This window comes from Dipteris shenzhenensis, chromosome 11 (assembly GCF_047967505.1).
Source record: "Dipteris shenzhenensis isolate YYH24624 ecotype China chromosome 11, Dip_SZ_1.0, whole genome shotgun sequence".
NCBI classification, from domain to species: domain Eukaryota; kingdom Viridiplantae; phylum Streptophyta; class Polypodiopsida; order Gleicheniales; family Dipteridaceae; genus Dipteris; species Dipteris shenzhenensis.
Window position 1 is genome coordinate 16229604 of NC_141606.1, and position 72089 is coordinate 16301692.

Here is a 72089-nt window from a genome sequence, read left to right on the forward strand (position 1 = left end):
ATGGCATTCTTGTTTACCTTGATGAACAACCTCATGCAACGCCATGTCTCTAACCCTCGCTTGTAAAGATGGATGCAATATCATGCCTCGACCAATAAGGGTTGGTCCCTTTAAGATTGTCTATGAGCTATTCTATGCTGAAGATTCTTCCTATATAACATTTCACAATACACCAGTCACACCCTACCCTACCTATGTGTGCTTTGTGAATGTATCTTCACCTGATTTTCAGTTCAAGTTACCTCCTTCCATTATTTGCCAATAGATAAGCCTCATTTCGCCTCTCTCTTTTCCATTTTCCAAGCATGGCTGACATTCCTGTGTTCTGTGGTCACGTTGAAGAAAATCCAAATGAGTATCTTGTGGCCTTCAAGCACCATTGTGTTTCTCTCAACTTTCTTACTGAAGATAGATGGTTGTTGGTTCTTCCCACATTTCTAGAGGGTTTGGCTCAAGTGTGGTATGAGGACGTTTGCTAAAGTTGGCCGAGGTTGACAGCAACTATGATCGAGTATTTCCGCAAAGAAGAGGAGCCGGAGAATGTGTACCTACAGGTGGCAAACCTGAAGCAGTCAGAAGGTGAGACAACACATCGATATGTAGATCGAGCGGCCATGCTCCTGGACTGTTTAATTGCCACGCAAGAGGACAACGTCAAATTTTGAGCTGGAATGACTCCGCATGTGGTGGGCTACCTTGTAGCAGGAGCAAGTGATGAATTCTTGCCTCAAGCTTAAATGGGAGAATCTTGACACCACGATGCTAGCATAAGAGATTGCTCAAAAGTTTGATAAAGTTCAGTCTAACCCCGCTTCAAAGAAGATGGTGGTCCCTCCGCAACCCCCTCAATTCTTGCAATAACAACCTGGGGGATCCAACTCAGGGGCATACCCCCACCCCCCATCAGGGATGTATCCACCGCCTCCACCTGAAATGTATGGTCCTCCCTTAGATGATTACCCTCAACCAGGTGTATATCCTCACCCTCCACCTGGAAGATTTCCCCAGCCTCACCCATGAGCCCCCCTCCTTCCTACTCCCCCGGCCCCTCCTACTAAAGAACCCGAAGTCAATGACCTAGCCAAGGCCCGCAATGATCTTTGGCTTGAGAAGGTGGGTATTAGAAATCAAGCCAATCACCCTCCAACAGAACGTGCCAATGTTTTATGCTACGAGTGCCACCAGAAGGGTCATTATCACATCGAATGTCCTAATATTCCAAGGGTGAATCTTCTAGGTGAATCAAGCATCGAGGATTTTGATGTAGAGGTCCTTGACCTCGAGAAGAGAAGTTGTACCACCTCGAACCCCTCTCCAAGACCGACCATGCGGGGCCACCCCAAGAAGAAGGTGTCCTTCTTAGAGCCCTTAGATGCTGATATCGCAGACCCACCAACAGAGAAGACCAAAAGATCTTACAAGAGTAAGTGGTTCCCTTGAATTTCCCTATCGGCTCAGGGCAACAAGATGAGAGTTCTCTCAATGGAAGCAAGAACGGAAGAGGGAGAGAGAGAGAGACAGAGAGCCACACAAGTTTTTGGTGGGTGCAGGACCCCCTAATCTTCTTTTTCATTCATTTATATATGTGTGTGAGTATTGTACATAACCGAGGTAAAGGCACAGTGACCTTTAACCCCCACAACCTCCCACTTAAAGGACAATGTGCCTTTAACGGATAACAACCAATGAGCACACTATCCAATGCCCATCAATACACGACAATACTCAAACCGTTGACTAGGTAGACTCTTCGTCAGCATATCTACAGGGTTATCATCTGTATGAAACTTGACAAGCTCTATGCGCTTGTCCTCAAGTACCTCCCTGATGAAATGGTACCTGACCTCAATGTGTTTGGTCTTTGCATGAAAGATCGGATTCCGTGCTATCTGAATAGCACTCATGGAATGACTATGCAATGTCGGTACACCTGTATGAATCCCCAAATCTCCCACTAGCCAATCAAGCCATATAGCCTCCTTGCAACCCTCTGTGGCTACAACATACTCAGCCTCTGTGGTAGACAAAACAATGCACTTTTGTTCATGTGACATCCACGACACTGCACCACCTACAAAGGTGAACACATAACCAGAAGTGGATCTCCTACTATCCACATCCCCTGCATAGTCTGAATCTGTGTACCCAAATACACGCATGTCTCCTCTACCAAAGTAGATGCACATCTCCTTGGTACCCTTCATGTACCTCATGATGCACTTAACTGCCTCCCAATTCCTCTTTCCTGGATTAGCCATATACCAGCTAACAACTCCCACTGCAAATGCAATGTCTGGTCTAGTAGCTATCATAGCATACATAAGACTCCCAACTGTTGATGCATAAGGAACCTTGGCCATCATGGCCCTTTCCTCATCTGATTTGGTAATATCTGTATGACTCATTTTCACATATGGAGGCAATGGAGTACTCACTGCCTTCCCCCCCTCCATATTGAAATGCTGCAATACTTTTGTAACATACTCTTTTTGTGAAAGCCAAAGGAGTTTCCTACTCCGATCACGTGTGATGCGCATACCAAGAATATGACCTGCAGGTCCCAAATCCTTCATATCAAAAGCCTCATGGAACTTGGCCTTTAATGCATCTAGCTCATAAGTATTGTTGCTAGCCAATAGCATATCATCCACATATAGTGCCAAGATTATCATGCTATTATCCTTAGCCCTTTTAGTGTAGAGGCAGTGATCAATTTCACTCCTTTTAAAACCCTGGGACCGAATGAAAGCATCAAACTTCTGATACCTTTCTCTAGGCGCTTGCTTAAGACCATAAAGACTCTTCTTCAGCTTGCAAACTAAATGCTCTTTGCCCTTTTCTTCAAAGCCTTTTGGCTGCACCATGTAAATTTCCTCATACAAATCCCCATGCAAGAAAGCTGTCTTGACATCCATCTGCATAAGCTCCATATCCTCTGATGCAACTAGTTCAAGCATGCATCTAAGTGTGGTCATCTTCACAACCGGAGAGAATATCTCATCAAAGTCTACACCCTTCTCTTGCTTGAACACTTTAGCGACCAAACCGGCCTTGTACCTAGGCACATCATCACCTGTGACCTTCATTTTGTAGACCCATTTACATGGAAATGCTTTCTTTCCATGTGGCAAAGAAACCAAGTCCCAAGTCTTATTCTTCATAAGTGAACTCATCTCTGATTGCATAGCATACTCCCACTTGCATTGATCCTCGTGCATCATAGCCTCTCTATAGCAAGAAGTGTGGGGGTTAAAGGTCACTGTGCCTTTACCCCGGTTATGTACAATACTCAAACACATATATAAATGAATGAAAAAGAAGATTAGGGTGGTTCTGCACCCACCAAAACTTGTGTGGCTCTCTATCTCTCTCTCTCCCTCTTCCATTGTGGCAAGAAGGGCCATATGAAAAAGGATTGCTACAAGCTGAAAAGAGAGCAAAAGGATAAGAAAAAGAATGCAAATTGGGGTGCAAATCAAAAGGAAGAGAGTCCAAGGGAGGACAAAGGAAAAGTGAAGATCGAGGAGATCAATGCAGTCACACATGATAGTGACAATGACGTTCTCTTCATGTCTAGTTTATCTGCAGAGTTTCTTACCACTTCAGATGATGCATATTCCCAGGATTGGATTTTGGATTCTGGTGCTTCATTCCATGTTACTCCCCATAGGGAATGGTTCTCCACTTATGACAGTGGAAAGACAGGTTGTGTGCATCTTGGAAATGACCATGCATGTGACATAGTGGGAGCACGTGACATAAAGTTTTCTTTTGCAAATGGGTCTGCATTTATTTTGAAACATGTGAGACATGTGCCTAAGTTGACCAAGAGTCTTATTTCAGTGGGTCAGCTAGATGATGCTGGTTTTCACACCACTTTTGGCTTTCAGAGTTGGAAAATTCAGAAGAGCTCTATGCTTTTGGCCAGGGGTGCCAAGTGTGGGACTTTATATCCCTTACATGTATCAGGGGTATTTGATCATGTTGTTGCAATAAGAACTAGAGAGCCAAGCGTCATTAACAAAACATGGCTCCGTTCATCCCAGAATTCAACAAAAAGCTCCATAGTGAGGCCATCCCAACTCGAGGATTTGGAGCGTCACAATCTAGATAATGCACCTTCCAACTCATGATCTATAAATGGCAACTCCAGCAAATTTGTCTCATCCCAAAAGAGAATTGGATGGACATGCTAAACAAAAGCATCATGGCATCAAGCTCAACAAGTAAAAAGGAAGGAGGTGCAACACACACAACATCATAATTATGCTAGACCACATCATCTGGTTGTTGCTTATTACTCACCTATGAGCCATCTGGGTGCAATACCCGATGCAAGGAATGGAGGTAAGTAAGCTTTTGAAAAAAGCCTTCGAGGAGCAGCCAATATCCTGCATAGCTTTTGACAAGAGCGAGCTATAATTTCCTTGATTTTTGTTGATCATTATGTATCAAACAAGGGATGGCAACTTGAAATTCAAACTACTCCTTGCAAGATAAATCATGTTGCTGGGCAACAATAGTAAAATTCTGATTTGGATCCTTTCATCAGACACTTTTTGACATAAATAACCTAGGTAGCATTTGCCAAATTCTCTGATCAAAGTCTACATACCTAGAAAAAAATAATCCCATGCCCAGTTCATAGTTACTCAATTATGACTGCTAATGATTCCCTTAACATAATTGAAAAGGGATCATGCTACAAATAGGAATTGTTAACCATTTCAAAGGGCAAAGGCACATCATGCACTAGAAGACCCTAGTGCAAAGTTATGAAAACCAAAAAGTGATTTGATATATGTAATGTTTCACATGTCACAAATCATCAAATTGCCCTACATGGAGCATGTACAATTTATCTAATCAAGGTCAATACTATTTATTATATAATAAAATGTGTACCCATCAATATCAGCCATAAGATATCACTTCAAGTCACAAGCATGGAAAGTATCAATCATATGAGGCCAGGCTCTTCTTGTTCTGTCCACAACATATGAGAACAATGAGTGCTACTGTCATCAGTAGTGGTAGGAAATTTGTTAGTCACCACAAATAAAAGCATCCTCGCTCCTCCAAGGATAGTCAACCCAATGATGCAACATTTCAGCACAGATAGCCAATGTATGTGGGGCATGAGCTGAAGCAAATTCAAAAGTATCCCCATTTATTGTGCATCTGACAATAATGTAACAAACATGTGGGTCATGATATTTCAATCGGGGTTGGAGTATAACTTGAAACTGAAATTCTGGGTTAATAATGAGTCATAATTCCGCCATAAAGGATCGGATACTTGATCATCTCATCCTCCATAAGAACATAACTGATTATCATGACTAGTTATCATAACTCAATTCTCTAATTGAAGATCATAAATGCAGGTGCATGACTATCAACTTGCCAGACCCATGGAATTCTACCATAAAGGATCGGATACTTGATCATCTAATCCTCCATAAGAACATAACCAATTATCATGACTAGTTATTATAACTCAATTCTTTAATTGAAGATCATAAAAGCAGGTACATGACTATCAACTTGCCAACTTTGGAAACAACACACAAGGATTATATCTTTAAATAAAGATAAATTGAACTTTTTAATTGTGAAAGAAATACTTAGCTTGAGATTTCCCATAACACCTCTAAAAGCACTTTGTCCAATGACAAGCTTTCACTAAGAAGTGGTTCTTTCTTGCTTTTGCAATTCAGCCCCAATAGTTCTTGATAGGAATCCTCATCCTGGGACCTTCTCCCCTTCATCTTGCAATCTTGCTTAGGTGCTTATACATGTTGTGAGGGTTGAATGGCCACGTCTATGATAAGAAAAACAAAATAGCAACTGCTACTTTTTATTGCTTTTCTTTGCTTTTTGCTGCTTTGACTATTTTTTTAAAAACACTACTTTGGAGAAAAGAAGGTCGTGTGTACACAAAAAGACGTTGCTTTTTGTAAGACTCTCCATTGTTGCATAGAAGGCATGGCTCTAGTGAAGTACAATGGCACCATAAGCAAAAGCGTTCACACAACTACAAACACTGACAAACAAAAGCCACACCAAAATAGGCAAAAACAACAATGGAATCTAAAAGATTTTGATGAATCGCCAAAAATTTTGATGGAATCTTTGAAGATTTCGAGGAATCTTCTCATCACCACCTCCCATTGACAAATGGCACCTTATCTCAACCCACTTTTGGACATTCTTACTGCTGTTAAATTTGGCAAATTAATCACCACAACTAGGTGAAGTCATCTAGTTGCCATGTGGCACCCCATCCTAATCTATCATACAATCAGTGACACATCAGTAGTGACATGTAGGAAATGTCACATCAATAAGTGCCACCTTAGCACAACCACATCATCATTGGCCACCTTACCTACCACGTTAATGAGCCACCTAATCCTACCACATCATCAGTAGTGACACGTAGGTGTCCACATCAGTAAAGACATGTAGGCAAGGTCATTTTTGTAAGTGCCACATCGTCATCAGCTACCTCACTGACCACGTCAATGGGACACCTCAACCTACTATGTCGTCAATAGTGACATGTAAGTGTGCCATGTCATAATTGACATACAGGCAAGGCCATAGTAGTAATTGGCATGTTACCATAGCCACATCATCATTGGCCACCTCACCTATACAACATCAATGGGACACCTCAGCCTACCACATGAATAGTGCCTAGCAATGAAACTGGTCATGCTTATGTACTCAGGATCAAGGATTATAACAATCAACTTGTAGCAGCAACAGGAGAGACTATGAAATCCATAGAGATGGTTCAAGTCATCTTGAATGCACTAGGAGCAAGATATGAGGATCTAGTCCAGAGTATTCCTTGTCTAAGTTAAGTTCCAACAATGGAAGAGATACAGTCAGTGTTACTTGGTAAAGAACTCAAGATACAAGCCATTCAAATGAGGAAAGGTTATTCTAATGATCAACCATTCACAACCTCAGACAAATGTAGAGCCATAGGCAGAGGTAGAAGAGCATCTTAGAGAAGTGGTCATCAACATCAACAACAACATTTTAGTAGTAGCAACATTAGCATTAACATCCAAGAGGAAATCATTCCAATAGAGGGAGATTTCAAGGAAGAGGGAATGCATCCACCAACATGTCAAACATTCAATACAACTACTGTCATAGGTTTGAACATTATGAAAGAGATTGCTGCAAGAAGCAGTATGAGCAAGGACATCAATCTAGCAACAATAGAGGGGCTTTCTATGGAAGAGAAAATCAACATGGTGGACATCAACTTCACAATCGTTATGCCAATGAACCTCAAGCAATGTATTTTGTGAGTGAGGACATGCAAAAGACTAACAAGGTGTACCTTTACATTGATTGTAATTCCAAGGGGGAATGTAGTTATCAAGTTCACCATGCAAATTAAGATCCTTCATACATTGATAATGGTTCATCATCTGAAATCACAAAGCACCAAGAATGGTTCATAGAGATGAAACCACTAGAAGGACCAAAGAATGACCACTAGAAGGACCAAAGATATGAAACCACTAGAAGGACCAAAGAATGTTATCTACACTACAAATAACACACCAAACCTAGTTCAAGGGAAATGCATTGTCCCTATGAACAATTTCACTCAGTACAAAAGGATTGGTGAAAGATGTACTCCATGTTCCAAAGCTCAGCAAGAACTTTTTGAGAGTGCTCTCAACGGAAGCAAGAATAGAAGAGGGAGATAGAGAAATAGAGAGCCACACAAGTTTTGGTGGGTGCAAAGCCACCCTAATCTTCTTTTTCATTCATTTATATGTGTGTTTGAGTATTGTACGTAACCAGGGTAAAGGCACAGTGACCTTTAACCCCAACAACCTCCCACTTAAAGAACAATGTGCCTTTAAGGGAGAACAACCAGGGAGCATACTATCCAATGCCCATCAATACACAACAATACTCAAACCGCTGACTAGGTAGACTCTTCGTCAGCATATCTGCAGGGTTATCATCTATATGAGCCTTGACAAGCTCTATGCGCTTGTCCTCAAGTACCTCCCTGATGAAATGGTACATGACCTCAATGTGTTTGTTCTTTGCATGAAAGACTAGATTCCGTGCTAGCTGAATAGCACTCATGGAATTACTATGCAATGTCGGTACACCTGTATGAATCCTCCCCAAATCTCCCACTAGCTGATCAAGCCATATAGCCTCCTTGCAACGCTCTGTGGCTGCAACATACTCAGCCTTTGTGGTAGACAAAGCAACGCACTTCTATGCACGAGATATCCACGACACTGCACCACCTGCAAAGGTGAACACGTAACCAGAAGTGGATCTCCTACTATCCACATGCCCTCCATAGTCTGAATCTGTGTATCCAAGTACACGCATGTCTCCTCTACCAAAGCAAATGCACATCTCCTTGGTACCCTTCATGTACCTCATGATGCACTTAACTGCCTCTCAATGCCTCTTTCTTGGATTAGCCATATACCGGCTAACAACTCCCACTGCAAATGCAATGTCTGGTCTAGTAGCTATCATAGCATACATAAGACTCCCGACTGCTGATGCATAAGGAACCTTGGCCATCATGGCCCTCTCCTCATCTGACTTGGGACTATCTGTATGACTCAGTTTCACATATGGAGGCAATGGAGTACTCACTACCTTCCCCCCCCTACATATTGAAATGCTGCAATACTTTTGTAACATACTCCTTCTGTGAAAGCCAAAGGAGTTTCCTACTCCGATCACGCATGATGCGCATACCAAGAATATGACATGCAAGTCACAAATCCTTCATATCAAAGGCCTCATGAAACTTGGCCTTTAATGCATCTAGCTCATAAGTATTCTTGCCAGCCTATAGCATATCATCCACATATAGTGCCAGTATTATTAGGCTATTATCCTTAGCCCTTTTAGTGTAGAGTCAATGATCAATTTCACTCCTTCTAAAATCGTGGGACCGAATGAAAGCATTAAACTTCTGATACCATTCTCTAGGCACTTGCTTAAGACCATAGAGACTCTTCTTCAGCTTGCAAACTAAATGCTCTTTGCCCTTTTCTTCAAATCCTTCCGTAGTCTGCTCATTTACTACTGTGAAATAAACTGACTCTACAAGATGAAGTCTAATAGTAGACTTTGCTAATGCATCCAACTCATTCCAATCATCCTCAAACATATCTGCAGGCTTAGCTTCAATACCTGCCAAGGGTTTAATCTGCTTCTTTTGAATAAGCACATCCCTTATTTGTTCTTTCCACAAAGAAAAGTTTGTCCCATCAAACTTTTTAATGCTAAAAAACTCCTTTTCAGACATGGAAGACGATGCCATGATGCAAATGAAACAAAATCCCCAGTGCTAGTACCTGCAAGAGAGAATCACACCAAATACTAGGTGCGCCCAAATGTGTATGCCACAATAGAGTGAAATATCACCAAAACTCAAAGCTCAAAGCATCAAAAGATACAGCTGACTCATGTGCATGTACTATGCATCCATATGAGCAAGTATGGCCCAAAAGAAAATGCCAACTGCAATGGCAATCCAAAATGCTAATAAGTGCCAAATGTCTTAAGCATAAACACCGTCCATGGGCATATGCATCAATAATATCTCATCCAAGAGAGCATAACACTATCAGTGCATCACCTGCAATGTGTCAAAGCTGTCCCTCAAAATAAAATAGCATCCATGTGCAAAGCGTGCATAAAAAATAGCATCCGACAAGGCAATCTGGGCGTATCAGCGCATCCAATAAGGATCGCAATGCATCCAAATGGCCTATAAATCATCCACTGCAACCCAATGCACAACACGAATGAGTGCACATGGGCTCAAACTACAACCAGAGTGATCTACATAAGGTATGCTCAAGAAATCATGGTCCTACGGAAATGACCGCTACTGAAAATCGAACCTGAGATGCCTCAAAACATGGGCACCATTGCATAATCGGACTCAGCAAGAAAATCTGCAAATATCTCTCTTCTGCTGGAACTCCAAAATCCCAACTGATGAGTGAGAAATGGGAGTCAACACTTATCCACTACCTTGTGGCATAAATCTAAGGTTTCAAAACCTTAGAATGAAAAATGCATGAGAGACGAAATCGAATACACAGAGATCTATAACTCTGAAAATACTCCACCGAATCGCGCAAGAACTGACAGGTAGGGTTTCTGGGCGTCCGAAATGCGATGGGACAGACGATTTTGGAAACCGTGGTCTCAATCACTGGGTCTAACACACGGACTGAAAAACGTTTTTGGAAACAGAGCTGTTTGTAAACTCCATCGGAGTGCGAATGATGAGCCACATAGAAGTTGTAGGACCTCCTCAGTCCACCGGAATTAACAGATCTGCAAATGGTTGCTCCAAACTTGAGTTCCAACACCCAGGTAGAAAAACGTAGGAACTAACACAGTGAGTCAAAAATCCAAAAAAATGATCCCATATTCAAGAATGAAGGTGTTTCTAAGCTCCTGAAGTGAAGTGGATACCAAAAGCAAGCAATAGTTGCCTCTACTAGTCAATACGAAGTCTCTGTCATCGAACGGAACAAGGAAAAGCTCAAAAAACGACTTTTTCTTTGAAAACACTAAACAGGCTCTCAAAACCACTTCGCAAAATGAAAGTGACTTTTCCAAAGGTTCCTCCAAGGTCTCTACACACTCGGATGCAAGTAAAGTCACCCACAAAGCTTCCCACAGAGCTTCTCCTTCCTCCCACAGAGCTGCTGAGCTTCCAAGCATTCACGCACGCTTAGCTAGATCACTCGGGCTCTGATACCAGTTGAGAGTGCTCTCAACAGAAGCAAGAACGGAAGAGGGAGAGAGAGACACAGAGAGCCACACAAGTTTTGGTGGGTGCAGAACCACCCTAATCTTCTTTTTCATTCATTTATATATGTGTTTGAGTATTGTACATAACTGGGGTAAAGGCACAGTGACCTTTAACCCCCACACTTTTTGTCATTTGGAAAAATGACAGAAGATAACTACAAAGTCATCTTTTATGGAGATGAATGCACGATCAAAGATAAATCCAGAGGATATCAGATAGTGGGAAGAGTAGTCAAGGAAGGACGCTTGTTCACGACACTAGCTTCAATACTAAACTCGCATGCCATGTCATCTCAACACCATTCTACATCACTTTTTGCAAAATGGCATAAGAGATGTGGTCATGTCAATTTCAAAAGTTTAATGCAATTGAGAAATTGGAAATGGCACTTGTCATTCCGAAACTTCAATTTCTTGGAAAATTTTGTGAAGCATGTTGCTTTGGAAAATAGAAAATAACAAAATTTAGGAGAAGCACCTCTCTAGTAAGAAGCATTCTTGACTTGATACATATAGATGTATAGGACTATGCACAGACCTGCAGCATCAATGGTTCACTTTACTACTTGACATTCATCGACGACTTACTAGAGATGTTGTTTGATCTTTTAAAGAAGAAATATAAAGTATTTTCTAAATTTCAAGAATTCAAAGCCATGGTAGAGAACCAAATACACACAAAGATCAAAGTCATGAGATCAAATAGAGGATTTCAATACATGTCTTCAAACATTCATGAACTTTTACATAAGTAATGGCATTCAAAGATAGTTCACATGTGTAGATACTCGACAGTCATTCATAAAAGTATGAAATATCAACTACATTCACTCGATAAATAGAACTTTGAATTTATAAAAAAATAATTCTCTATTAATCCTATGGCAATAAGGGCCAGCAGCACGGTCTGGAGCAACAAAGATTAGATCTTTGAGTGTGTAGGGTAGTGGCATAGTTCCACTTGTAAAAATTCTAAATACAATTCTTTTTATGCATCTGTGCTTAAGATCAAACCAGCCAAATCATCCCAAACACAATATCGTGACTAGGTTAGCAAGTGTGAGCTACAAAGGTATCGAAAGAATCTCTGGCAACTTTGGAAAATATGGCCTTGCACTATTGCTAGTACGATGTACTTGTTTGGAAGGAGACATTACTAGGCCCAAAGCCTATGTTGAGGAGCAACTTCGATGATTTGGATGAATGGAAGGAGGAAGACATCTAGGAAAAGCAGTCAATGGGGATGAAGAATCAAAGGCAGAGGTGGTAACATTTAGCAGCTAGTTAGTGTGCATGGAGGGTTGTCGATTGCTAAATTATTGCTTCCTCGTTAGTTTGGCCCAAAGGTTGACCACATATCCAAGAGGTCATCATCTACAAGAGAGGAGTGTCTCTTCTCCAATTGAACTCCCCCCACACCACCCAAGGGGTACTCAACATTGCACAATGAGAGGCAATAGATGCCATTGAGGGGATGGCATGGTAGAAGCTCATAAGGAGGTAGGGATGAGCATACCTTAACTAGGGCATGGTAATAGTCTTACTGGTGATAAGGAGGGGTATGAAACAAGCAAGAGCAGGGGGAAAAATATTATACGTACATATTTATTTTTATTTTTTATTTTTGATTTTGATTTTTTTTTTTTGTATTTTATTTTAGAGAGAATATATATTTTTATATATACGCATCTCTCTCTCTCTCTCTCTCTCTCTCTCTATATATATATATATATATATATATATATATAATTTATTTATTTATTTATTTATTTTTAGAGATATATAAATATTATCTTGTGCACATGTGAGGGTATGTATACACATATGCATATGTCTTTGATTCTCTAGGCATGTGTGAGTGTGTGGACTTGTGTGTTTATGCAGGTGAGCAAACACACAAAGATACACATGCATGTAAATATACATACCTACCATAAGCACAAACTACATCCAGAGACATATGCACTCAAGTATGCCCAAAGAATCAACACACGTATGTTCCACACCATGACATGTGCGCATGTGCGATACGCAAATATATATGTGTGTGTATACACACACATATACATATGCATATAGCAAGTGATTTCCACATTGAGAGAGAGAGAGATGGATGCATTCGTATAAATAATGTTTCACCCAAGCACTAATGCTTCAATGAAATTTGATTAGAATTGTATGTGAGAGAGAGAAAAGAAAGAAAGAGAGAGAAATTGTGTGTCACTGAGAGCGAAAGAAAGAAACAAAGATTGTGTAATGTCTTGAGGATGCCTCACCAACCTATGAGACAAAGTACTAAAGTAGAATGACTCATATAAGCCATTGTTGCTGAAGCAAGGGGTTCGCTAAGACCCCTGCAAAGTGCTATGAAATTTCAAAGAAAAATATAACTTGGAACTATGACACATAGGATACTTAGAGACTCAAAAAGCATATCTTAATGACATGGTGGCTCTCCTACGAGATGCAAGGATATCTTAAGTTGTGTCTATCGTGTCATCTCATGTAGTGACAGGGGGCATGGTCTTCGGGACTTCTATATTTGTGCACCATATCAAGAGTGACACCTCGTCTCTACTAGTGCTCACCTCGAAGAAAGGATGTGATAGGTTGGACCTCAATGGTGTGTTGTCTAGCAACTCTCTGCTCCATCGCTCCATGCCATCTTCTCCCACTAGTCCATGCAGCCCACATATCATCTATCTCCTCCTCCTCCATTCCGCTTTGTCCCAAGGATGACTCAAAGGCATAGAAATCTATGGCGTGTCGTTGGGTTGCATTTGACTCTGGCTCAGGTAATACTGTCGGCACAGATTGTCTAATCTATCTCAAAAGGATCTCTCTATGTCATTGCATCTCCATTAGATAAAGACCAACACAGTCCTAGTCATGGAAATGGATCAAGCAACAGAGAGGTCCAAACAAGATTCCCTCCTCATATAGGCAGTGGTACCGCACTCGAATCTCATAATATGTTGGACATATGAATAGAGATTGCTCCTCTACCTCCACGTCTCCCAGTGTGTAAAGCTTGCAAATCCTCTGCTCTGTCGGCTCTACCTACCTCTATCCCTAGCTTATCGGATGAGACTCTCGTCTGTCTAATGGTAATCCTCGATACATGTGAGATGTGTTTGTCCTACAGGTATGAGAGTCTGATGGTCAATCCGTACTCTGATAGTCTAAGGAAATGTTCGCGATAGAAGTGTATCTTGGTAGGGAACTCCTATCCCCCAAAGTCTGTGCCATGTAAAGCTGTAATAGATCTAGCCGTATCTGTACCATCAAGTCAGCGAGTAAAGATCCCTCATCTCCTACAACTATCAATGAAGGTAGTGATCTCGTCTATATAGAGTCCAAAAACTACTGGAAGGAAGGCATCCCTGTTTCACTCCAATCATACTCTCAACCCAATTTGATCAATTTGATAGACCTCCTAGGTGTGTACTCTACCTCTGATTGTCTCATATAAGCTCAACCCCCATATCATGACTCCACGGATCTGCATCTCCTAAAGCCACCTAATCATGTGAGCCCATGGGACAATCTCCAAGGCCCTCCAAAGATCAACAAAACAAGTGTAGAATTTCTAGGATCTTGATCTTGCCTCCTGAATGGTGGCCCGTAAAGTGAAGATGTTTTCTATTGTGAGCCTTCAACTCATTTTGGCAACCGAAACTTTTCATTCCTTAGCACTGATGTGTGATGGCTAGTCTTGGCATCAACCATACGAGTCATCTCCTCCCACATCTTACTAAGTTGGATCCCCATTTGTATGTGCATTTCAGTTTTCCATTTGTCCACCAATGAGGCACACATATCTTGCTTGAATGCATCAATGTCCATCTCTTCGTTGCCCCTACACTTCTTTTGCAAATTTTCAATGTCCACATCCTGCATTTTAGAGACTTCATTGTATTTATTAATGATTTACTATGCTAGTCACTTATCTTCTAGGCACTGGCCCAAATGGCAATGTACTTTCTTTTTCTCCTCTTGCCTTTCTGTCCGATGAGCTATCCATGCTAGACATATAACTCTGCATTTCCCCTTGAATAGGGTGCTAGATGTGGACCTTTGTAACTGATAGTCCCCTCTTTTTCAACAATGCATGCTTCTTTGATATCCTAGGTGCATACCTCTGTTTTGCAGTCCAAGGTCCCTATATTCTGAGTTGAATTGTTTTGCCGCCTTTTCTTGAATTCAAATTTTTGAAATCCGCCTTGGCCTATCTTGTGCTCTTTTGTTGAAGTTGTGTTGTTGTTTGCCTTTGATTACAAGTCCTTTAATCGCTAACTTGCTGCGTGCTGAAATCAAGGAGTCGAGGGGGCTTTTGGAGCCCCTTGCCGATTCGTGCTGACTGGTATTGATCAGTGCAACAACCCAAGGCTAGTAGTAGAGACAATGATGCAATGGTATATATAACATTTTTCCCGAGTAAAGACTTCAACAAGATTTGATTAGAAAACTCACTAAAAAGCTTTCACATTGCTTTCAATTACAACCAATTGTAAATAAAACCAATTGCTTTCATATATATATATATATATATATATATATATATAGAGAGAGAGAGAGAGAGAGAGAGATGTATACAATGCAAAAAAAAAAATACCTTTTTCCCAACAAAAGCAATACTAAAGCTTAACCAAGATTATCCAATTTGAAAATTCCCTTTTAAATTTTCAAATATTGATATTTATAAATAAAAACTATAATTTTAAGGCAACTTAGGATCCCAACTTTGAGACCTAACGAAGGCAAGTCACTAACCCATCGTAGACAAGTCATGCTACTCATATGTAACAAGGGGGCATTCTAATCATTTGAAGTTGTGTGTGCCACTCCTTGTTCGTTAGAATATTGAATGGATGTCATGCATGATTTGCAACAATAAGGACAATTATTAACGTGATGGAGCCCCTTTTCATTTGTTTACAAGGCTGAAGGAGTTGCAAACACTATTGTGTTGCCTTGCATGGGAGGCTTTTCGCCTAGAGTGACACCTGCCACCTAGAACCCTTTACCCTAATTCTTAATAGTGCTTATAATGCGCTTTCTTGGAGCATGTAAATCTCTATTTGGGAGGTGGAGCTCCCAAGACGAGACAACTATTTGGGACCAACTGGTTTTGTTTCCTTGGTCTCTGTAGTCTAGTTGTCTCGTCTGCAAACCTCATCTTTTCAGAGACACCTGAGGTTCTGGATACTCCGAAAGGGGAAGCCAATCATGGATAATAGCGCAATTAACCAATATCTTGAAACATCAATATTCTGTGGTCATCTTGGACAAAGTCAACAGTTTATTAAAAACCCCATCAATGCATTGCAAAGATGGTATGAATGCATCCATACAGCTTCTCTCTAGAGGTCTCACCTCTAAAAATCAAACCATGGGCCAATTAATGTCTCGGGCAACTGGGAAAAAGCTCATTCGCCTTCACATTGCAAGTTTTAACATTGGTATAAACACAGCCATAACCAATAGGCTTTTTCCTCTCAGAGCTGTCAGACATCATTACAAAGCCTAGAATGGCTTTTATGGCCTACTGAGCATAGAATCATGATCATGATAAATTCTTCCAGACAGAATCTGAAATAGCTTAGATTTCAAAAGCAGCAATCTAGTACATCTGCACCAGCAACATGTTTTGCAATCTTGGCAATGTCGTGAAAACGTCTGGAATTCACATCCCATATCAAAATCAGCAGCTCAGCAGAGCACAGAATGTAGATGAGGATCACCTTCTGGATGTACAGGTACAAGCAAAGGAGTATCACATTTCCGAAATCCACGAGACAAAAAGTAGTCTTGTGCAACACAAACGGTAACAAAGTAAGCTGAAACCAAAAACTTGCTGATAGAAGGAAATGTTAGTAAAGGCATCTCGAGCTTACAATCAAAACCAAAACTGCATTCTTCAAGGAAAGATAAGAGCTCCAAAGCATACCTGACAAGACTATGTATCATTTGCAGACAGTAGAACCGTGATTTATCTTAGGTAAGCAAACAGCATGATGTCAAGTATCCGAAGATCCACTGGCTAAAACATCATGAGTCCGTTGACGAAGCTCTCTGACAGCCTGCAGGCTCCAAGGTACCCAGGAGAAGCTGAAATTTTATTTTTTTACCCCAAAAAATTTACTATTGAAAACAAACTAAGAGTTTCTCACCAGTTCAGAGGTTTTGGCCCATCTACTAACGTCATCTGCAGCAGTCTTCAAATGAGAAAAATGGGCCAAATTAAGGTTTGATGAATATACAGAATTTTCTGAGGCTTCTGCAACCCACAAGCAATTTTTCTGGTCCCGACGTTGTTTCAAAAGATTGCAATAGCCAACCTTCAGAAAAGGAATCAACTCCAATGAGGAAAATTTCAATTTCAGTTTAAGGAAAGAATCCAGTGCATGAAGCAACTCACATCTATGAAGAGCAATAAAATAACTTACAATGCAACCTTCAAGGGACATCTCTACAGGCAAAAATGCATCACTGGAAGTGGACACATCAATCACAAGAAGCGAAGTGATCTCTGGAGAATCACCACAGTGACCCTTTTCTATGGAACCATCTGAGGCAAACAACCATTGTCTTTTCTGCAAACCACATGGGTATGGCTCTCCCACATGCACTACCAAGACTGCCACATCAAACTCGCTGCCACAGGCATGAAACAAATCAAAACATTGTCAAAAATTTGCTGCAGGCAACTCACATAGCAAAAAGGTTTAAACTCTAGTCTGAATGCAAGAATGATACAAGAAGCAAGTTCCAATAAAACAAAGCACTGACCAACCTGCAGAACGGAATCATCCCTAAGCATGAGATTTCCAGTGCCTGACGAGGAGAGAAAGAAGAGAATCTGGACATTTGACAAATTAATTAGATCAGCACAGAACAGCCTTAATAAATCAAGAGCCTCCCACATACAATCTGAACGATCAAATCTCTCAGACAAATGACTATACAAAGATACAAACACTCTTTCTACAAATGTTTTACATTGCTTGAGGCAACAGCCGCCATCTTGTGGACCTTGTGGCACGAAGTTGAAGTGCATCTCTATTTCTGCTCTGATTGCTCTTCACTAACACAGGGATAAGATCGGAAACAGAATAGACAGCACCTTCCTGTAAACCGTGGATCTGCATGCAGATATAGAAAATCAGGTGACCTGTTGAAACAGGTTTAGGTAAGATTCATACACGTATATTCCTATATATGCGCAGATTTGTACATATACATATATGAATGTATATACATAAAAATATGTATGTGTATGTAAAAATTTAAATACATGCATGTCTATGCGCACATATGTATGTGTATGTATGTAGTGGCATGCACACACAGGAGCGCACATGCACATGCACTCTCTCTCTCTCTCTCTCTCTCTCTCTCTTTCTCTCTCTCTCTCGCGCACATGCACATGCACTCTCTCTCTCTCTCTCTCTCTCTCTCTCTCTCTCTTTGTGAAATCACACACACACACTTTTTAAGTGAAAACTTTGAATGCTTTATATTACAAGATAGCTATCCCAGAAAAAAACTGGTAAGCCGAAAGATTACATCGATAGAATCTCCATGTAGGATGAATATACATCCCCCCCCTCCCCAACACACACACACACACACACACACACACACACACACACATAAGACATTTGTACATGTTTATGTATATATACGTATATGTATGCAAAAGTAGATTTACATATACATATTCATGTGTACAAGCAACTATGTACACACACACACACACATTTCTGGTAAAAGGCAGTATCTCATTGAAAAATGGACGCTCCAGTAAAGGAGCAGCTACTACTCCAAAACTAAAAACAGTGCAATAACACTTCTAACTGTCTTGCAGGGAGCGGTGCAAGGAGCAACGGAAAAAACGATAAACATCCACAGAGGACTGCCTGTACAACTGAGTGTTATCGGAAAGATATAAAGAACATAGAGCCCAGTAACGACACAAACTGAAGAACTCAGCATAGTCCGGTGTAGAAGCAATGACAATGACATCATAGTCACAATGAAACGCTTTTCACTAAAACTGAAACGTTTCGAAACGTTTCAGGGTCATGCTTCGAAATGTGAAGTCTCAAGTTCAATGAAACGCGGGTAGGATACACTATGAATCTAGAAAACTTCGCACTGTACTTTTGGAGACCAAAATTCTCCATCCAACGACGCCTGTGCAAAGCCCTGCTTTAGTGATCACCCACAACCTGCAAAGCGTATCCTAGTAGCCTGAATTAGTCCGGCCGCAATCCCCTTCGCATAACTATCAACCATGCAAAGTCTTCAATCAAGCATATGCAACCAAGCGTAGCTTGCAGTTGCACCGCCAGCAACGCTCCTTGAAGCTTCAGTTCATCCGCCGCCAGAGAGCTTACAAAGGGTTTAAGGCGTCGCCTACCTAGCCGTAGCCTACGCCGACAGCTTAAACATTCGGCAAGGAGTACTCCAACTGCATGCAACATAGCTTCATCGACCGATAGTAAAGCTGCGACATCAACAACAAGGGTCCCCAACCAATTACAAGAAGAATATGTATTTACTGCTAATTCATTATTTCTATGGTAGTCTCGATATGTCCACGCCAATCTACGACTGCGACGACAAATTAAGATCCACAAGAGGTGGATCCTAATACGATACGTATGCACATCCCTTAGGATGATATTCTTCATCCTGTGCATGAGGATGATGATGCCTATGCGTTCTTTGCTGAGGAGCGGGCATTGTTGGCACGTGCTACATGATCTCAGCCACGTAGACGATCAAGAGAGCTCATCGTTATCAAATGCAAGCCCTTCCTCAGATTCTGATGGTAGTGATGATGATGTTAATGGGAAGGAGCAGGAGAAAGGACCCGGGGCCAAGGGAAAGATTCCCACGCAGTTTTAGATCTTGCTGATCAAAAATTAAATTTCAATTTCAATCACTATCATACGTGAGTCATTGAGTACTCATTGCTTAGTTGCTTAACGACTCCCAATGTTCAGACTTTTGAATCTTGATGCTTCAAACTTGCTACTTAATTTCAGATTTCAGTGGAGTTTGAATTTAAAGCTTAAGGCATAGCATTCAAAACGTTTCACGTTTTAAGTACTGAAGTGTTTCATTGAACTATGAGAGGCATATATCCCAAACAAACAAAACCGCCTGCCAAAAGAGATGCCTAGAAAGCGAGCATGAGATAAGTCCCAATCTGCGAAGAAAATCACGGGCAGCTGGGCAAGTCTAGAGTAGATGTGGAACCATCTCCCTTGGATGTGAATAAGCTGGGAAAGCCGAGGAATTAACCACGGGTAATGCGCCCACCAAACGACGCCATAAGAAAAGCCTTTGAGCAACAGCTGCTTATGCGAGAAGGAGTTTGGGACGTGATTGAAGATGATAAACTCAATGCTTCATCCTCGATCTCAAGGTATGGAAGCAGCATAATGCTAAAGCCATTGCTCTTATTGGTCTTTGCCTAGCAGATACACTTATCCACCACATGGACTTCAAGACAACAGCCAAGAAAAATATGGGATCGCCTCGAGAGTCTTTCTGGTAATAAGATCACTAATTCAAAAGTTTTTTTGAAACTCAATTTCTACAAATTCAAAATGGAAGATAGTGATACGCTAAGTGATCACTTGGCAAAAATGCAATGTCTTGTCCATCAACTCTCAAGTTTGAAATGTGCACCGGATGATGAGGACAAGGTGGTTGTTCTTGTGAAGAGTATGGAAGAGGTATCCTTGTTTGAAGAACAAACCCTTGAAGTACTAAGGCTTGCCACTACCACATTTGATTCCACTACCACATTTGATGATATGGTAAGGAATCCCTTGTAACCCATCATACTAATCAGGCACTTGCCTCCACAAATAAATGGAAGACCAATAAAAATGTTATTTGCAGGTTTTGTAAACGGAAAGGTCACATTGAAGCAGATTGCTTCAAGAAAAAGGCAAAAGGGCAAGATGATCATCATGCCAACTTGGTCGCAGAAGACCAAGTACCAAAAGAGGCACCTGGAGAGATCCAAGCGCTTACAGCTCAAGTCTCAAGCTTCTCCATTAAGGAGGAGGAGAATGTTTGGGTCTTTTAGGCCCCCTTCTATCTCTGTGTTCCTATTGAGTCAATAAAGGTCCTCTGCCTTGAATAGTCCCTCTAAAATGATGTATGCACTTGTGGCTTTTGAGTCGATAAGGGTACTCTGCCCTGGGTAGTCCTCCAAAAAATGATTGTATTGGGTGTGTACTCTTATGGCTATGCAAGACTCCTATCCACTTCAGAGTAAGGGGGGGTGACGAGTGTGTTAGAAATGACCCAAGAGAGGGTATGCACAGTGGAAGACGAACAAAATTGCCCAGGAGCTCACACAGTGTGGTGTGGGGTGTAGAATCACAAACTTCTTATACTTATGTGCATAGAATAGATGTGCAGACTCATCAATAGACAATGAACCAACCAGATAGAGAAACCACCAAAATAATACATTTCCGTCCAAAGCTATGGACACAATACAAAAGAGATAGATCCAGAGTCCCACCAATGGTGTGGTCCTATGATCTTACCACAAGGTCCTCCTCCTATCTGCCGATTATCTCTAGACTCGAGTCCGTGTGCCCCACCTCGAGCGTAAGTAGACTTTCCATCTAGATCTCAGCTTCTTGCTGCCCTAGAAGAGAGCCAAAAACCCCAGCCCTCTGTGAGCTCAATCTGCAGCTCTTCTTGTTCTCCTCTACCTCATGTTTGTAGGCCTGAGGGAGTGTATGATGCTGCTCCTGCTGCTCTCAAGTGTGCTAGCTGTTGGATGATGAAATGAGGCATGGGGCTCTCCTTTTATAGCCCCCAAGGGCTGCTGAATAGAACCGACCAGTCTTGCCAACCAGACTGGTCTGTAAAACCCAACTAGGTTGGCTAGTCCAACCAGCCCTATAAAAGGAATTTTGCCAGGCCCTTTTTGGGCTGTTGCTTCTGCCATTGTAGGAGCCTCTTGCAGGCCTTTTTGCCTGCCCTCTGCCCCAGCCTTTTGCAGCCCTCTGCAGGCTCTCTCTGGCCCGCCATGCTGTGCCATATCCAGGGCCTGCTGTAGGTTGCTTTTCTTCCCACGAGCCCCACCACCTGGCTTGCCACACAAGCGCCTATCTTCTGGTAATACCCTGCCATCTGGTGCTGCTCCAAATATGCTTTTGCCAGGCTGAGCAGCCATAGCTGACTTTCCATCCATAAGCTCCATTTGTTGCACCCCTCCCATGGCTCCTCCAAGTACCTCTCTTTTCTTCATTCTTTGATTCCTGCCAACGTGGCAGACATTACCCTGCCCATGTGTCAATCTCTCAAGACCCAGGTTCACCACCCTGCCCATGTGTCAGTCTCTCAAGACCCACGTTCACCCCCCCCCCTCCCACAATGCTCTCCTCATATGGGGGCTTACAGATGGGGAGGCGACCTTTCCAACACAGTGATGGGCCTCATTGCCTGTTGAAGCTGACTGAGAAGTCACTATCACACGTGAGGTGTTGGATAGTTGGACTTGCTATTTGCAGTATTGCGGTGGAGGGGGGATTGATTTACTCCTTGTGCATTGGGTCTCAACGCTCTTTGCTCTGAGGGGGAATGTTGGAGAAATCATAGTCAAAGAGTGTGTTCTAATATGGACTAGAAACTAGTTTTATAAGTCATTGTGTGAGAGAGGGGGATCGCTTTACTCCTTGCGTGTTGGGTCTCACAGTCTTTGCTCTAAGGGGGGATGTTGGAGAAACCATAGTCAAAGAGTGTGTTATAGTGTGTATTAGAAACTAGTTTTATGAGTCTATGTAAGAGAGTGCCATGTGGCATATTGGGAGTTATCTCATATACATATGGTACTTAAGTGTGTGTGTCCCTCTATATGAGTGTTGTACTTTCACTTATCACATCAATCAACTCAGTCGAGCTTTTGGTCATGTAGGTGATTTCATTTTGGTTCTTGCCTTTCCTTCATTTCATTTTGATTCTTGCCTTTCCTTCCATTTCATTTCATTTCCAGTTCAAGTTATGCTTCGTTCCTTCTAGCTCCCTACTCCTGACCTATGGAAAAGAAAGTGTGAGACCCTGACCATCCACCACATCAGCCATCATGGAGATACCTAAAAGATGCAGAAAAATAAGTGTTTCTAGGTTGAAGATGAGCTAACGACGGAACAAACACATGGCTTCAATGAATGCATTGTAAGCGCAAGGTATTTCAAGGATCCAAAGGATGGCCTGACCAATAAAGATGTGCTAGAAGGTATTGCCAATCATGGAGCACGTAAGTAGCTAAGGCACACCCAGGAATACGACCATGTAGAAGCTCGAAAATAACATCTGATATAGCAAGAATCCAATGGCCAAAGATATCAAAACGAAGTGAGGCAATCAGACACGAGAGTGTCATGACAAGAGAAATGATTATTTAGCTAATTAATAGTCATTAGAACCTTATTATTGTTAGGCACCAATTTGATGGTGCGGTTATATGTTTGTATGTATGATCGATCAAGCGGTGTAAATAGTATCACCAAAACTATGGTGTCTAGGTCCTAGGGGCAATAGAAAAGGGAAAGGGTACATTAGAGTGCTTTGAATCATAGGTGCAGGGGTCATAGGATAAGGGTAGCTGTAAATGGAAAGATGGAACTTGAGTGATCTTAAGGGGCATTAATGAAAGGGTATCACCCTTTCATTGTCAATCTCACGTAGCATTCTCTCTACAACATTACATTCATCCGCCATCTCTCTTCCACCTTGCATGTAGGTCAAAATAGAAACAAGTACTCTCATGAGGGTGCTCTTCCTCATTGGAGTGCCAATTGGCATTCAAATTCTGCATGCATTGCACACATTTGCATTCTCGAAAAGGTAAGCAAAAGCATTGCCTTTCTAGCTATCACATGAGTTTGAATGTTTAAGATATTCAAGCCTCCATGCATGTTGGACGAACAAACGTAATTATAATTGGAATCTAAAGCGTCTTACACACAGTTTCAGTGTGCCAAAGGCATTCCATAGCCTTGGATATAAATTTCTCAATATCTCAAAAAGACCGAGGGATAAGTGGCAAGTGAAACTGCCATGATAATGAGCTTCACTCCGAAGACAAACATATATAGCCATGTAGATAGCATCCAATAGTCTACCTTGTGAAAAGCTTTTGTGGCATTTAATGCCTTTTCTGCAGTAACGAGATATGCCAATAATGGGGTAGCTCAAATCGCGCACAATCTGATCAAAGGAGGGCAACACAAGTCCAAGCCATAAAATGCCGTGCCATCACACTCCTGAAAGGTAAGAGCTTAGACTATGCAAAATTCACTTTCAACCCAACTGCAACACTAAATAAATCAAGGGCTTGCATAAAATGTGGAATGTCTAATTCAAAGTTCTTGAGAAAAAAGAAGAAATTATCTACATAGGCCCGATTGACATAAGGACCACCTCTTGAAAATCAATACCATGCAAACACTGATGTGAAACTAAGTCATCTATATGCATCAGAAGTGGATGAGTAGCAACAGCGAAAAGCAAAGCACTGATAGGACAACTATAACAAACTGAGCGTCCTAATGACCATGGAGAGGGGAGAGCATCATATTAAAGGCAAGATGTCGAGCCACCCTCATAAAGCCAATAAACTACTTTTTTTCAATTTAGGTCCGAAACCCAACCGTTGCATGACATCAAAGGCTTTTATAATATCTATCTGCATCATCAAAACCTTGTGATGCATATATTTGGCATATTCAATACCAACATAGACATTTACAATGCTATCCATGATCTGTTTGCGAGGCACGAAACCATATTGTGCATGGTACATTAGAAATGAGCTTACATACCACAAGCATCAAAAGTGATTGGCCACCAATCCAACAAATACTTGCACAAAGACTTCTTGGAAATCAAACCCATCAAGGCCTTTTTCCCAAAAGAAGGCAAAGAACTAGAGAGCCAAGCGTCATTAACAGAACATGGCTCCGTTCATCCCAGAATTCAACAAAAAACTCCACAGTGAGGCCATCCCAACCCGAGGATTTGGAGCGTCACAATCTAGATAATGCACCTTCCAACTCATGATCTGTAAATCGCAACTCCACTAAATTTGTCTCATCCTGAAAGAGAATTGGATGGACATGCTAAACAAAAGCATCATGGCATCAAGCTCAACAAGTAAAAAGAAAGGAGGTGCAACACACAAAACATCATAATTATGCTAGACCACATCATCTGGTTGTTGCTTATTACTCACCTACGAGCCGTCTGGGTGCAATACGCGATGCAAGGAATGGAGGTAAGTAAGCTTTTGAAAAAAGCCTTCGAGAAGCAGCCAATATCTTGCATAGCTTTCTGACAAGAGCGAGCTATCATTTCCTTAATTTTTATGTGTCGAGCAATGGATGGCAACTTGAAAATCAGACTGCTCCTTGCAAGATAATTCATGTTGTTGGGCAACAATAGTAAAATTCTGAATTTGATCCTTTCATCGGACACTTTTCGACATAAACAAGTGAGTACAAGTACTCGTGAGCACGGGCTTCAATTGGTTCTGCCAAAGGAAAACAATTGTCAAGATGAATGAAAGATTAATTTGCAACACCTGTGATGGAAGCCCGTGTATAGGAAAGTTCGAATGATTTGCAAACTCAAAGAGAGAGAGAGAGAGAGAGAGAGTTCTTAAAAAAAGAAAGTGTCTGAGTTGTGTGAGTGAGTGTGTAAGTGAGAGAAAGAACCAAAATAGAAGGGGGCCACGTGGCGAAAAATGGTGTGGGACACTTTTTTAAGAAAAGTGTAACGATAGCACTGCCTGGAAGGCAGTGCTAATAACCCAAATAGCATTTGTCAAATTCTTTGATCAAAGTCTGCATACCTAGAAAAAAATAATCCCATGCCTAGTTCACAGTTACTCAAGTATGACTGCTAATGAGTCCCCTAACATAATTCAAAAGGGATCGTGCTACAAATAGGAATTGTTAACCATTTCAAAGAACGGCACATCATGCACTAGAAGACCCTGGTGCAAAGTCATGAAAACCAAAAAGTGATCTGATAGATGCAATGTTTCATCCAAAGCCATGTCACAAATCATCAAATTGCCCTACATGGAGCATGTATAATCGATCTAATCGAGGTCAATACTAAGTGAATGCATTATAATAAAATGTGTACCCATCAATATCAGCCATAAGATATCGCCGCAAGTCACAAGCATGTAAAGTATCAGCCATATGAGACCGCGCTCTTGTTCTCTCCACAGCATATGAGAACAATGAGTGCTACTGTCAGTAGTGGCAAGGAAATTGTTAGTCACCACAAATAAAAGCATCCTCGCTCCAAGGATAGTCAACCCAATGATGCAACATTTCAGCACAGACAGCCGATGTATGTGGGGCATAAACTGAAGCAAATTCAAAAGTATCCCCATTTATTGTGCATCTAACAATAATGTAACAACCATGTGGGTCATGATATTTCAATTGGGGTTGCAAATCATGATAAATGAGCATGGCAAAACCTGAGAAGGAAGAATGGCCTAGCATAAAATATATGAAAACTTGAAAGAAACTTTCACAGCCCGTAAAGGACTACTGGTTATGTTCTTGCAAACATACAACGTGTAGCTTTTAAGAAATGATGTAATCCCAAAGTAGCCTCCATCTATTTATATAGGAAAAGAATTTGAACGGTATACACATATGTACAATCACACATATAAGGGCTGCAAACTTCAAGACTCAACCTCCATGGCTGCACCAAGATATGGTGAGCCAGCCTTGTTCCTTATTTGAAACAGGCGAAGGCGAGGCAAGATTATCTCGGAATCTAGCAACCATATATGACAAGTACAATGAATCTGAACGAACCACTATATACCAAAGCCTACCATCCCGAAACATCAGCCAAGGAGCCTCCTTGGATGTGGATCTCTTCTCCGTCCAACTTTTACTATTCATAGGTCTTGGCTTAAACGATTTCTTAGGCTTTTGCCAATCAAAAGAAAATGCTTCATCTCCAACTGCTATTTTATCCATTGATGTAGAAGGTATAAACATCAACTTAGCCTTACCCTTATCATTAACTTTAGTTCATTGCATGATAGTCGTTTTTGGCAAAGAGGATTTGTTAAGGGCTGTAGCTGCAAGGGGAGCTGAGAGCACTCTGATTATATATGCCTAAACTTACCACAAACACTTGCAAATTTGCCCCATTTCCATAAAACAAAGGCAAATTCTCCAACAACTATTGTTTGTATTGAGCACCAATAAAACTAACCTCATAAAATTTCCTAGCAGCCCTATAGCGACATGCAACATAGCATCCTTTCACAAGAGATTTCAGCCATTGTGTCACATCTACTACATCGGGCATTCTTCTCGAGAAAAACAAAACCACAACTTTTTGAACCAAGCTCTTAATAAGAGCATAAAGAACTTGACCCAAAACCGAGACATGGAATTCTTGTACTCGTTCCTCACATCGAGCATGATTAATGTCAAAGACCCTACGTGTTTGCACAAGCTGCAAATTGGGATTAAGGCAATGTTTTAGAGCATCTACATCCAACACCTGATGACGCTTGAGGTCACCCCTATGTAGTAAATTAAATCCGTTTGAGGCAAGAAGATAACCCGAAAAGAGTGCATAGAGGAGACAATAGAGAGAGTTGAAAAAGGTGTTATGGACAGAAGTAAAGTTGAGATACCAAGGTTTTGGAACAACACTAAGAGCTCTGAACAACAAGATTAGGGGAAAGCCAAAACATATGAAATAAAGGGGATTAGGAAACAAAATAACAGAAGCGAAATGAACAAAAACATGCCGTACTTAAAAAATAGACAGCTAAGAGACTGAAAAAGGAGGGAGTGAACAAATAGGCGAAAACAAAATCGCAAATTACAACATACGTCCAAGGCAACCTACACAATCCCAAAAAGACTCAACGGGAGCTCGCACAGCTCGCACGAGTTAATTATAGGAGATGGCACGACTATAAAGAGGACCCAACCAAGAGCCGAGGAAAAGTGAAAACCTTCAGACGCAGACCAAGGAGGAGAGGGCTATCCAACTGCACACAAGATGGGAAAGGGGAGCTCCATCAAGATGCTCTCTCACCTACCACACCCCCTCCTTACACACACAGACACATGCATGTGTATATTATATGCAAGCATGTAAATGCCCACACGCGCACAGATATTTAGCCGTGCGTGCGTGCGTACGTGCGTGAGTGTGTGTGTCTCAGAGAGTACAGATATTGATCCCATTCCTATTACTGTGAAGACTGTGCCAGAGTCTCTTTCTATTCAGGATACAGATGTTTCTTTCTCGCTGGAGTCTTTTCATCCTATGTTGCAACAGATTTTTGACCCTGTGATTCAAAAATTCGGACTTCCAGCTTATATTAAGAAGAATCATGAGGGCAAAAAACATGTGGTTTTTATTGATGGTGCAGTCTCTTCACTGCATCAATTTTTACAAAGCAACACTCTGAAACTGGAGGATGTTGTGTTTAATCCTCTTCCAGTTTGATCTTGTAACTTTTTACTCGGTTGCCTCATGACTTTTTCTTTGAGGCTTTACTTGTAAATTTTTTATTTGTACTTATTGGTGGGTTCCAGGGATGCCCTCTCAGTGCTTTACTGTATGCCATTGCTACTCATCCTATGCCCTCTCAGTGCTTTACTGTATGCCATTGCCACTCATCCTATGCTGCAATATATTGATCATCTTGTGGCTACAAGATCACTTCATGGCTTGGAATTGGATGCTACTCGCAGCATGGTTGCTCATGTTATGCTGATGATTCTTTCTTTACCCCGAAGAATACACCCCATGATCTTGGTGCTTTGATGCAAGCCCTCTCTGTTTATGGTTTGGCAACTGGTCTTTATGTTAATTTTCAAAAGTCTAAGCTGCTCCCTTTGCATTCCAAAGACTGGCATAGTCTATTATGGCCCGGGAATATCATTCCACCCACTCAGTTTGTTCGTCATCTTGGTTACCCTTTGGGGTGGGAACTCACTCGCCAACAACAAACTAATTAGGTTTTGGCTAAGCTTCGAAAAAAGCTTGAGTATCGAAAACTAGCAACCTGGCCTTTGCACGTTTGTCTTCGAATAGTGCAGTCCATCCTTGTGGCATATATTCAATTTTACTTGCCATTGATCATGTTCACTAAGGCAGATCTTACATCTTTCATATCTGTCTTTATGAAAATCTTCTAGCGATCTAAACATGGCAGAAAAAGTCTCAAGCTGCTTTCGATGCATCAAATTTGTTCTCCCACGATGCATGGTGGATTGAACATCATGGATATTCATGTGCATATTCTTGCCCACATGGGAAAAATCTTACTGCAATTTCTGCAAGGTGATCAACCTTGGGCTCTTATGATTAGGACTCTGGTCACTCATATCAGTATTTCAACGTTTGGTCATTGGCAACTCGATCAATGGGATTTCTTTTTTAGCTACAATGATGGCACTTTGCTTGACTGTCCTTTTGTCTCCCGCTTGCTTCTTGACTGGAAGCATGTTCTTTCTCATCTGGAATGGAATGGACGGCAATCTTTGCTTGGAAATTCTTTAAGAGCTGCATTCACTAGTCGAAAGTCTTTCAACCTCCCTTGGCTTTACAAGAACCTCGACGTTCCTACTTTGTTTCGTTTAAAGAAATCACCTCGGTTGCTGATGTTATAGATGATGCTGGTATTGTGCTCCCCTTTTCTCTAACAGCCACTACATATGGATTGAGCTCTCATTATCGTCCTTTGTGGCGACAAATTACTTCTATGCTTTCACCCTTTGTTCCAATTCCTCCTTTGGAACTCTAGGACCAGCTGAAAGATTGGACTTTGACTTCTCCAAGGTCCTCTTCTCGTCCTTTGAGGCTATCTCAGATTATTGTAACTGCATTGTATAAAATCCTTTTGCCTCAACCTTGGGTTTCAGAGAGAGATGATTCTGTTTGACGAATGCATCGCCCAACCAAGTGGTGGAGGAAAAGATTACAGCAACTTTGAGTCTATAAAGTACGGCTTCGGCAACAAGTTTTCTTTTTGCGAGTTCTTTTGGGAATGTTTCCATCTGGACAGCTATTAGCTCATCGACACATTGCTCCTGCACTTTGCCACAGATGTTTTTCTTCTTCGGAGACTGTGTCTCACTTGTTTTGGCATTGTCCGTGCTCTCGTGAGTTTTTTTATCTGCTTCGACAACGCTTGCAAGCGAGATTCCCATCTGTTCCGTTTGGAAAGTTCCTCTGGCTATTTGGGTTTCATCCATCCAAACCGGAATTTCATCTCTTCTTCATTTGGATTCGCTACTGGGCACTATGGACTTTATGGACATATAGAAATTGCAAAGTCTTTGGTGATCCTACTTTCTTTCTGTTTGGCTTTTTTAGGCGTTCTCTGCAGCAATCTTTCTTTGATTGCTTGCAGACCCGCTGCATAGATCATGAGGTCTCTTTGGCATATACTGAAATTTTCAGTTGATGTAATTGTAGCACCTTGTTTTGAGGTTGCTACTCATATAATATAATCAATCAAAGATTTCACCAAAAAAAAGTATGTGTGTGTGTGTGTGGCCTTGGAATGCATTATCGTCCACTTTGGCATAAGATTACTTTGATGCTCCAGCCTTTTCAACCGGTTCCTCCATTGCATCTACAGGATCGTCTTTGAGACTGGACACTTTCTTCTATGGGCTTGTCATACCGTCCTCTACAATTTGCACATATTACTGTCTCTTCCTTTTATAAAGTTCTACTTCCTCCACCATTTGTCTCACAAAAGGCAAATCAGCTTTGGCATATCGTCCTGTGAAATGGTGGCGGAAAAGTTTGAGACAGATTTGGCATTCTAAAATTCCTCTCCATCAATAGGTTTTCTTGTGGAGAGTTTTGTTGGGTGTTCTTCCTCATGGACAACCACGACGACATATTGCTTCCTCTATTTGTCGCAGATGTCTGGCCCCGAGAGAGACTGTGCCTCATCTCTTTTGGCATTGTCCTTTCTCTCGTGCTTTCTTGGACTTCCTTGGGCAAATTTTGAGAGCTCAATTTTCTCATATTGCTTTTGGCAAGTTCTTCTGGCTTTTTGGTGTACATCCACCCAGACAAGAGTTTGATTTCTTTTTTGTTTGGGTTCGGTACTCGGCACTCTGGACTCTCTCGAAGGATCGTAATCATAGAATCTTTGGTGATCCCGTTTTTTCCACTTTCTATTTCTTCAAACACTCTTTGCAACAATCACTTTTTGATTGCTTGCAATCTCGTGTCTTTGATCATGATGTATGTTTGTCCTATAGTGAGATTTTCTCTTGATGTATTATAGCTCTCCCTTTCTGGGATAGCTTCTTTGTAATATAATGACTCAAATTCCACACAAAAAAGTATGTGTGTGTGTTTGTGTGTTTAATCATGATGTATATTTGTCCTACAATGAGATTCTCTTGACGTATTAAAGCTCTCCCTTTCTAGGATAGCTTCTTTGTAATATAATGACTCCACACAAAAAAAATAAAGTGTGTTGGCACATCCCATTTTGGGATAGTTACTCTGTAATATAAAGCATCAAAATTTCACTCAAAAAATAAAGAGTGTGTGTGTAACTAATATAAGTGTATATGCATACAAATACATATATGTGTGTATGTGTATTTGTATGTGTATATGTGTATGTGTGTAAATAAGTTATTTGTTTATTCATTTATTTATTTATGTGTGTGCGTGTGCTCACGCGCGTGCGTGCATCCATAATCTACACATACACATATAGGCAAAGCAAACATCAGTTCCAACAATTGAATCCTCTCACCTGCTCCTCTGCTACTTGCCATATAGTCACAATTCCTTGTTGTGTGGGTATTGTTTGCTTCCCAAGTCCAAGAGGAGTACTATCGGTGGCCCTTGTATCAGGAGCTGCTTTCAGACCCATGACACTCACTTTCAAGAAAGATGTCACATGTCTGGTACTAAGATGGGCCTCCTCCAAAGCACTGAGGATGCGTTTTTCCATTAATGCCTGTTTAGCTGTCTGGATGGACCAATGCGTTCATTAAATTGTAAACTAGCAACATTATACAAATCAACCAGTCTGAATAATGAAAGAGTATATCTGGGAATCCAGAGGTACGTGTTTCAACTTTGTTTGAGCTTCTCTAGTAGTGAACCAGATAGTTTGCCCCTTATAATAAGTTGGTGAAATAACTACTAACCTCTCTTTTCAACTGATAATCAGCAAAAGCTGCATGCTGTGCAGCAGTCATGTCAGCCATCATCAACTCAGGCTCTGCAGCATTTTCAAGAATGCTGAACAGCCTTGCTCCTTCCTCCATATCTTTGTCTAAGTAGTGTGCAGGACTTTCATTTTCCATTCTGATGGCAGCCCCCTCTGCAACCTGCCTCCTTCTAGAGTGGCCACAGATGGTGTGTGTAAATTAAATGGGCAAAGTTGATAGATAATTGATAAGCAAGACTAGGGTTTTGCAGAAGGCACAGCAGTAACTTCAGAACATAACCTGTAAGTATGGCAGTTTTCTACAGATAAGTTGTTAAACCAAGATGCTACCTCTCAGTAAAATCATGCATAGCCCACTCCTCAGCTCTGGCAGATCTTGTAACTGATCCACAATCTGGAAGCCTGCTCCAAAATATAAAAATCATTGCTGAATAATGCAAGTGTTAAAAAGAATTTCTATCAGAGAGGAGATCTTGGTCCATTTTAAGCAGAACAAAGTTCTGAGCACACCTTTCACAGTAGAGAATAGGGTAAATCCGGTTGATGCCTATAATCGTTCTTGGAACAAGCCCACCATCATGTTTGATGCGATGGAATGCTAAGGGCATTGGCATACCCTTACCTGCAAGCACTTTGATTGTTTGAACATATAAATGGCTTTGATTAACAATTCATACAAAGATTGTTCTTCTACACACCTAATTGAATATGCATGTCATCCAGCTTTAAAGATGCAAGATGGACTGTATCATAAGGCAAGTCACAAAGTGGAGCAACAAGTTCAAAATTCAAAAGAGAAGCATGGCTCAACATTCAAACTAATACTTACAGAATCCTAGTCTATCAGCCCAGTGGGCTCTATAAGTGCCATTGATGTGCAATGCTAGCTTCATCACTTGAAATGCCTGACACAGCAGCCTTTAATTTAGTGCAAAAATCTTGAGACCAACACCATCTAGATAAAAGAAAAGGAGGAATCTTCCATCGATCTTATGAAGTGCCTACCTCTAAAGGAGGCATGGGGGTGGTACAGCCTATGAGTGTTGCACCGCAAACCTAATTTATTTAAATTGATCAGCTCCTTCATATAGAATCAGAAGCAGGTATAGCTTTGAATGTTTACAGTATAGCTGATTCCTTGCATACCCTTAGTTTCTGGCCAGTGAAAATCTTGCCACAAAACAATTGCCGGGCTAACGGTGAATCCAATTGTGCATTCAAAGAATACCTGACCAAGAAAAATTTGCATTTTGATTACAATTTCTTTCAATATAATTATGAACCAGATTTGAAATATAACAGCAAGCTACATACCATCCATCTGTAACTTCAATTTGTACTACTGCATCCTGGCTTGTAAAGCCCTGACCTTCAGTAACAGCCTCAGGATCAACAGCTATAATTTGGTCCGACTGTCTGCAATCCACAGTGCAGACTGCTGCAACACAAAGAACCATCATCCGACTCACTGTTGCATCGCCCTCAGTGATTCTCCTTAGTGCAGAACGGTACCCACAATTGATCTCCCTTTCATATCTGAAATGCACAATATGAGTTATAAGGCTTCATTATGAAAGCTATGAAGAATAGTGGATAGTGCACAAAACACATGATTACAACACAAAGAGGTGTATCATCTGACCTATATCTCAATTCATCAAAAACTGTCTGAAGAGTAAGAAACTTTCCAGCAGCTTGGTGGGGATAGCTTCGTTCAAGACAGGCCAGTTTCCAGACAATCCATCTGTAATGATTGCCAACCCACCTGAAAAAGTAGCAAATATAAAATAAGTGAAAGGTAATTGTAGCAGTCACTTTGAATAAAAATCTGCATGAGACAATCTGCCACAATTGAATTTAAACAGCAGCTTAAAGTGGCATATTATGGAGATGTAAATGGGCAGGTAATACTTCTCAACAAACTTTCCTGCTGATAATGCCCTTTCAATATTACCAATACAATACAAGGTCCAAGCATGTACTGTTAATCATATTTCCATAAGGACCTTGAGAATTCCCATGGACTGCTTCAGGACATCCTTAAATAAATTTCCAAGACAAGTTCCTGCACATTTTTCAGTCAATCTACCCTGTACTAGTAGTGTTCAGTCATAACTCTTATTTCGTTATGGTAAGTCATTCTAAAATACATGAGAATTATGTCCCGCCTGTGACAAAGGATCTGACACAGTTGCGAAATGCCACATTTAGGTGAATATATATCTTCATTATTCGTAAGGCTACAATACGCTCAATCTTGATAAATGATTTTTTTGGAAATAATGAAGAAAAATAAACAAACAAATGATGTGTATGCACATGTGAGCATGTCATGTGTGTGAGCACGTGCGTACGTGTGTGTGTGTGTGTGTGTGTGTGTGTGTGTGTGTGTGTGTGTGCATATTCCGTACGCTGTTTATTTACCCGTACGACTGTCTGTACTTTGTCAGCCTTCCGTACGTCTGTCAGCTCTCCGTAAGTATGTCAGATTCACGTGCTGTCCAATGCCTGTCAGACTTGCATACTGCTGTTCCTCTCCTTGGGAGCTGCCATGTGCCCTCCCTAAAGTAGATGTACTAGATGGTTTTTTGATGTCCCATAGACCTGTTAGTCTCCCGTGGACATTAAAAGACTTTCTTTCTTTCTTTCTTTCTTGTTTCCTTTCGCCTCTGATGCCTTCTAACATCCTGTTGCATAAGCCCTCTTCCCATGTCCATTTCTTCGATTTTTAACCCTTTTTCCTTTTCTAAGCTTACTGCGTTTACTGTGCATATCCTTACCCTCTTTCTTCTTTCTCACCTACTCTTTCCTATCTTTACTTCCGCCTGTGTGTGGGTCTCTGCTGTCTTTTCAGCTTCTACAAGAGCTAATGGCTAATATGAAGACTTATTCACATAAGAAGCAGAAGCAGGTTTTGGGTCAAGATGACCCTGTGCATACCTCTCTTGAGGCCCAATTGGTATATGATGTGATGCATGAGAGATTTGAAGATACTTGCAAGAAATGGAAAGACTCCACTCCCACCGTTAGGATTATGGTGGAGGTTGATGATATTGTGGATCCGGTGCGTGAATATGCCAAGCACACAGTGATTATTTTCTTTCCATGTTGTATGCCAATTGCAGCTGATGTGGGTAAATTGGTTGACACGCACTTTAGGTGATAAGTGTGTCTACAAGATTAAATGCAATTGGATACCCATAACACTCATTGCTTACTTTCTCACAATGCACAAGTAGAACACAGCCAATGTTGCCAGGCTATACTTTTCAACATAATGCTCATTCTTCTTATCGGGCTCGTCTAGATCGTTGGTACAAGGTTAATCCTCAACACTATGATTGTTTCACTGCTAAATTATGGGTGGATTATGCTTTTATGCATTTTTTTCATGCCCCTTTGTGGTTAAGGATCTCTCTTCACGACATGCCTGATGATCGGCTTACACAAAGAAGACTACTCATTGTCAATAATAGTTATTTGGAGCATGATGCATACAAGGCCATGGTGTATGAGGCTGTCCACCCCTTGTCACAACAGTCTCGCTTTGGCATTGACTATGCTTGGAAAACTTTCATTGCTAGAAAGCAAGCAATTATTCGCAACTATGGCAAAACTTACATGAAAAACCTCCGAAGCTGGAGGATCGGCTGGATAGGCAGTGGCCCCCGCCGCTAAAGGAGGTGGCTCCTGATGTTCCTCCTTCGAGGCCCCTCTGCCTACGACGTTTGCAGGCCTACTTGCTTGGTTTCTTTTTCTTTTTAACATGTGTCCAGTTCCCTTCCGAGAGGGTAACCCATGGGGTCTGAGACTTCTGTTGCTCCTGCCTGAGAGGCCGCTGAACACAGGCCTGCTGACTCTGCCTGCACTGTGGAGGAGGGGGGGAGGCACACGAGGGAGGCCACGGGGAAAATCTCCACCCTCTGGCAAAGTGTGCCCCCTTCCAAGGTCTCGAGAAGGATCAACTCTAACAGGGACTCTGGGCTCTCAACCACCAGCCTAATCCTGGGGACTCCATCATCTGCTAGAACTGAGGCGGTCGACTCTGACAGGGACTCGAGCACTGTGCCAAATGCCCGACAAATGGAAGGGAGGATGGCTCGATACTCCTTGGGAAGCCCTAGGAAGCAGAGTGTGACAGGAAAACGAGGAACATGATGTGTCGTATCCATGTTCTCCACTATGAACCCATGATACCATGGAAAGAGGTAGACAAGATGCGAGCCAAGGAGGATGGGACTCTGCTCCACAAGTGTCGAGGGAGCTCAACTGGATGAGGAAAACGCCTCGTCCATAGATGGTGACCTCTTGGATGTGGTCTCCCTCTAATGCCAAGCTCGCCTGAATCCACTCTCGCAGCTGTCTCCGTGTAGGCATGAGGCCCACAATTCTACCCACAAGCGTCTTGTCCTGGAGAGACTGAACTGCCTACTGTACATGTTGCTTGTCCGCTGGGGAAAGAAGAACCTTAACGGCTGTGGGATTCCAGGGTGCTGCCATAAAGCCCTTCTGGCCAAACCAAAGGTCACCACCAAGGTTCTTCTTTCGCCTTAACAAGCACTATGCACAAGTGCTCCCGCTGCAGGGAGGAAGAAGAAAAGGAGGGTGAGAAAAAAGTGGCAAAGGGGGAGGCGAAGCGAGGTGGAGGGGGCAGGATAGAGATGAAAGGAGGAGGGCAAGGAGGAAGGTAGACAGAGGAGGAAGGAGGGCTAGAAGGCGGAGAGGGAGAAAATGAGGGAGTGAGAGGGCAAGGGAGCGGAGAGGAGATAGGAGAGAAGAGGGAGCTGACGAGGGAGAGGAGGGGGACACAGGAGTGGAAGGGACAGAGGTGGAGGTGGAGGAGAAGAGGGCAGAGAAGGAGGTGACGGAAGCAGGTGGGACTGGCAAAGATGAAGGTGGCAACAGATGGAGGTGGCGGGAGAGGGCAGGGCTGGCGGAGGTGGAGGAGAAGGAGGCTAAGAAGGAGGCAGAGGAGATGGAGGTGGCGAGAGCAGGCACGGGGGCAACAGAGGCGGAAGCAAGAGGAGCGGGCGAGGGACAAGGAGGTGGAAGCAGCGGAGCGGGTGCAGAAGGGGAGGGGGGGAGGTCGAGGGAGGTGGGGACAACAAGGAGATAGGGGCGACGAAAGCAACAAGGCGGAAAAAGAAGGGGAGGCGGGGAGGTCGAGGGAGTACAAAGGGGGAGCAAAGGAGGTGGGCGGAATGAGGCAACAGGGCAGCCAAGGAAGCTCACCAGGTCACCAACTCAGCTCAACTCACCAAGTTCCTAGTACCTTTTAGATTGAGTGCATCATTCACTTTAGTGAGTTCACTATTTCTTTGCTTGAGATGGGTAAGAGTGAGCTCCTCAGATATCTATATTCTTATACCCTTCAATCTATGTCTGTCGAAGAATCTTAACCTTTCCTCTCCTCTCTCTAATATAAACCTTTCCTCTGCCCTTGTGTTCCCTTTTGAGTAGCATTAGCCTTCATCATAAGTTTTTGAGGGGTAAGATCTACTGCTATCCATATCTTGGTGACTTTCAAGGCTTTGGTTTGACAAAGGATTGCTAATATATCCTTTCATGTTTTCAATGTAATAATGGAAAGACTTTGTGACTGAGCCATGCTCACTTGCCTCTGAGTTAGCATGGGAGCCATGCCTAGTTCTAGACTGTCATTGCACAATTCGATGACCGTCATTGTCATGTTTTGTTCTTGGTTCCATTCCAATAGTCACTCACCTTTCCTCCATGGGAAGGTGTGAGGAAATGGCGTCAAGTTGAGTCAGTTTTGATTTGTTTTAGTGAGTCCTCGTGTGAGTTTTATAGTACTAGGTGTCTAGGAGTGCCATGTGACATATTGAGAGTTATCCCATATACATTTGATACTAAGTGTATGTGTGCCTATCCTATAAATGCATTGTACTTTCACTTGTCAAATCAATGAAGCCTCAAGCCTCTTTTAGTTATGTAAGTACTTTCCTTTGGTTATTCATTTCTTTCTCGCATTTCATTTCCATTTCCATTTCCATTAAATTTGCTATCTAGTCTAATCTTTCATGTCTTACCGTAGACTACCTTGCCTCCCATCTAGTTCCAACACCTAGCCCATCTTGAAACTGATTTTTCACCTATACCACTAGGAATAGCAATTGAAAGTGCACCCGGAGTTGCATTTTTTGCATGACAATGATTGTGCTTCCAAATATTGGATTGTCCCTCACCATGAGCTGGCTGCACTAAAACATTCGAGGGAGGAGCACCCTCAACATGTGGCAACTCAATGAAGTCTGAGAGATATGTGAAGATAGTGGGAGAGAGAGAAGGAGTCTCACTTGTGGCTTTCTCACATGCACAAATGGGGGAATACACACAAAGGTGGAGGCTGAAAACAGTTTTCCTCTTCTTAGTTGCGAAAGCCAAAAGAACTCTAGTACAAAGAAATAGAAGAACCCTATATGTGGGTCTCAAACCAAACTCAACTAACTAAGGTGGCATACTAACTGAGCCACAAACTAGAGTAGATAAGGATAGCTGTCATCCAGCTATTATTCGTGGTCGGTGTACCAACCGCATCTCCAGCTAACAAGTCGGTGACATAAATACACAACGGTCACCTTAGCATATCGCGAGTGGAGCTCGATATCTCAACACTCTCCCTCGAGCTCAATCCCAATTCCTGCACACCAAGCAGGTCTCTGAACTTGCGCAGCTTCTCTGCGCCCAATGCTTTTGTAAATATGTCAGCTACCTGATCCTCTGTGCTGACATAAACTAGATCAATAAGACCTAGTAAAACCTTCTCCCGCACATAGTGATAATGCACCTCAATGTACTTTGTTCTAGCATGAAAGACTGGGTTCTTTGCCAAGTGTATGCTGCTCATGTTGTCACACTAAATGACAACTGGCCCATCTATAGACTGATGCATATCATAGAGTAGCTTATGCAACCAAGCTACCTCACATGCAGCCATTGTTGCAACCCTGTACTCAACCTCCGTGCTCGACAAGGCAACTGTAGGCTGTTTCTTGCTGCTCCAAGTGACTGCAGCACTCCCAAAAGAAAACACATACCCACTGGTAGATCATCTATCAGAAATACTACCAGCCTAATCAGCATCAATGTATCCATCCAACTGTATCTGAACCCCAGCCTCATAAAATAGTCCATACCGCAATGTGGACTTCACATACCTGAGTATGCGTCTAGCCGCATCCAAATGCGGTTTCCTTGGAGCCTGCATAAACTGACTTACCAACCCAACAGCATAGCTCAAATCTGACCTGGTGATAGTCATGTAAATCAAACTTCCTACTATGCGTCAGTACATAGTAGGGTCTTCCAGAAACTCACCGGCATCTGCGCTCAGCTTCACATTCTACTCCAAAGGTACTGAAATAGGCCTACAACCTGTCATCCCATATTTGGACAGCATGTCCAATCCATACTGCCTCTGCAAGAGCTGTATCCCACTTGATGATCTAATCACCTCAATGCCCAAGAAATAACGCAGCTCTCCCAAATCCTTCATCTCAAACTTCTGCCTCAATAGCATTTTCACATGAAGGATATCTTCATCACTATCACCTGTGATGATCAAATCATCAACATAAATGACCAGCAGCATAATCCCTTTCTCTGTTTTTCTCACATAGAGTGAGAAATCTGCTTTGGAAATCTGAAAGCCAATAGTGACAAGATACTGTCCTATCTTGTCAGACCATGCTCTAGGTGCTTGCTTCAAGCCATACAAGGCTTTCTTCAACCCTGCAAATAAACTCAGGATGAATAGCATGAACATAACCTGCTGGCTGCTCCATAAAGATCTCTTCTTGCAAATCACCATGCAAGAAGACATTCTTTACATCCATCTGATGTAAAGACCATTCCTTTGATGCAGCCATAGCAATGACTGCTCTTACGGTTGCCATCCTTGCAACCAGGCTGAAAGTTTCTTCATAATCAATGCCATATGTCTGTGCATACCCCTTGACAACTAATCTTGCCTTGTATCTATTCACAGAACCATCTGCATTGTGCTTGATCTTATAAACCCATTTATAGCCAATTGCATTCTTGCCTTTAGGCAAAGGCACCAATTCCCATATAGCATTAGCATCCAAGACATCCATTTCTTCATCCATGGCTTTCTCCCATTTTTCATTTCCCATGGCTTGCTCAAAAGAAGTGGGTTCTGGTTCCTGTATCACTTTGACCATATAGGCATAGTGAATGGCTGTAAATCCATCATATTTCAGCCTATCCACAGGATACCTAACCCTGGTAGACCTGCGCAAAATAGGCTCACTTCTAGGTGCTCTCAAAACATCCTTGGTCTTCCTTACTCCAGGTGTAACAACAGAAGGAATACCCAACTCATCATCAATGCTCTGTTCTGAGCCACTGGATTCACCATCCACACAAGAGTGACCTGCATTCACATCAAACATGGGCTGATCTACATTCTCTTTTCCTTTTCGTGATACCTGCGTATCACTCTCTGCATTGCTTTGAGGAGATTCTCCTGATCTCAATCTGCCTGTCCATGGCGAAGTATGTGAACCACTGCTAAAGGACACTCCAGGTCCACTGATATTTTGTGATTGCTGCTGTGAATTCTGTGCAGTATTACCATTTTGTGCATCTACATCAATCATCACATTTACTGGTTTATACCAGCTGCTCATCTTATCAAAAACATCTCTGCTCACTGTGAACTTTCGTGTAGAAGGGTTATAGCATCTATATCCTTTTTGCTGCAGAGAATAACTAATAAAGACGTACTTCTCAGCTTTTGGATCCAACTTGGACCTCAACTCATCTGGCACATGGACATAGGCAATGCAACCAAAAATTTTCAAATGAGAAATATCTGGTTTCCTATCAGTATACATCTCCTCTGATGTCATGCCATGTATTGCTGCAGTGGGAGTCCTGTTCATTATATAAACTGTTGTAGCAACTACTTCAGCCCAATAATAATCTGGTAGATCTTTTTCATTTAGCATAGCCCGAGATACCTCTCCAATATGCTTGTTTTTCCTTTCTGCAATTCCATTTTGCTGTGGGGTATGACTGCATGAATATTGCTGCTTTATACCATGCTCCTTCAAGAACCTTGCAAACTCATTTGAGAGGTACTCTCCCCCTCCATCTGACCTTAGGCATTTTATTTGCAAGCCTGTTTCTTTTTCCACCATAGCTTTGAAAGCTTTGAAGTGCCCAAACACTTCACTTTACTTTTTCATAAAATACACCCAAAGTTTTCTGCTGAAGTCATCAATAAATGTGACAAAATAGTGACAGTCTCCAATAGATGCAGCTTTTGTAGTCCACACATCAGAGAGGATTAATTCCAATGGCTTTTTACTCTCTTGAACATGCCTAGGAAAAGGTTTCCTTGCTTGTTTCCCAAATTGACAGGCTTCACAAACCTTGTGCATTTCTGCAACCTTAAATTTAGGCAATCCTGCAACAATATTTTAGGCTTGCATTGATTTAAGTCGCTGTATATTAACATGACCAATGCGTTTGTGCCAAATATCAATATCTGCGACTACACCGGTCCCATGTGCAAACATTGTTGCACTCAATTCAGGCATGTCCGCATCCAACGTAAACATCCTGCCCTTCTTCTTTCCTTTTGCTATCAAGCGATCGTTATTTTTCATATCCTCAACAAAGCATCAATGAGGATTAAATCTAACCTGCAAGCCCTGCTCAACCATCTGACCAACAGAAACCAGGTTCTTGGTGATGTTCGGGACATGAAATACATCAGACAAGTATTTCTTTTTCCCATCCTGCATAGACAAAGGAATTTTGCCAATCTGCACAATAGGATGTGCAGTATCATCACCAGTCTCCACAAATCCTGGCTTTTCCATTTTCCTTGCATCTTGCATCTATTCTGCATGACCTGTCATGTGGTTTGACGCACCTGAGTCAACATACCACACATCATTTTGTTCTTCTGCACTTGTCACAGAATTGGTCATATGCTGCAACATAAATAGATGCTCATTTCTGTCATCACCCTGCCTGCTAAAAGATGCATAATTGCCTTGCTGCAATTTTCCATTCATAATGTCATTCTGCTTTTTGTAGCAGTCTTTAGCCATATGACCCATTTTGCCACAATAGTAGCATTCAACATTGCTGTTTGCATTTTGGCTTCTCTGCCATCCACCACGGCCTCTTTGGCTCCCCCTGCCTTTAGAGTTACCACGTCCTCCTGCATAGGACTGGTTTTCTTGCGTTTGTTGCATATTTCTATCACGGCCTGCAGATCGGCCTCCTCTACCTCTACCTCTACCTCTACCTCTACCTCTGCCAGCATTTGAGTAGAAGACAGTTTCTTTTGAAGTTCCTGCTGAAGAAGATGCACCACCATTTCTCTGCTCTTCAGAAATTAGAAGAGCAATCAACTCCTCAAAATCGGAAAATTTTTCACGGACGGCAATGGATGTCCGGAACTGTGCATAATTCTTTCCTAGACCATTCAAGGTCACAGAACCAAATCATCATCATCCACTGGCGACCCAATGGAAGCAAGTGCATCTGTAATTTTCTTCACTTTCATGTGGTAGTCATTTATGCTCAAATTTTCTCTCTACACATTGTGCAACTCCTGTTTGAGTTGCATTTTCCTGGCTTGCGTATATGTGCTATACATTTTTGCCAAAGTATCCCATGCCTCCTTTGACGTACTTGCATCCTGAATATGCACAATCATGGAGTCCGAAATACTGATAGACAGCCAGTACATAACTTTCCTGGCTCTCTCATGCCATCCTTTGAATGCCTGCATTTCCTGTTGACTGGGAACATTAGGAAGAACAGGTTCTTCATTTCCTGTAATGAATTCCCAATAGCCTTTTCCCATCAAAGAATTCATCATTCTAAACTTCCATGCTTGGAAGTTGTTCTTGTCAAGCTTTTCAGTGACAATCTGTGAAAGAGAATCAGATGCCATTACAGAACACTACAAAATATTCTGTCACTGCAAAAAACACAGCTTTTGCCTCACACGGGCAGATCTGCAAAACTGACGAAAGTGATATTTCACCACACAGTCACTTCCTAGTGACGATTTTGCATCAACAGGCAACAGGCATGAATCTGCAACTCCCAATATCTCTGCACACAGGCATACGATGCAATTTCTGCGACACCTTTCCACCGACTAGCCGCGCAGTGGTCGCACAGCAAAAAACAGGGCCTTTTTCTGAGTGCCTGCGAAGAACTTCCGCCTTCAAAACGAGCCCCGAAACGGCCACACCGCGAAGGGCGTCTCAATCTGAAATAGTGCACTCCTGCACTTTTGGCTGTGCTACCTGCAGAGATTTGCTCCCAAACTCGAAATAGGAAAGCAACACTGGTCCTCTTACTAGGACACCACGAACTTGGCTTGCTTTCTTGAGCTCCTTACCACGAACAGATACCATGTGAAGATAGTGGGAGAGAGAGAAGGAGTCTCACTTACGGCTTTCTCACATGCACAACTGGGAAAATACACACAAAGGTGGAGGCTGAAAACAGTTTTCCTCTTCTTAGTTGCGAAAGCCAAAAGAACTCTAGTACAAAGAAATAGAAGAACCCTATATGTGGGTCTCAAACCAAACTCAACTAACTAAGGTGGCATACTAACTGAGCCACAAACTAGAGTAGATAAGGATAGCTGTCATCCAGCTATTATTCGTGGGCGGTGTACCAACCGCATCTCCAGCTAACAAGTCGGTGACATAAATACACAACGGTCACCCTGGCATATCACGAGTGGAGCTCGATATCTCAACAAGATAGAGGGAATATCAATTGAAAAACCCAAATCAACCGGAGGACCAAAATCAGCATCATCCTCAAACTAAACAATATCCAAATGTGCATCATCATATGGAGGCAAATCCTCGTTGATGGGCTGCATGCTATCATGCTCAACAAATAAAACATCCCTGCTTATGATTACTTTCCTTGTGGCTGGATCATAAGCTTGAAGCCTCTACTTTCAGTGCTATACCCCACAAAGATGCATTGAGTGCTCTTATCATCAAGCTTGGATCGATTCTGAATCCAAAGCGTGTGCAACTGACCCAAATACCCTGAAATGATTCACCTTTGGCTTGTAGCCGTAAAATGCCTCAAAATGAATCCTTTCAACCAATACTTGTGTAGGGCATCAATTCTGAATATATGTGGCTGTAACTATTGCTTCATCCCAAAATGCTTTTGACATTTTCTTAATTTCCAGCATACACCAAGTCATCTCGATAAGAGTCATGTTCTTCCTGTCTGCAATCGAATTATGTTGAGGTGTATATGGCATTGTTTTGTGATGTGTTATCCCATTCTCTTTCAAGTATCCTTTGAAGGGATTTGAAGTGTGCTCTCCCCCATTGTCGGAATTGAGTGTTCCAATTCTAGAATTGGTATGATTCTCAGCCAATGCTTTGAACTCCTTGAACCAATTGAACACTTCAGATTTGCATTTCATGAGAAAGAGCCACGTGAACCTAGAATAGTCATCAATGAATGTAACAAAGTACCGATATCCTCTATGGGTAGTTACATTCAGTGGTCCACAAACATCACTATGCGCAATCTGCAAAACCTTGTGTGGTCTTACTGAACCTGGGCCATCCTTTTGGAAAGATAGGTAATGTAACTTTCTAAGTGCACATGCTTCACACCTCTTGAGCGGGCTGCTGAAATTTTGGCAAATCTTCAATCATATTATGATTATGCAAATATGCCAAAGCTCTATGATGCACATGACCAAACCTGGAATGCCATAAATCACTAGGAGTAGCATACGAGGCAGCCAAAGCATGTTGATTATAGAGCTAAGCATCAAGCTTGTAAAGACCCATGCTGGCCTCATAAGAGCCTGTAGCCACAATCTCATACCCTTTCTTTGGATCCTTGATCATGCATTGATCATCCTAAAATACTAGAAGCATGTGTTGGTCATGGGCCATGGATAGAACTGGAACAAGATTTTTCCTCAAGTCAGGAACATACCAAACATCACGGATATACTTTTTCTTTCCTAAATCCTTAAGGATGGGAACATCTCCTATTCCTGTAATGTCCTGAGATGTATCATTAGCACAAGTAACCTACCTGCCATAAACAGGTTTGATTTCTGCAAACCACTCTTTCATGTGAGTCATGTGCTTCGATGCAACACTATCTACTTTTTCTTACCTGAATCCTTAAGGATGGGAACATCTCCCACTCCTGTAATGTCTTGAGATGCATCATTAGCACAAGTAACCTACCTGCCATAAACAGGTTTGATTTCTACAAACCACTCTTTCATGTGAGTCATGTGCTTCGATGCAACACTATCTAGAACAACAAATGAAGAATCACCAGATGAAGCATGTGAAGCATTATATGGAGCTGAATCCCCCCTAGCACCAAATCTGTCCTGAACTGCAGCAAATATAAAATCATTTCCCTCTTGTGCAAAACTTGCATGAGATGGTGAAGCATTTGCATTCTCAGCTGGTGTAACATAATTACTACTTGTGCATTGCCTCTTTTTCTCATTGGCAATCCGTTTCTGGCACTCTGAATGTAATGGCCATGCTTCTTGCAATAATTGCATCTGCCTTTCTTCACCTTTGCACCTTTATCTGCATTCCTTGCATTTGTGTTTGCATTTCCCTCCTGTTGAGATACCGAGCTCCACTCGTGATATGCCAAGGTGAATGTTATGCATTTATGTCACCGACTTGTTAGCTGCAGATGCGGTTGGTACACCGCCCATGAATAATAGTTGGATGACAGCTATCTTTATGTACTCTAGTTAGTGACTCAGTTAATATGCCACCTAGATTAGCTGAGTTTAGTTTGAGACCCACATATAAGATTCACCTATTTCTTTTGTACTTAGAGTTCTTTTGGCTTACACAACTAAGAAGAGGAAAATTGTTTTCAACCTCCACCTTTGTGTGTATTTCCCCATTGTGTATGTGAGAAAGCTGCAAGTGAGACTCCTTACTTCTTTCCCACTCTCTTCACACCTCCTTCCTTTGCACAAAATGGTAATGCTACACACTTCTCTTCCACTCTCTTCACACCTCCTTCCTTATAAACCAGTAAATGTGATTGATGATGTAGATGCACAAAATGGTAATGCTACACAGAATTCACAGCAACAATCACAAAATATTAGTGGACCTATAGTGTCCTCTAGCAGTGGTTCACATACTTCACCATGGACAGGCAGATTGAGATCAGAAGGATCTCCTCAAAGCAATGCAGATAGTGATATGCAAGTATCACGAAAAAAAAAAAAGAGGAAGTAGATCAACCAATGGTTGATGTGAATGCAGGTCATTCTTATGTGGATGGTGAATCCAATGGCTCAAAACAGAGCCTTAATGATGAGTTGGATATTCCTTCTGTTGTCACACCTGGAGTAAGGAAGACAAGGGATGTTATGAGAGCATCTAGTAGTGAGCCTATTTTACGCAGGTCTACCAGAGCTAGAGATCCTGTGGATAGGTTGAAATATGATGGATTTATAGCCATTCACTATGCCTAAATAGTCAAAGTGATACATGAACCAGAACCCACTTCTTTTTAGCAAGCCATGGGAAAAGGAAAATGAAAGAAAGCCATGGACGAAGAAATGAATGCCTTGGAAGCAAATTCTACATGGGAATTTGTGCCTTTACCTAAAGACAAGAATGCAATTGGCTGCAAGTGAGTTTATAAGATGGAGCACAATGCAAATGGTTAGGTGAACCGAGACAAGGCAAGATTAGTTGTCAAGGGGTATGCACACACATATGGCACTGATTATGAAGAAACATTCAGTCCGATTGCAAGGATGGCAACCGTAAGAGCAGTCATTGCTATGGTTGCATCAAAGGGATGGGCGTTACATCAAATGGATGCAAAGAATACTTTCTTGCATGGTGATTTACAAGAAGAGGTCTATATGGAGCAGCCATCAAGTTATGTGCATGTTGTTCATCCTGAGTTTATTTGCAGGTTGAAGAAGCCGTGTATGGCTTGAAGCAAGCACCCAGAGCATGGTCTGACAAGATAGGACAGTATCTTATCACTATTGACTTTCAGATTTCCAAAGCATATTTCCCACTTTATGTGAGAAAAACAGAGAAATGTATTATGCTACTTGTCATTTATGTTGTGTTAGAAAATGACCCAACAGAGGGTACGCATAGCGGAAGACTTATAGTAATGCCCAGAAGCTCACACAGTGTACGGTGTGGGTGTGGAATCACAAACTTCTTTACTTAATGTGCATTAAATAGGTGTGCAGACTCATCAATAGACAATGAACCAGCCAGATAGAGAATCCACCAAAATAATATATTTCCGTCCAAAACTATGGACACAATACAAAAGAGATAGATCCAAAGTCCCACCAATGCTGTGGTCCTCTGATCTAACCACAAGGTCCTTCTCCTATCTGCTGGCTAGCTCTAGACTCGAGCCCGCGTGCCCTACCTTGAGCGACTATAGGCTTTCCGTCCAGTGTGTTCTTCTCCACCTTACTGCCTGTGAATCAGCCTAGGTGGGCAGCCCTTGCCAAGCTTTGTCTGCAGCACACAGGTCCCTGTTCCACTGCTCCAACCTGCTTATGAATGGCTGCTCCAAAAGGTATAATGATCACAACACCTTGCTGCCCTAGAAGACAGCCAAGGTCCCAGCCCTTAGGAAACTCAGTCTGCAGCACTCCTTCAACTCTCCTTTATCTCCAAGATGAGGCCAAAGGGAATGCTTTCAGGCTGCTCCTGTCTGCTCCACTTTCTGCTGGATGTTAGATGAATAAATGAGGGCTGGAGGCCCTCCTTTTATAGGCCCAGGGGCCTGTCATAAAAACCGACCAGTCTGTCCGAATCTAGGCCGACTGGACAGACCAGGTTGGCTGGCCCAACCGACCTGGTTGGCTCAGCCCAACCAGCCCTTTAAGGGCTCACAAAACTAGGGCCTTTTGGCCCACATTTCTAGGTCTTTTGGCCCTCCAATCAAGGCAGGGGCCCAGCTCCTAGGTCAGCCCTATATAAGGCCTGGTTGGCTGCCTCAAAGCAGCCCAACCAGCCTCTCTCCTGGCCAACCCATGTGCTGATCTGTCCCACCTCTGCTGCGCCACTCGTATGCAGCGCCGTACTGTTCAGTACATTGCTGATGTCATCGTGCCTTTCATAGGGTCCTGCTGCAGTCCACTGAGTGCCTCATGCCAAGCTTGATCCAAGACACTGTGTCCCCGCCATCTTCCTGCACATGAGCTGCTCCTGATGCAGCCTTCCATCCTTGGGATACCCCACCAACCATGAATGCTCCAGATCTATCCCAGATCCACACATCCAAGTAATCTCTCTTTGGGCACATCTTGCCCTAGGTCTCCCTCCCCCACGCTCTCCTCATTTGGAGGCTTACAGATGGGGAGGTGACCTTTCCAACATGTTGATGATTTGATCATCACAGGTGATAGTGATGAAAATATCCTTCATGTGAAAATGCTATTGAAGCAGAAGTTTGAGATGAAGGATTTGGGAGAGCTGTGTTACTTCTTGGGCATTGAGGTGATTAGATCCACAAGTGGGATATGGCTCTTGCAAAAACAATATGGATTGGACATGCTGTCCAAATATGGGATGACAGGTTATAAGCCTATTTCAGTTCCTTTGGAGCAGAATGTGAAGTTAAGCGCAGATACAGGTGAGCTTCTAGAAGACCCTACTATGTACACATGCATAGTAGGAAGTTTGATTTATATGACTATTACCAAGCCAGATTTGAGCTATGTTGTTAAGTTGGTAAGTCAATTTATGCAAGCTCCAAGGAAACCGCATTTGGATGCGGCTAGACGCATACTGAGGTATGTGAAGTCCACATTGCAGTATGGACTATTTTATGAGACCGGGGTTCAGATACAGTTGCATGAATACACTGATGCTGATTAGTATTTCTAATAGATGATCTAGGAGTGGATATGTATTCTCTCTTGGAAGTGCTGCAATCACTTGGAGTAGGAAGAAACACCCTACAGTTGCCTTGTCGAGCACAGAGGCTGAGTACAGAGGTGCAGCAATGGCTGCATGTGAGGCAGCTTGATTGCATAAGCTACTTTATGATACGCATCAGTCTAAAAATGGACCAGTTGTCATTTATTGTGACAACATGAGCAGTATACACTTGGCAAATAGAGATGCAAGTACCAAGAGGAAGAGGCCGGAAATGAGCTGATGCAAGGACCAAGAGCTGGAGCTAGAGCAAGAGCAAAAGCTGAAGCAAAAGCCTGAAGGCGACTTGATGGCGGAATGTACAGACAGTAAGGCCGTACAGTACAGAACTGTACGACACAAATGGCAAGGCAAAGAGGCGGGCAGCAGTCCGTACAACAAATACGGACTGTGGCAGGCAGCAGTCCATACAACAGTATGCATTGTACGGCTCAAATGGTGAGGCTAGGAGCGAGCTGGCAGGCTGTTTGTGGACGGGATGTACGGACAGCAGGTCTGTACAACAGTACGGACTGCTTGAAGCGGTCTGTACAGACTGAGTCGAGGCTAATGAGCAGCAAATGGCAAGGCAAATGGTCCAGGCTGATGGTGAGACTGATAAGGAGTTGTATGGCCACCAATGCGCACGAACTGATAAGAAAACTAAGCTCTCAAGCTCTCTCAAGATGTGGGTGAGCTGAAACGAAGTCACCCAGCAATGGAACCTTCTTCTCTGCAACAGAAGTGCGACGGGAGCACGCAGGAGAGCAGGAAGGAGGTGGGTTGGATCAACTAGCTCTGATACCACATGTCAAGAATGGAGATGGATTGTGAACACAAGAACAAGAAGTGAACAAGTGAAGTCCAACTGAAATGTTCAACCAAATGAAGTACAAGTACTTGGTATATATAGTACAAGTACTAACACACAAAATAGACTAACTCCTAGTCTATCTTACACCACCATATCATTGTATATCTCTGCAACGTATTTTCAAGAAAATTTGAGCCCCATTGCAATTGGTACTCTAGATGGTTTGAAACATGCTTCATAAGGAATTGCATTGTAATATGCAAATTCGAATATGCACTGTACAATAAGGATTTAGGTGCACATTGATGTTTCCATACCAAAGTTTAGGGTTTTGCCTTTTCACGGTAAGCTTTGACTCTCATTGTAAACTGTTGCTCCACTCTCATTCCATACACAAAGGTATCATTTCATTCTATACACAAACCCATCATTGATTCTCAACCATAAGCTCACTCATACACTAGTTTGCATCCCTATATTCAGGCGAGTAGTGATTGTGTGTTTTGATCCCAATTTTCCAACAATTTCAACATGTTTCACAAAGAAGCAAGGAGTTCACTAAAAGCATGAATGACAAAAGAGCTACAGACGGAGTGGAAAGATAGGTCGTTAAGAACAATTCATGCTTCCAAGAGTTCGAAACTTGTACTCAAAGCATAGTGCAAGAATGGAGGAAGCCAATCTCGACATGATTGTGGAGAATCTAGATGACAAACATGGGAAAACAGATAGCAATCCCATGGTGAGGACGCCACTGAAATGGAGGCATTTATTCAAATACGCGGTATGAAAAGGTTGGGGATGCCTTAATGGGTAGCTATGCAAGCTGGAACCACTCCACAGCTTCCACTTGAACTGCTCCTATCCTCATCCTGGACATCCTTACTGCTCTCTCCTCATGTTTCCCATTCTGCTGTCTTCAGCCCCTCCACCTTCATTTTACAATCAACACACCACAGGAACAACCTTGCTTCTCATCCCTTTCCATGACATTTATGGTGTCCTTGTATACATTACATCAAGGACACTAGTCCATTGTACACATGCTGTTCGCTTGAATGCCAGTTTTAGCTGGAATGCATCAAAAGAGGCTGACTTTTGAAGTGCCGCTACAAACAGGACAGTAGCATTGATGGTTCACATCAATCTCGGTAAAGGGAGAACATATCAACTACGCAATTGCCAAAATATAGATGGCAAAATGCTGTGTCATTATCACAGATCTAAATCCTACACTTCCATCCTACAGAAGGACAACATGTCCTATAAAGTGCAAAAATCATTGAAATAAAATCCTGTTTGTGAGTCACTGTACACATACATGAGCTAATGGTACACATCCAAGCACTTGCAAGCAGAGACACGAGAGCGAAGGTTCTCTATATGAGTGCAATGGAGTTGGTTCAAGCCCAATAAGACCAATGCAAAAATCATTGAAATGAAGTCCTGTTTGTGAGTCACTGTACACATACATGAGCTAATGGTACACATCCAAGCACTTGCAAGCAGAGACACGAGCGAAGGTTCTCTATATGAGTGCAATGGAGTTAGTTCAAACCCAATAAGACCAATGCATTTGATGTGACACATGCACTGGAAGGAAAATCGTTAAGAGTTTCAATGTTTAGAGCCTACTCTTTGGTGGCAAGTTGCGGATTGGCTCCACCTTCAACAAGCATATGCCTAAACTCCTCCGATCCAACAGATTCCAAGTTATGCTTAGAAAGGAAACTCATACTAAGTCGGTATCCCTTCGCAATTTCTGCTGTCATAATTTTTACGTCTCTCGTGAGATGGCCCATCTGCAGGAAAGTTGATTAGCAAGTACTTTTCAAAGCTCATGACAATGACGCTTAGATACAACGCCAGGAATCCAGGAATCTGTACCTTTTGCTCTTGATGAGGTGGCCGCTTGAAAAATTGCTCAAGAGATTTCCGTTCCTTCTTTTGTAGATTCAAAGGATACAACTTTGCCAGCTGAGAAACTTCCTGTTTAAGATGGGGAGCTGAAACAATCAGAAACGTCCATACTTGTCAACATAACACTAACAATCCATCAGATGTAAATAACTCAGTAAACATACATTTGATGGGGTTTCATTTTACTATACCAGATGGTTGCATGGGGCATTCAATGGTCCGAGAAGTTATTGATGGCACTGAGAACCTACAGAGGAACATATGAGCAAAATTAGAATGGGCAGGGGCATGGGATGAGTGGCAAGGACATGGCATAAAATAATTAGAGGGTCACTTTTCAAAACAAGTTGAATACATTCAAGAGGCCTGCTCGGGCAAATTGAAAGGTGAGAAGAAGAAGAAGAAGAAGAGAGAGAGAGAAAGGGGGGAAAAATGATGGGGGCATAAATAGAAATTTAGCTTTAAGTTGAGAGAGAGGAGAGGATACGTAGAAATTCAAAATTAAAAATAAAGAGCTTCCAATTTCGCTTTGCCAAGCTGAGCCACCATTACTTAGGCTTCCACTTTAAAAGTGGCAGGCCAAAAAGTGTAAGGAGAGCACTGCCTGCAAGGCAGTGCTAACAACCACTAGACTTACTGCATTCGTCGAGGAGCCTTGAAACATGCTACGCGCTTTCTCGGAGTAGAGTTCCTCCTTGTAGCAGCAACCGGGTCTTGTAAGGCTCGACCCGGCAACACTCGGTTCAAATTTACAGCTAGAGGAAGGTTCTGTGCACATTCAGCTTTCAGATGAACCTTGTCCTGAAATCTGACTGTTGATTGTTCAGCTGTGGAAGACCGGTCTTCAATGCCGCTGTATTGATTTGAAGCTTTCTCTCCGAGAAGCACCTTCGCGCGTTGGATCGAAACGTTGGAGACAGTGATCAATTGTCCTGTTGCAGTCTGGAAAAGACACTGGCTTCCTTGCACAGAAGAGTCACCTCCGTCTATCATCTGTGCTGATACTGGAATGCCTGCATTTTCTACTTCCCCCCCAAGAAGGTCCCTTGCACGCCTCATGGCACCTCTTGAAACCGAAACAGGTCGTCCTCCTCCAGTCATGAATCTCAGTGACGACGCTTCCATTGCAGCAGAGGAGCTTTCGTCTCCTAAAAGCCTCGCGGCCTGCTTCAGCGCACTGCTGGATACTGAGACAGATCGCCCTGCCGCCGTCTGAAAGAAGCTCTGATTAGGAACGACTACGTCAAGACGTCTGTGCGGTGAGATGTTGGGAAGCGAAGTCGAACTGTCTATCGCAGCAATGTGTGCATGGTTTTCGCGTTCATTCGAGGTGGGACTCGCTTCATCGCCGAGCAAAGCTTTAGCTCGATCCATCGCGATACTGGAAATCGAAACTGAACGTCCGTTGGCAGTCTGGAACATAGACGCTGGTGCATTTTCGGAAGGCATTCGCTCACTTCCAACTATAGCATCGCCGTCGTATCGCTTTCGCAGGCCGCTAAGAGGGATTCTGCTTGAAATGGACTTCGACGGAGCGTCGTCTGACTCCACTTCATCATTTTTCATTGAACAGGCAGAGTCAAAGCCCAACAAGGCCTTTGCCTTGGCCATAGATGAGGAAGAAATTTCGATAGATTTCATCGATGCAGTCTGGAAAAGAGGCCGAACGTCATCTGTAGCAAGAGATTGATTAAGCTGGAGTGCATTGCACAGCGGAGCACTAGCTTATCGACGATTAGACCTAAGCAGCACAAAGCAAAGCTTACTTTTTTCCGACGACGGGCTTTCAAAGCGTTTTTGGCGCTTCAATCCCCCGATGCTCCCATTGCAAGCTTCAGAATTGATTGCCAGAACTCCTCCTTTCTTAGGATTGCGGACTGCAGCTTCTCCATTGCAAGCTTCAGAATTGATTGCCAGAATTCCTCCTTTCTTAGGGTTGCGGCCTGCAGCTTCTCCGGGATCGACGCCTGATTGCGACCTGAAGACCTGCAAGAACTTGCGAGGCGATGCATCATCGTGACTCTCAAATGCGAAAAGCTTTCAGACACATTGTTTAATTCTTACCGCATCATGTGGCTGCACATTCTCCTTTAGAGGAGGAGTAAAGCCCCTTCTGTCGGAGAGCCTACTCTTGGGAAGCAACGTATCAGCGGAAGGCGTGGGAACAGATGGAGAGTCTGTAAACGGAAGCAAACAACGACATTTCGGGTTAAAAGGAGCGGCATGGAAACAAGGTGGATGATCGGAACAAAGAACCTGTGAGCAGGAAGTCACCAAAGCACTGCTGCTCTCGGATATAAGATTCGATGCTAGGAGTCCAAATGCGAAAATCATCGCCATGGTTGCGGGGGCTGCGAGGGATGTGCTGCTGCTGCAAGGAACTTGCGGGGACGAGCTTCCAATCGCCGGGGTGGAGACCGAGGGTGACTAGCCAGGTAGGGATGCCGCCGGCCATGGGGAATGGCGTTCTGCGAGTGAGCTAAAGGGATTGTGAGTGCAGAAGCGCCATGGAAGCTTGGGCGAGCTCAGGAGGAGGCATGATGAAGAAGAAGAAGAAGGAAAGATGAAAGAAAAAGAAATTTGAAGGAGTTGCAGTAATTTTGATGTGGCGGGAAGAAGCTTTTGCTAACCCCAAAAGAAATCAGGTGTTGGGTTAACTTCTTAGCCTGGGGAACGTCTTTAGATGATTCTCATGGGTTCAACTTGTTAGCCTGGGAAACGTCTTTCTGATGGGCTCAATTTGTTCGAGGTCCTCCCCATGTCACACACACAGGAGGCCATTGCCACAGAAGGCCAGACATCAATCTAAATCCCGTCCCCCCATGTAGGCTGCTTTTGCTACACGCATTCACTCGATTGCATTGTGTAGAACCTGCTTTGCAAGTCTCCACCACTTTGAATTCCTCTAATGAAGGCATGTTCAGTCGACCGTTTCAGCAATCAATGCTCATTTTTACCGATTGAACCAATCCAGCAGCGAAATAATTGGAGAAATCCAAGCAGCCAGGCTAGCATTCAACCGTCGGAAAAGAAAAAGTCGATCTTGGCAACCATGGAGCTGCAAAAAACATGCTGCTAGGGCTCCCCCAACACCAATGGCTAGCGCGGGGACCTACTCTTAGCATTACCCCGCTAGGGACAGGCTATAGCAACAACGAACTTGCTTTTCTAGGTGCCCATCTACAACGCACTTGCCTTTCTCTCCTACCCACTACTTTAGCCGTGTTGGCAATGGCGTTTAATTCCAATATGCTTGGATGTCTTTCCTCGGGAGAGACTACCTTATAGTTTGAGATCTCACCAAGTGTTCATTGCAAGTCAAGGTGGCTTGGTTGTACATACAATGCATCAATATATGAGTTGATTTCCTTTACCTCTTTGTAAATGAAGTGTTGTCTACTCAGTATATTGTTAATTCCTAAGTGTTGTTAACTCGATTCTCCTGTGAAATTCGTGAGTTTAATGTTGGCCATTGTTTTGTCACCTTGAGCACTCACTCTACACTTAATGGATTGCAAGAGCGAGCATCTTCCCCTAAGCACTACACAAGGTTGGGTCGTTTCCTAGCAGCAAGCACCTTAAAGCCTGTAGAGTGTGAACAACCCCAGAGCATCAACATTTTGGTGATCCTTTTGGGGAAGGATCAATTGAGTTGTGAGTTGACGAGTTGTGGTTAGGGAAATCTAGATGACTCAGGTAGCAAGCCTAGAATTGAGAGGTCATTGAAAGGTTCATGTTTTCCAATGACTAAGTATTGGCTCTTTCCCATGGCTTACGCAGGAAGAGCATGGTATTCTCAGTATGCAGGGTTTTGAGGCTTTTGTCACCTACAGATATTTCAGTGTTATTGTTTGTAGTATAAGTGTAGCAGTATAAGTGTAGCTTAGGACCTCGAGTCGTATTCCGGTGAGAAAGGTAGGCTTAAGTATGGTAAGCAAACATAGTGCATACATGTGTGAAAGGAAAGTGCATCATCATGGTTGGGGTGATGAAGGCTTTCACCTACATTGGGGGTTGAAGGGTTTCGGAGGAGTTTAAGGGTTAGAGGGATGTTCAGGGTTTAGAAGGAGATTCCAAGGTTCACAAGAGGTTCCAGAGTTTAGAAGAGGTTCAAGGGTTAGAAGGAGGATCCAAGGTTCAGGATAGAGTACATGGTGGAGAACTCGTCTCCCTCGTAAATCATGGAGGTCAAGGATTGAGGAACTACAGGTTTAGTGGGAGCATAGGAGTGGGAGAGGAAAAAGGTGTAAGAACATGGGGGAAAGGGAGAGAGAGGAGAAGGGAGGAGGAAGGAGGAGGAGAAGAAGAGAGGAGAAGGGAGGAGGAGGAGGAGCAGGGAGGAGAAGGAGCAGGGAGGAGGAGGAGGAGGAGGAGGAGGGGGGAGGAGGAGATGGAGAGGATGGGTTGCAAGGTTGGAGGAGAGGGGAGGAGGAGTCGCAAGGTTAAGACATGCTTTTGGACATGGAGTGCAAGGAAGCATGGACACTTGGAGACAATTGCTTGGAATACCAAAGTAGAACTCAACACAATGCCCCCAAAGAGTCTAGAGTCTGGGCTTCATTCCATTATGGGGTATTTATACAAGTTGGAAAGCTTCTCTCTCTGCATGTAGGAAATGTAAGACATTCTCTCTCTACATGTGGAACTTGCATATAGAAGTTACAAGTTGCACACAGGAGTTGCATGTAGAACTCGCATGTTGCACGTAGGAAGTTGCATGTAGAACTCGCATGTAGAACATGCATGTAGGAGTTGTATGTAGAACTCGCATGTAGAACTTGCATGTTGAGGATTCCTGAGAGAGATTATTTATAGCCTTATGTAAGTACAAGCAGAGCTTTACCGCTACTCTACACACACATTCTGTGCTACGTAAGTCCATGTTGGCATAAAGACAACATACTCCCGGATCCATTTTATTACTCATCCTTGAGTTTTGGCTTATTGTGATCATGGAGTTGGGATGCCATGCATGTAATCCAGTGGCTGTGGAACTTGTGTCTGCTCTATTTCCAGATAGCCTGTATTCACCATTTATTCGAACAGAGATATGTGACATGCTTCTAAGAAGATGACTCTTTGATAGAGTCGACTTGTAATTTGAGCATCGATCCATTCATTGTGATTGAAATTGAGTGGAGGCAAATGGCAATCGATGCGGCTGGGGACCTCCATAATGTATTCCAATGTTTTGCAGAAGATAGCACTTTGGCGCGAAGAAAGCGGTCAATGTTGCCACGATATTGCTCATGCTGTTTAAGTGCTCGGATCAGTGTGCCTTGGATATTCCATTCTACACCAGAGTATGGCTCGATCATTGGCCAATTAATGGTGCGATCCACTCAAAGTGTGTATGTTGGCTTCCCATCTGTGACATTGTGGAACTGCATAGAACTTGGGATGGGTTCTGAGACACGGAGGTGCACACAGGTACTCTTTCAAGAAGATTACATGAAAGAGCTTGGGTCAGCACCAATCAGGTTGGGGATCCAACTTGCTTACCCAATCTTCACTAACTTGATGCTGACGAAGATTGGTAGGGAAGTTGTCCAGGGTCCCCATCCACCTCGAGTTTTCATATCATGATATTTTCTCCAAAAATCCTTGATGGGGTTATTGGGAAGTGATATCACATCAAAATCATACCCATCATTGGAATTTGGAATGGGAATGAGAATTGGATTATCTGGATCTTGATATTCAAAATCAAATATTGGGTCATTTTCTGCTTATGGCAGCACAAGTAGTGTCAGAGGTGATGATGGGGCAGGGAGAGAATCTGGGGACATGGGGAAGAAATATGGAAGAGTGTTAGTTGTGGAAGGGGGATCAGAGGGGAGGGGGGAAGAACTGAGCAAATGGTTTGAGTAGCTTAGTAATCCTCCAGGGTAAGATTAGCAAGGGAAGGGAAGAAGCTAGGTGTGAGGGGCTCATAAGTTTGTGACTGTTGGGTTAGTTGAAAGTGGTGAGAGGCATGAGCAAAGAGACGATGAAGGGAGGAGATGTTAGTAGGCTCGAGCTCGGGAAAGGTTAAGAGGGTGGTAGCAGCAAGGGTAAGTAAGGTTATGAGGTTGGCATAGAGAGTAGTTAGATATGGGAAGTTGGATGTGAGATAGGCCATGTCATCTTTCGACACTGCTTTTTGCTGGTGCGATCGGATCATCAGCTACTGCAAGGGTGGGATGTCGTTATGTCATGCCTTGCAAATAATAGTGATGACCTTTGTAGTAATGGCACCAAACCACACAATAACCCTGAGGAGAGGACTATCCATGAGGCATACATATGCAATGAAAGCACCCGTCTTGAGTGCTATAAACTCGACATGTATAGACAAGCAGAATATATTTTTATCATCTTCGGACAAGTCTTGGCAAATTATGCACAGAGTTTTGGTCCCTATAGGAACGTTCCCATTCGATTGTTGGATGAGCAGATATGATCCTGATTTGGAGTTGCTTCCATTGGATAAGCACCCGTGCTTTGAGTTGATCTTTTGCTTGTAGAGCAGCCACAAGCTCTTGGTACACCACCGTTGTGCATTGTAGTGGAACTTCATTGGTGTTGTCTTCCATTGCCTCATTGTTGTGCACTAGCCATTGGAGTTCAAGCTTGGAGATGATTATATTTTGGGATTTTATCTCATCCATTTTTTCTTTATATTTATGGTAGATGGATGTATATGCCTCCTTAAGCTTTCTCATTGCAAGGTGACCTATGCTTGTTGAGGAATGACTTCAGTGGTATTGGACCATTGGTCCAAGACTTGTGCTTGTGAAGTGCTGGCCTCTTTAGCAGTAGCAAGTTGGTCCTCTAAGATTTTGCAATCCCTTGTAAGCTCTTCAATGCTGAATGTGCGTATTGCCAAAGATTGTCCCATGCCTTCAAGCTTTTCTTGGCAATGTCTATCTTTCCAATTCTCGTGCATGTTCCTCCTTGGCCAAGCTAGTGAATAGTTATGACATTTGGAGCATTTGACTAGCTTGATGATGGAGAATGACAGATAGTGATGAGGATTGGCGATACTACTGATACAATTGGTGCCCTGTTGAGATATCGAGCTCCACTCGTGATATGCCAAGGTGACCGTTGTGCATTTATGTCACCGACTTGTTAGCTGCAGATGCGGTTGGTACACCACCCATGAATAATAGCTGGATGACAGCTATCCTTCTCTACCCTAGTTCGTGGCTTAGTTAGTATGCCACCTTAGTTAGTTGAGTTTGGTTTGAGACCCACATATAGGGTTCTTCTATTTCTTTATACTAGAGTTCTTTTGGCTTTCACAACTAAGAAGAGGAAAACAGTTTTCAGCCTCCACCTTTGTGTGTATTCCCCCATTGTGTATGTGAGAAAGCCGCAAGTGAGACTCCTTCCCTCTCTCCCACTATCTTCACATGGTATCAGAGCCTAGTTCGTGGTAAGGAGCTCAAGAAAGCAAACCAAGTTCGCAGTGTCCTGGTAAGAGGACCAGTGTTGCTTTCCTTTTTCGAGTTTGGGAGCAAATATCTGCAGGTAGCACAGCCGGAAGTGCAAGAGTGCACTGTCTCAGATTGAGATGCCCTTCGTGGTGTGGCGAGAGGATAGCATATGCTGCGGGAATGGGCAAAGCCCTCGGTGACTTTATTTTTCTGATTCGAGGCCATTTCGGGGCCCGTTTTGAAGGCGGAAGTTCTTCACAAGCACTCAAAAAAAGACCCTATTTTTGCTGTGCGACCACTCCTCTGCTGGTCAGTGAAAAGTTGCCGTAGAAATTACATCGTATGCCTATGCGCAGAGATATTGGGAGTTCCAGAATCATCCTTGTTGCCTATTGATGCAAAATCGTCACTAGGAAGTGAATGTGTGGTCAAATACCACTTTCGTCAGTTTTGCAGATCTACCCGTGTGAGGCAAAAGCTGTGTTTTTTGCAGTGACAGAATATTTTGCAGTGTTCTGTAATGGTGTCTGATTCTCTTTCACAGATTGTCACTGAAAAGCTTGACAAGAACAACTTCCAGGCATGGAAGTTTAGAATGATGAATTTCCTTATGGGAAAAGGCTATTGGGAGTTCATTACAGGAAATGAAGAAGAACCAGTTCTTCCTAATGTTCCCAATCAATAGGAAATGCAGGCATTTGAAGGATGGCATGAGAGAGCCAGAAAAGTTATGTGCTGGCTTTCTATCAGTATTTCGGATTCTATGATTGTGCATATTCAGGATGCAAGTATGCCAAAGGAGGCATGGGATACTTTGGCAAAAATGTACAGCACAAACACGCAAGCCAGGAAAATGCAGCTCAAGCAGGAGTTGCACAATGTGCAGAGAGAAAATATGAGCATCAATGACTACCACATGAAGGTGAAGAAAATTGCAGATGCACTTGCTTCCATTGGGTCGCCAGTGGAAGATGATGATCTAGTTTCTGTGACCTTGAATGGTCTAGGAAAGGATTATGCACAGTTCCGGACATCCATTGCAGTTCGTGAAAAATTTCCCGATTTTGAAGAGTTGTTTGCTCTTCTAATTTCTGAAGAGCAGAGAAATGGTGGTGCATCTTCTTCAAGGGAAACTTCAAAAGAAACTGTCTTCTACTCAAATGCTGGAAGAGGTAGAGGCAGAGGTAGAGGAGGCCGATGTGGAGGCCGTGGTAGAAATCAGAATATGCAGCAAACTCAAGAAAACTAGTCCTTTGGAGGAGGACGTGGTAACTCTAGAGGCAGGGGGAGCCAAAGAGGTCGTGGTGGATGGCTGAGAGGTCAAAATGCAAACAGCAATGTTGAATGCTACTATTGTGGTAAAATGGGTCATATGGCTAAAGACTGCTACAAAAAGCAGAATGACATCATGAATGGAAAATTGCAGCAAGGGAATTATGCATCTTCTAGTAGACAGGGTGATGACAGAAATGAGCATCTGTTTATGGTGCAACACATGACCAATTCTGTGACAAGTGCAGAAGAAAGCAATGATGTGTGGTATGTTGACTCAAGTGCGTCAAACCACATGACAGGTCATGCAGAATGGATGCAAGATGCAAGGAAAATGGAAAGACCAGGATTTGTGAAGATTGGTGATGATACTGCACATCCTATTGTGCAGATTGGTAAAATTCCTTTGTCTATGCAGAATGGGAAAAAGAAATACATGTCTGATGTATTTCATGTCCCGAATATCACCAAGAACCTGGTTTCTGTTGGTCAAATGGTTGAGCAGGGCTTACAGGTTAGATTTAATCCTCATGGATGCTTTGTTGAGGATATGAAAAATAACGGTCGCTTGATAGCAAAAGGAAAGAAGAAGGGCAGGATGTTTGGATGCAGACATGCCTGAATTGAGTGCAGCAATGTTTGCACATGGGATCGGTGTTGTTGTCGATATTGATATCTGGCATAAACGCATTGGTCATGTTAATGTACAGCGACTTAAATCAATGCATGCCCAAAATATTATTGCAGGATTGCCTAAATTCAAGGTTGCAGAAATGCATAAGGTATGTGAAGCCTGTCAATTTGGAAAACAGGCAAGGAAACCATTTCCTAGGCATGTTCAAGAGAGTAAGAAGCCATTGGATTTAATCCACTCTGATGTGTGGACTACTAAAGCTGCATCTATTGGAGGTTGTCATTATTTTGTCACTTTTATTGATGACTACAGCAGAAAAGTTTGGGTGTATTTTATGAAAAAGAAAAGTGAAATGTTTGGGCATTTCAAAGCTTTTAAAGCTATGGTTGAAAAAGAAACAGGCTTGCAAATAAAATGCCTAAGGTCAGATGGAGGGGGAGAGTACCTCTCAAATGAGTTTGCAAGGTTCCTGCAGGAGCATGGCATAAAGCAGCAATATTCATGCAGTCATACCCCACAGCAAAATGGACTTGCAGAAAGGAAAAACAGGCATATTGGAGAGGTATCTTGGGCCATGCTAAATGAAAAAGACCTTTCAGATTATTATTGGGCTGAAGCAGTTGCTACAGCAGTTTACATAATGAACAGGACTCCCACTGCAGCAATACATGGCACGACGCCACAGGAGATGTATACTAGTAGGAAACCTTACATTTCGCATTTGAAAATTTTTTGTTGCATTGCCTATGTTCATGTGCCAGATGAGTTGAGGTCCAAGTTGGATCCAAAAGTTGAGAAGTGCAGCAGAAAGGGTATAGATGCTATAACCCTTCTACTCGTAAGTTTACAGTGAGCAGAGATGTTGTTTTTTAGTGGACCTACAGTGTCCTCTAGCAGTGGTTCACATACTTCGCCATGGACAGGCAGATTGAGATCAGAAGAATCTTCTCAAAGTAATGCAGATAGTGGTATGCAGGTATCACGAAAAGGAAAACAGAAGGTAGATCAGCCCATGTTTGATGTGAATGTAGGTCACTCTTATGTGGATGGTGAATCCAGTGGCTCAGAACAGAGCATTGATGATGAGTTGGGTATTCCTTCTATTGTTACACCTGGAGTAAGAAGACCAGGGATGTTTTGAGAGTGCTTGGAAGTGAGCCTATTTTGCACAAGTCTACCAGAGCTAGATATCCAGTGGATAGGCTGAAATATGATGGATTTACAGCCATTCACTATGCCTATATGGTCAAAGTGATACAGGAACCAGAACCCACTTCCTTTGAGCAAGCCATGGGAAAAGAAAAATGGGAGAAAGCCATGGATGAAGAAATGGATGCCTTGGAAGCAAATGCTACATGGGAATTGGTGCCTTTGCCTAAAGACAAGAATGCAATTGGCTGTAAGTGGGTTTATAAGGTGAAGCACAATGCAGATGGTTCTGTGAATAGATACAAGGCAAGATTAGTAGTCAAGGGGTATGCACAAACATATGGCATTGATTATGAAGAAACATTCAGTCCAATTGCAAGGATGGCAACCGTAAGAGTAGTCATTGCTATGGCTGCATCAAAGGGATGGTCTTTACATCAGATGGATGTAAAGAATGCCTTCTTGCATGGTGATTTGCAAGAAGAGGTCTTTATGGAGCAGCCACCAGGTTATGTTCATGTTGTTCATCCTGAGTTTGTTTGCAGGTTGAAGAAAGCCTTGTATGGCTTGAAGCAAGCACCTAGAGCATGGTCTGACAAGATAGGACAATATCTTGTCACTATTAGCTTTCAGATTTCCAAGGCAGATTTCTCACTTTATGTGAGAAAAACAGAGAAAGCTATTATGCTGCTTGTCATTTATGTTGATGATTTGATCATCACAAGTGATAGTGATGAAGATATCCTTCACGTGAAAATGCTATTGAAGCAAAAGTTTGAGATGAAGGATTTGGGAGAGCTGCATTATTTCTTGGGCATTGAGGTGATTAGATCACCAAGTGGGATATAGCTCTTGCAGAGGCAGTATGGATTGGACATGCTGTCCAAATATGGGATGACAGGCTGTAAGCCTATTTCAGTTCCTTTGGAGCAGAATGTGAAGCTAAGCACAGATGCAGGTGAGCTTCTGAAAGATCCTACTATGTATAGACACATAGTAGGAAGTTTGATTTATATGACTATTACCAGGCCAGATTTGAGCTATGCTGTTGGATTGGTAAGTTAGTTTATGCAGGCTCCAAGGAAACCGCATTTGGATGCGGCTAGATGCATACTCAGGTATATGAAGTCCACATTGTAGTATGGACTATTTTATGAGGCTGGGGTTCAGATACAGTTGCATGGATACACTGATGCTGATTAGGCTAGTAGTATTTTAGATAAACGATCTACCAGTGGATATGTGTTCTCTTTTGGGAGTGCTGCAGTCACTTGGAGCAGCAAGAAACAGCCTACAATTGCCTTAAGTACAGGGGTGCAGCAATGGCTCCATGTGAGGTAGCTTGGTTGCATAAGCTACTCTATGATATGCATTAGTCTATAGATGGGCCAGTTGTCATTTATTGTGACAACATGAGTAGTATACACTTGGCAAATAACCCAGTCTATCATGCTAGGACAAAGCACATTGAGGTGCATTATCACTATGTGCGGGAGAAGGTTTTACTAGGTCTTATTGATCTAGTTTATGTCAGCACTGAGGATCAAGTAGCTAACATATTCACAAAGGCATTGGGCACAGAGAAGCCGCGCAAGTTCAGAGACCTGCTTGGTGTGCAAGAATTGGGATTGAGCTCGAGGGGGAGTGTTGAGATATCGAGCTCTACTCGTGATATGCCAGGGTGACTGTTGTGCATTTATGTCACCGACTTGTTAGCTGCAGATGCGGTTGGTACACCGCCCATGAATAATAGCTGGACGACAGCTATCCTTATCTACTCTAGTTCGTGGCTCAGTTAGTATGCCACCTTAGTTAGTTGAGTTTGGTTTGAGACCCACATATAGGGTTCTTCTATTTCTTTATACCAGAGTTCTTTTGGCTTTCACAACTAAGAAGAGGAAAACAATTTTCAACCTCCATCTTTGTGCATATTTCCCCCTTGTGTATGTGAGAAAGCCGCAAGTGAGACTCCTTCCCTCTCTCCCACTATCTTCACATGCCCATGTAGCCATCCTGATGATTCTGTAGTACTTGTTGGGGGTTGTTCCAATGGTATTTCACTCACTTGGGTACAGTAGTCATATTATTGATCGGACACTAGCTCACCTTGTGGCTCATGGATTGGCATGTCGTTCATGGGCAGTGCTAGTGCCCATGTAGCCTCAGGCTCTAGTTGTTGTCGTTGTTGGAGATATATTGGTTGGAGTTGTGCGGTGAGCTGTAGCATCTCGTGGGGCAATTCCTCAATTCCGACCTCCAGAATAGACATTTCTTCTGAGGTATCCGCATTTGCCAATGTGATAGTAGGAGAAGTTGGTAACGGCTCCCATGCTGGTATAAAGGGAATGCCCAACTCTTTAATAGGTTTTGGTGACTGGGGCAGAGTCATTTCTCATTCTTGTAGCTCTTTATCGATGATTACAACCAATAAGTGTGGAATTTTACATTTTTGGCCTGATGAACCATCTAGTTTTTTGGAGAAGAAGATGACTAAGTGCTGAATCCAATCTTGCTTTAGCTTCCTACTTAGCAAAACAAATGTGCAGAGTGGAAGGGATCGATTCTTACCGCACTTAACCCCCAGGATTATGGATAGAAATTGTGCTGCTCCCTTGAGACGAGAGTTAATGATGGTGCAAAGTAATATCCCATCCCTATGGAACTTTGTGCCCTTGGCGACGATGAGAGGCTGTACTTCAAGAAATTTAGCATCGACAATCCTTGTAAGGTATTTTGTACCTTGTGTTGGGAGTGAGAAGGCCCTTTGAATGACTGTACTATCAAGGATGATGTTGAGTGGGCTCTGATGTACAATGATGGTGCCGTACTTGTGCATCGCTTGAGTGGTAAGAATGGAGAAAGTCCCTGGTGTATGTGGTCATTGTAGGATTGTCCTCCAAGGATTTTAGGCTCTCATACAAACTGCCCAGACCCCTTCGCTCTAAGAAAGATATTGTTGCATTGGAAAGAGTATAAGTCGATGTAGGTGGCCACACAAGTTCCAAGGACTGGGCCCCATCAATGGTTGTGTAGGTCGGTGGTGACTGGGGTGGCATTTGTTCTTCTTGGGTTTCCATATCATGCACAGAATCCTCCTCAAAGCTATCACTATAAACCACAAATGTCTATGGTCGCTGTGGTTGAGAGGAGATAGATGACTGTGAACTCTAGAGGGGGTCTCGTGGTGGCTGAGGTGATGGGCTCTTTCTTCCCATCCTCTTTAGTGGCGGCATTGTTTTTAAACCTGCATCCATGTTCATATAGTGTACCATTGATCATTAGAGTAGTTGGCATGCAGGTATGACATTTGTGTGTGTTTGTGAGAGATCTTATTTTAACACATGCTTTGAGGGTGTGGAATGAAAGTGTGTGGCACAATTATTCATGCAACCGACTATGTGTCTAAGCGAGAGCGTGTGAGTGCACGTGACCTAGTAACTAAGTAGGGACTAACTATATGCTTTTTTGTTGTTGCTGGGATTTCACAGGGCAACTAGGACACTTCTGAGCCCTAGGTTGAAATTGTTTGATGCTACCTATATGTGCAAAGACGTACATATGCAAGTGAGTGCTCGTGATACAATTTAATCATAACTAAGAAAGTTTTGGGTTTCCCAAATCTTCATTTTTGTTGGGGATGGCTCGCATGTTGAAGTAGTAGTGCTTCAATCGGCTCCTGTTTATGGTTGTGTTGAATTGGACTCCATCCAATGTTTCTAGCAGCACAGCTCTGATGGGATTCATTTTTCTTACTCGACAGGGTCCTTGACCTAGATACTTAAGTTTTTCCTTGTATACTTTGGCATTGTATAATAAGACCAAGTCACCTTCCTTGATGTCTTTGGCTTTAAGATTCCTATCAAACCATGCCTTTCTTTTGTGTTTTTTGGTTGTCATGACATGGTAGGCTACTAATCTTGTCTTTGTATGCTTCTCCAATTGATAGAGTCTTTCTTTCAAGGATGCATGATCTCCCATGCAATCCTGTACTGCAATGCGTAGGCTTGGTATTACAAATTCTAGTGGGACCAAAGCTTCAAGACCATATACCAATTGAACAGGTGTATTTCTTGTACTGACCTTGAGTGTGGTTTGGTATGTCTGTAACGTTGCATTTAGTTTCTCTGACCAATTAGAACGATGTGGTTTTACTACCTTAGTGAGGATAATGCATTATATTTTGTTGGTGGATTCAGCCTGTCCATTCCCTTGGGGGTAGTAGGGTGTGTTTTTTTTGTGGATTACCATAAAGTCAAACAAGAGTTCTTGGATTACCTCATTAACAAAATGCATGCCTCTATTTGATACAAATTTCAATGGGGCATCCGAATCGGGTGATCACATTCTCATATACGAATCTTGCTGTGCTTTTGGCATCTACCTTTCTGACTGCTTTAGCTTCAGCCCATTTGGTAAAGTAATCAATGGCAGCGTGCCTGTGGACCTCTTTGCTACTAGATGGATGGGACCTACATAATCAATCCCCCACTTTTCAAATGGTTTTTGTGCAACAACTGTTGTTAGGGGATTGAAGTCTTTGTGTTGGGGTTTAGTGGTCTGTTGGCATACATCACAACCTTTGACATATTCATAGGCATCTGCCCACCAAAGTGTTGGCCACCAGTAGCCTGCAAGGACTTTTCTTGCGGTGGCTTCCCCTTGGAAGTGTCCTCCTCCAATGCCTTCACGGACTTCACTCAAGATTGGCATGATCTCATGAGGCATTACACATCTTCTTAAAACCTGGTCCTTGCCCATCTTGTTCAGTTGTCCGGCAATGAGTTGATAGGGTGCAGCTTTTAAAATTAGTTTTCTAGCATCCACTACTTTCATTTTAGGGTGTGGTTTTCTTGCCATTAAGTACCCTAGCAAGTCATCTTCTACTCCAGTGGCTTCTTCTAACACGAGACATGTGATCGACAATGTAGCGTTGGGCACCTTTGCGGACCATTTCGAAGTTGAATTTTTGAAGCAAGAGGAGCCATCTAGTTATTCTTCTTGTTGTGCACGGACGGTTCACAAGATAAAGCATGCTTGATGGTCGGCGTAGAAGACAAAATCATTTGAAAATAGATTAACAGAGAGACGAAATCGAATACACAGAGATCTATAACTCTGAAAATCCTCCACCCAATCGCGCAAGAACTCACAGGTAGGGGTTTTTGGGCGTCCGAAACGCAATGGGATAGACGGTTTTGGAAACCGTGGTCTCAATCACTGGGTCCAACACACGGACTGAAAAACGTTTTTGGAAACAGAGCTGTTTGTAAACTCCACCGGAGTGCGAATGATGAGCAACATAGAAGTTTTAGGACCTCATGAGTCCACCGGAGCTGACAGATCTGCAAATGGTTGCTCCAAACTTGAGTTCCAACACTCGGGCAAAAAACGCAGAAACTGACACAGTGAGTCAGAAATCCAATGAAATGATCCCAAATTCAAGAATGAAGTTATTTCCAAGCTCCTGAAGTGAAGTGGACACCAAAAGCAAGCAATAGTTGCCTCTACAAGTCAATACGGAGTCTCTATCGTCGAACGGAACAGGGAAAAGCTCGAAAAACGACTTTTTCTTTGAAACCACTTAACAGGCTCTCAGTGAGTCCACCGGAGCTGACAGATCTGCAAATGGTTGCTCCAAACTTGAGTTCCAACACCCGGGCAAAAAACGCAGAAACTGACACAATGAGTCAGAAATCCAATGAAATGATCCCAAATTCAAGAATGAAGGTATTTCCAAGCTCCTGAAGTGAAGTGGACACCAAAAGCAAGCAATAGTTGCCTCTACAAGTCAATACGGAGTCTCTGTCGTCGAACGGAACAGGGAAAAGCTCGAAAAACGACTTTTTCTTTGAAACCACTTAACAGGCTCTCAAAACCACTTCGTAAAGCCAAAGTGACTTTTCCAAAGGTTCCTCCAAGGTCTCTGCACACTTGGATGCAAGTAAAGTCACCCACAAAGCTTCCCACAGAGCTTCTCCTTCCTCCCACAGAGCTGCTGAGCTTCAAGCATTCACGCACGCTCAGCTAGATCACTCGGGCTCTGATACCAATTGAGAGTGCTCTCAACGGAAGCAAGAATGGAAGAAGGAGAGAGAGAGACAGAGAGCCACACAAGTTTGGTGGGTGCAGAACCTCCCTAATCTTCTTTTTCATTCATTTATATATGTGTTTGAGTATTGTACATAACCGGGGTAAAGGCATAGTGACCTTTAACCCCCACACCAGGTGCTCTCAAAACATCCCTGGTCTTCCTTACTCCAGGTGTAACAACAGAAGGAATACCCAACTCATCATCAATTCTCTGTTCTGAGCCATTGGATTCACCATCCACATAAGAGTGACATGCATTCACATCAAACATGGGCTGATCTACCTTCTCTTTTCCTTTTCGTGATACCTACATACCACTATCTGCATTGCTTTGAGGAGATTCTCCTGATCTCAATCTACCTGTCCATGGTGAAGTATGTGAACCACTGCTAGAGGACACTGTAGGTCCACTAATATTTTGTGATTGCTGCTGTGAATTCTGTGCAGCATTACCATTTTGTGCATCTACATCATCAATCACATTTACTGGTTTATACCAGCTGCTCATCTCATCAAAAACAACATCTCTGCTCACTATAAACTTACGAGTAGAAGGGTTATAGCATCTATACCCTTTTTGCTACAGAGAATAACCAATAAAGATGCACTTCTCAGCTTTTGGATCCAACTTGGACATCAACTCATCTGGCACATGAACATAGGCAATGCAACCAAAAATTTGCAAATGAGAAATATCTGGTTTCCTACCAGTATACATCTCCTCCATGTATTGCTGCAGTGGGAGTCCTGTTCATTATGTAAACTGTTGTAGCAACTGCTTCAGCCTAATAATAATCTACTAGGTCTTTTTCATTTAGCATGGCCCGAGATACCTCTCCAATATGCCTGTTTTTCCTTTCTGCAAGTCCATTTTGCTGTGGGGTATGACTACATGAATATTGCTGCTTTATGCCATGCTCCTGCAGGAACCTTGCAAACTCATTTGACAGATACTCTCCCCCTCCATCTGACCTTAGGCATTTTATTTGCAGGCCTGTTTCATTTTCAACCATAGCTTTAAAAGCTTTGAAATGCCCAAACACTTCACTTTTCTTTTTCATAAAGTGCACCCAAACTTTTCTACTGTAGTCATCAATAAAAGTGACAAAGTAATGACAGCCTCTAATAAATGCAGCTTTAGTAGTCCATACATCAGAGTGGATTAATTCCAATGGCTTCTTACTCTCTTGAACATGCCTAGGAAATGGTTTCCTTGCTTGTTTCCCAAATTGACAGGCTTCACATACCTTATGCATTTCTGCAACCTTGAATTTAGGCAATCCTGCAACAATATTTTGGGCCTGCATTGATTTAAGTCGTTGTACATTAACATGACCAATGTGTTTATGCCAGATATCAATATCTGCAAATAAACCAGTCCCATGTGCAAACATTGCTGCACTCAATTCAAGCATGTCCACATCCAACGTAAACATCCTACCCTTCTTCTTTCCTTTTGCTATCAAGCGACCGTTATTTTTCATATCCTCAACAAAGCATCCATGAGGATTAAATCTGACCTGCAAGCCCTGCTCAACCATATGACCAACAAAAACCAGGTTCTTGGTGATGTTCGGGAGATGTTCGGGACATGAAATACATCAGACAGGTATTTCTTTTTTCCATCCTGCATAGACAAAGGAATTTTACCAATCTGCACAATAGGATGTGTAGTATCATCACCAGTCTCCACAAATCTTGGTCTTTCCATTTTCCTTGCATCCTGCATCCATTCTGCATGACCTGTCATGTGGTTTGACACACCTGAGTCAACATACCACACATCATTTCTTTCTTTTTCACTTGTCATAGAATTGGTCATGTGCTGCACCATAAATAGATGCTCATTTTTGTCATCACTCTGTCTACTAGAAGATGCATAATTGCCTTGCTGCAATTTTCCATTCATAATGTCATTCTGCTTTTTGTAGCAGTCTTTAGCCATATGACCCATTTTACCACAATAGTAGCATTCAACATTGCTATTTGCATTTTGGCCTCTCTGCCATCCACCATGACCTCTTTGGCTCCCCCTGCCTCTAGAGTTACCACGTCCTCCTCCAAAGGTCTGGTTTTCTTGAGTAAGCTGCATATTCTAATTTCTACCACAGCCTCTAGATCGGCCTCCTCTACCTCTGCCTCTACCTCTTCCAGCATTTGAGTAGAAGACAATTTCTTTTGAAGTTCCTCCTGAAGAAGATGCACCACCATTTCTCTGCTCTTCAGAAATTAGAAGAGCGAACAACTCCTCAAAATCAAGAAATTTTTCACGGATGGCAATGGATGTCCAAAACTGTGCATAATCCTTTCCTAGACCATTCAAGGTCACAGAAACTAAATCATCATCTTCAACTGGTGACCCACTGGAAGCAAGTGCATCTGCAATTTTCTTCACCTTCATGTGGTAGTCATTGATGCTCATATTTTCTCTCTGCACATTGTGCAACTCCTGCTTGAGCTGCATTTTCCTGGCTTGCGTATTTGTGCTATACATTTTTGCCAAAGTATCCCATGCCTCCTTTGGCGTACTTGCATCTTGAATATGCACAATCATAGAATCTGAAATACTGATAGACAGCTAGTACATAACTTTTTTGGCTCTCTCATGCCATCCTTTAAATGCCTGCATTTCCTGTTGATTGGGAACATTAGGAAGAACTGGTTCTTCTTCATTTCCTGTAATGAACTCCAAATAGCCTTTTCCCATAAGGAAATTCGTCATTCTAATCTTCCATTCCTGGAAGTTGTTCTTGTCAAGCTTTTCAGTGACAATCTGTGAAAGAGAATCAGACGCCACTACAAAACACTGCAAAATATTCTGTCACTGTAAAAAACACAGCTTCTGCCTCACAAGGGCAAATCTGCAAAACTGACGAAAGTGGTATTTAACCACACGGTCACTTCCTAGTGACGATTTTGCATCAACAGGCAATAAGGATGATTCTGTAACTCCCAATATCTCTGCGCACAGGCATACGATGCAATTTTTGCGGCAAGTTTTCACTAACCTGCAGAGCAGTGGTCGCACAACAAAAACAAGGCCTTTTTCTTAGTGCTTGCGGAGAACTTCCGCCTCCAAAACGGGCCCCGAAATGGTCTCGAATCAAAAAAATAAAGTCACCATGGTCTTCGCCCTCACCTGCAGCATATGCTGCCCTCTCGCCACACCACGAAGGGCATCTCAATCTGAGATAGTGCACTCTTGCACTTCCAGCTGTGCTACCTGCAGAGATTTTCTCCCAAACTCGAAAAAGGAAAGCAACACTGGTCCTCTTACTAGGACACCACGAACTTGGTTTGCTTTCTTGAGCTCCTTACCATGAACTAGGCTCTGATACCATGTGAAGATAGTGGGAGAGAGGGAAGGAGTCTCACTTGCGGCTTTCTCACATACACAATGGGGGAATACACACAAAGGTGGAGGCTGAAAACAGTTTTCCTCTTCTTAGTTGTGAAAGCCAAAAGGACTCTAGTACAAAGAAAATAGGAGAACCCTATATGTGGGCCTCAAACCAAACTCAGCTAACTAAGGTGGCATACTAACTAAGCCACGAACTAGAGTACATAAGGATAGCTGTCATCCAGCTATTATTCATGGGCAGTGTACCAACCGCATCTGCAGCTAACAAGTCGATGATGACATAAATGCACAACGCTCACCCTGGCATATCACGAGTGGAGCTCGATATCTCAACAGGCT

The 72089-nt window shown here is 42.6% G+C and overlaps 1 protein-coding gene across 1 annotated transcript; it reads right to left on the reverse strand.

Moving 5' to 3' along the window:
* Positions 1 to 16152: 16152 nt before the first annotated feature.
* On the reverse strand, positions 16153 to 54363 carry LOC147896679 (protein BREAST CANCER SUSCEPTIBILITY 2 homolog B-like). Its single transcript, XM_087381358.1, has 22 exons — positions 54098 to 54363; positions 53888 to 54000; positions 53590 to 53809; positions 52461 to 53496; positions 52015 to 52070; positions 51791 to 51909; positions 51539 to 51705; positions 33762 to 33884; positions 33434 to 33655; positions 33266 to 33347; positions 33125 to 33175; positions 32949 to 33024; positions 32630 to 32741; positions 32450 to 32521; positions 32097 to 32289; positions 31697 to 31915; positions 17854 to 17996; positions 17648 to 17713; positions 17301 to 17508; positions 17025 to 17192; positions 16802 to 16934; positions 16153 to 16598 (listed from the first exon to the last, which is right to left on the reverse strand). Exons 1-21 carry the CDS (start codon positions 54276 to 54278, stop codon positions 16872 to 16874), a joined length of 3690 nt encoding a protein of 1229 aa, XP_087237484.1. The 5' UTR covers positions 54279 to 54363; the 3' UTR covers positions 16153 to 16598; positions 16802 to 16871.
* Positions 54364 to 72089: the final 17726 nt, after the last annotated feature.

What these genes read in the sequence shown, in the direction of transcription:
- LOC147896679 (XM_087381358.1), bottom strand. Translation starts at nt 54,278, where the DNA reads ATGGCCGGCGGCATCCCTACCTGGCTAGTCACCCTCGGTCTCCACCCC. An exon ending in TTTGATGAATTGAGATATAG is followed by an intron (nt 33,656 to 33,761) that starts GTCAGATGATAC and finishes TGTGCATTTCAG; the next exon opens with ATATGAAAGGGAGATCAATT. An exon ending in ATGCATGATTTTACTGAGAG is followed by an intron (nt 32,290 to 32,449) that starts GTAGCATCTTGG and finishes TGGCCACTCTAG; the next exon opens with AAGGAGGCAGGTTGCAGAGG.